At 32.3% G+C, this 53592-nt stretch overlaps 4 protein-coding genes and 1 long non-coding RNA gene across 12 annotated transcripts; 2 read left to right on the forward strand and 3 right to left on the reverse strand.

Annotated features, from left to right (window-relative positions):
* Positions 1 to 15870: 15870 nt before the first annotated feature.
* On the reverse strand, positions 15871 to 16968 carry LOC117925604. Of its 3 annotated transcripts, XR_004652994.1 has the most exons (3): positions 16826 to 16968; positions 16469 to 16680; positions 15871 to 16366 (listed from the first exon to the last, which is right to left on the reverse strand). It is a non-coding gene; the product is annotated as an uncharacterized LOC117925604 (long non-coding RNA). The 3 variants fall into 3 exon arrangements; XR_004652993.1 differs by having other exon boundaries at positions 16469 to 16968; XR_004652995.1 differs by having other exon boundaries at positions 15871 to 16390; positions 16469 to 16968.
* On the forward strand, positions 16007 to 20430 carry LOC117925589 (putative U-box domain-containing protein 42). Of its 2 annotated transcripts, none has more exons than XM_034844650.1 (4): positions 16007 to 16305; positions 16887 to 18047; positions 18159 to 18468; positions 18630 to 20430. In XM_034844650.1, the coding sequence occupies exons 1-4, from the start codon at positions 16246 to 16248 to the stop codon at positions 20222 to 20224; spliced, it is 3126 nt and encodes a 1041-aa protein (XP_034700541.1). In that variant the 5' UTR covers positions 16007 to 16245; the 3' UTR covers positions 20225 to 20430. The 2 variants fall into 2 exon arrangements, with proteins under 2 accessions (XP_034700541.1, XP_034700549.1); XM_034844658.1 differs by lacking the exon at positions 16007 to 16305 and adding an exon at positions 16317 to 16400.
* A 2746-nt stretch (positions 20431 to 23176) lies between these two features.
* On the forward strand, positions 23177 to 25532 carry LOC117927609. Its single transcript, XM_034847256.1, has 5 exons — positions 23177 to 23448; positions 23846 to 24471; positions 24760 to 24868; positions 24940 to 25260; positions 25346 to 25532. Exons 1-5 carry the CDS (start codon positions 23296 to 23298, stop codon positions 25388 to 25390), a joined length of 1254 nt encoding a protein of 417 aa, XP_034703147.1. The 5' UTR covers positions 23177 to 23295; the 3' UTR covers positions 25391 to 25532.
* A 101-nt stretch (positions 25533 to 25633) lies between these two features.
* LOC117927549 (putative pentatricopeptide repeat-containing protein At1g68930) lies at positions 25634 to 28609 on the reverse strand. Its single transcript, XM_034847140.1, has 2 exons — positions 25957 to 28609; positions 25634 to 25862 (listed from the first exon to the last, which is right to left on the reverse strand). Exon 1 carries the CDS (start codon positions 28551 to 28553, stop codon positions 26322 to 26324), a length of 2232 nt encoding a protein of 743 aa, XP_034703031.1. The 5' UTR covers positions 28554 to 28609; the 3' UTR covers positions 25634 to 25862; positions 25957 to 26321.
* A 1716-nt stretch (positions 28610 to 30325) lies between these two features.
* Positions 30326 to 35122, reverse strand: LOC117919905 (transcription factor bHLH49). Of its 5 annotated transcripts, none has more exons than XM_034837209.1 (9): positions 34837 to 35122; positions 33112 to 34260; positions 32785 to 33015; positions 32630 to 32695; positions 32452 to 32520; positions 32070 to 32141; positions 31772 to 31975; positions 31180 to 31267; positions 30326 to 31089 (listed from the first exon to the last, which is right to left on the reverse strand). In XM_034837209.1, exons 2-9 carry the CDS (start codon positions 34048 to 34050, stop codon positions 31052 to 31054), a joined length of 1707 nt encoding a protein of 568 aa, XP_034693100.1. In that variant the 5' UTR covers positions 34051 to 34260; positions 34837 to 35122; the 3' UTR covers positions 30326 to 31051. The 5 variants fall into 5 exon arrangements, with proteins under 5 accessions (XP_034693100.1, XP_034693091.1, XP_034693114.1 ...); XM_034837200.1 differs by having other exon boundaries at positions 33112 to 34374; XM_034837223.1 differs by lacking the exon at positions 34837 to 35122 and adding an exon at positions 34457 to 34830.
* Between the last annotated feature and the right edge of the window lie 18470 nt (positions 35123 to 53592).

The following is a 53592-nucleotide window of genomic DNA, read 5'->3' on the forward strand; positions in this document are numbered from 1 at the left end:
TCATTGTTGTTCTTGTGCCTTGATGTGTGAGAACACGCACAGATGCAATAGTATGAGTCATGTGCAGGTAGATTTGAGTAGACACATCTTGGCATCGGGATGGCTTGAGCAAGGTGTAGTCTCCTACAATAGGAAGCATGGTGAACTGATGCATCACATGAGCAAGACTCCTATTGCATGAGACATACTCCTATCACATGAGACTTCTAGTCAAAGTGGGAGATTGAGACCTGATGCAGGAAGAGAAAGGGACTCTGGACATGAGAAGACTCCTAATCGGGATAGGAAACTAAATCTTCATGCATAAGGAGATAGAGAGATGTGGCATGAGAGTTTTAGATTCAGTAGGACTTGGAGTCCTACTCAAATTTGATCATAAATCGTGGCTACAAGCACATCATTATGTGTTAGAGAATACAACTATTGTCCAACCATACATTGAGTAAGAAAAATATACCTTTATTTTTTTATAATTTCATAACATAATGATGAAATCCTAAGTTTGCATTCCTTATCTATAACGTTATAGGGAACACATGAATTGGCTGAAGTCTCAATACCCTCGACAATCTAAGAGACAAATTTGGTCACAAGAAGAACATATGCGTTGTTTTACATATTGGCTTAAAGGAAATGTAATCTCTTAGTTTTCAGAAATTATTTTAATATGTTGAAAACACCACAAGTTTCCAATTATGTTTTGATTACACACAAGTTGAAGAGGCTATCCATAACGGGCAAGATATTCCCAACATGCTTAGGTGGTTAGCACATGGCCCTACTCACCAGGTAGTCAAATATCTTGGATACATCATTAATGGGTGTCGTTACCATACTAAGGAACGTGATATGACATGCGTCACCCAAAATAGTGGTGTTAGCATTTTAGTAAGGACTATGCAAATTGCCAATTCTAAGGATAAGAACCCAGTTTTTGGTGAACTTTGCTTTTATGGGGTCATTAATGAGATATGAGATCTTGATTACAACATGTTCAGAATTCCAATTTTCAACTGTGATTGGGTTGACAACAAGAATGGTATAAAAGTGGATGAACTCGGGTTCACATTAGTTGACTTCTCCAAAATTGGTCACAAATCGGATCCATTTATTTTAGCATCACAAGCCAAGCAAGTCTTCTATGTTGAAGACCAACTTGATCCCAAATGGTCAATAGTTTTCTCAATTCCTCCAAAAGATTTCAACAACATGGAAGGACTGGATGACTTCACCGATAATTGCATGGAACATCACCCCTTTATAAGTTCAATGCCAGAAGTTGAATCATTTGATGTTATGGATGAATTAGAGGCAATATACATGAGAGAAGACTGTGAGGGCATATGGATTGAAAATAATTAAATAATATATTGTACCCTTGACATGAGATATAATAAGGCATTTCACTTATTAGTTTTCATGAGTTGCACATTAGCTTAGCTTCTATATATTGCTCACGATATATATATATATATATTGATCATCCTAAATTTCTTTCATGCATCATAAACATATGTTATTCAAAGGTACCACTTCAATATTCATTTAACTATCTTTTTTGTTATCCATGGAACTAGATTTATATTATTTTTTATTATCATGTTTTGATTTTATGCTCACATAACTTGAAACTCTCATTCCTAAATTTCTTTTCATTAAAACTATAAATAATAATTGAAACTATATATGCACTAATTTATTTTATTATTATCCTCACAAATAAATTCTTCATTATTGATAAGAAATCAAAAAACAAGACAAACTTTGAAAGAAATTTTCAAAAAACTATATTTGTGAATGACCAATTTAATTATAGGAAATATATGCAAGGATATACTAATCTTGCTTTTGAGTCATTTTACAAGTTTGTTGGTGAAGTACTAGTTTGCACATTTACTTGATATCTTCCACACAAATATGGATCCAGAAGAAGAATAAATGACAAAAGTAAAGCATAGAGGTAGTACATTGAAACCAGAGATTGCAAAAAATCGAAGTAAAGGGATAAAGCTCAAGATTGAATACAATAGCCTTGGTAGTCACATTGGGGAAAATTCAATTGAACTAAGTAGTTATCTTGGTACAATAACTAGAACCCATGTGCCAATAATTGTTGAGAGTTGGAGGAAAGTCCCTAAAGAGACTAAGGAGAAGTTATGGGATTTGATCACGGTAAGTCTATCTATAGCTTTCATATATAATTATTGTATACATTCATTAACATGAGCTAACATGGGTTGCTATTTTGTAGACAAGCTTTAATGTGAATCAAAATTCCAAGAGGAATTGTTTCCTACTAATGGGCATCAGGTTTTGAACCTTTAAGTACAAGTTGACAAAGAATTATACATTGCCTTTCAAGAATGACCTAGAAAAGCTGAAAAACCCACCTTCTATCTACCCATTCATACAAGAGGATCATTGGAGACACTTTGTTAAAGATAGACTTTCTGAACATTTTAATGTTAAGCATTATTTTTAATACATCTTCAATTTTTACATTTACATAGTTTCACCATGTACTAATTTTGTGTCTATATTTTTTAGGAATATCGCAAGGTTCACAAATCAAGAAGAGATAAACACATTTACAATCATTATCTTGGAAGAAAAGGATATGCACGTTTTGAGCAAGATATAGTAAGTTATCAATATCGGTAAAAAAATGGAGTATGTATTTTGTTTATAGGAAAATGATTCCAATTTTTAAATGTCATTTATTAACTTGATCATATTGAACTAATGAGTTTTATTGTTAAAATTTTTATAGCTACAAGTAGAAGGGGCTATTGGTAGGGTTGATAGAAGTGTTTTATGGAAGAAAGCACGTGAGAAGAAAGGAAAGTTTAATAAGATTACAGAGCTAGTGATTAACATGATAGTAAGTTAGCATATTTATGCCTTTTAGAGCCTATAGTGTTAGTATGTCTATGTGACTATGGTTTGTGATGATATCGTTAGGTGTTAATAGGCAAGAGGCTTAATGCTATCATTTTTATGAGTAGTTATGTTATACACCAATTTGTCTATTATCCTTTGTATTAAAACAATTCATTTTCTAGCTACCTTGAATTGGTTGTCTTTGATTGATATGTAAATCATCTTCATCAAATTATTACTAATATATGTTTTGTTGTAGGATGAATTACTAGAAAATGCTAAGGAGATTGGACTACCTCCACCTGGTCCAATTGACATATTAGGTTAGGCATTGGGTAAGCCTGATCATCCAGGACGTGTCCTCATACTTTCATCAACCATCTGATGACATGAAAAAAATCAAAGAAGAAATATGGAAAATGGTACGAAAAGAAATGGAAGATGCTGCAACAAGACAAGTTATGTCTCCTCCCACACCCCATTCGGATATGGGTAGTAATAACATGAGACAACAACTTGTTTTACAACCAGTTGTAGAAGAAAAACCAATGTTTAAAATGATAGAAGAGCCCTAACCACCAGAACCACCATTGAAACACAAGGTATGCATTTACTTACTAACAATACAAGATTAATATAAGTGATAAAGCCTATTTAAATGATATTATTTGTTGTATTGAAGGTAATTAAATGTAAATTAGCAGTGGAAAGAAAAGGAAATGTTGTTGCAACTGGTACACTAATAGAAGAAAAGGGATCGAATAGGTTGGTTGTAATAAATGTTGCACACAAGCCAGATGCTAGACTCCCATTTCGAAATCCATATAAGATTATCAATGTTGGGGATGCTATTGGCTTTGAGCTTGACTGGCCAACAAGCCTTGTCATACTTGAAACTGAACATCCTCAGGTATGTCATTTTATGCCTATAGTAAATTTGATTGTAACTTGGTATTTTTTTGTTTAGGAGTATATATATCTAACATTCCTTCCTTTTTCATAGGTGTTGGATAAAAGGAAAGAAGAAGATGGTGAAGACACCAATTATTCAAAAATCTAAGCCTCAAAATCATTCAGTCATTAAAAATTTTCAGAAATTTGTGGATGGTTGTCTTGATAATGACAAGACATACCCAATACAACTCCCCATTTCACTATTTGGTGTCGAATTTCAAACATATTATCTAGAGAGGATTGTGAATACATTATTTCATCTTTAAAGGTGTCATCAAACTGCATCTCCTTCTATTTATGGTGTGCACCTTTTATTTTCATTTGTTTTTATTTTTTTAATATGAGTTGCCCATGTTGAACGAAATTGGATATGACTAATGATAATTTTCTTTTGGTGTTTTGATACAATAATAGGCACATGCATGATCAACTACATATTTCCAAAAAGGAATCACAATTTATATTTGTTAATCCTTTTACAATATCACGAGTAGGCCTTAGTACTCCTCAAACAGAGAAAAGAGCACAGTTGTTGTCAAAACGCTTAATGGAATGTCAAGATGCTAAATATGTTTTCATACCTTACAACCCCGAGTAAGTGACAAATATTATACTTTAATTTGAGATTTTATGATTGATTTATATTTCTAATTAGATGCTACTTTTGTTTTTAATGTTTTAGCTTTCATTGGGTCTTGGTAGTGATTGAGCCAAGGAAAATGATAGTCCACTATCTTGACCCTATGCATCACAAACCATGTGAGGACTTAAAGGATATCGTAAACATGTAAGTTATTCCTATTATATTTCATAGTATTATTTTAAAAAAAAAAATGCATTCATCTCAAACACATTTTTTATTATTATTATATATATGTTAAAACATATAACATTTACCTATTTTAAAAATGTACCCATTGAACTTATTTACATAGGGTTCTTCGAATATCTGCAAAGAAAACATCTAAAAGGGAGCCATCTTGGCAACTAGTGCAGGTGACATCCAAAAAAATTTCTTTACACATTAGCTTATGCATTTGCACCATTTATATATATGAGTACTAATGTTATTTTATAATTGATCGATTAGTTTCCAAGACAAGAAGGAGGGTTCGAATGTGGCTACTTTGTTATGAGATTCATAAAAGATATAATTTTTTATCCTACAATTATTGCTTCAAAGGTATTACAAATTTAATGAATTGTACATAGTTTTAGGCTTTTAAATGTTATGCATTTTAATGTTATTTTTTTATTTGATTTCAGTTTGGTGATAAAAAAAAAACATATTCTCAAGTAGAATTCGATGAAATTAGAGGAGAATGGGCTACTTTTGTGCTACAATTAATCATGAATCATGTTGATGCATCATGATCACCATGCATGGTGAGTCCTTTAGCTACTACATGAATTTTTCCATAGGTTCTTTGAATAATGTTCCTATTTGAAAAAAAAAAAAGAAAAAAAAAATAGTTCTTAGATTTTTTTTCATTTATGATAACATCGATCCATGTTTATTTTCTTCAATAAAAATCTATAAAACTCATTAAACTATGAAATGCAGGTATACACTTTTGGGATGGTGGAATGGAGAATAAAAAGAAAGAAAAAGACAATAAGATTTTGGGTTTTTAAATGCAACTCTTATGTCATATGTTGTAGGACATAAATGTTACTTTAATTAGTACTGAGAAATTTAGATTTTTAGATGGGACTTTTATGTCATTTTATAGTTAGCCGGTTTTATGCTTATGAAATGGAGGTATACATGAATCTTGGGATCTTTAACATTTCTAAATCATGTTTTGGTATGTATTCACTCTTCTTTTTTTTAGTTTTGATGGGTTTGATATGTTGGATGTACTATCTTTTTGTGAACATTTGATATACAAATATTATTAGATGATCAATGTATTATGAGTTATTCCAGAAACATTATAGAAAAATGAGTTAAATATAATATGATTGTTATATTTATGGACAAAATATAAACAGGTTAATCTTACTTATTAATTCATAAGCATTACAAAAATCTATAACTAAAAGCAATCATATCTTCCACAATAATTTACAATGATGTGACACCATTACTCAAAGGTGATGCATTTAATATGACATCATAACTCAAAGATGATGCATTTAATGCGACACCCTATCATCACTAGAAATATATGGTGTCACTTCCGAATGGGTCACCATTTATCTACTTTGGTGTCAATTCTAAATACGTCACCAATTGGTACCCTCTATGGTGTCAGTGGAGAAGGTGACGCTATGTTGTAGTGACACCCTATGTTTATGGTGACTCGTTATAAATGTCACCATATATCTTTTTCCTTGTAGTGGCATGAAATGGAAAAAAATAATAATAATAAAAAATAAAGGCCTGTGAGAGGCAAATTAAGAAGGAAGTGAGATCCTTAGCATGAAAAACACAAAAGTTTACCCTATGAAGACTCTGAATGGGAGTGTATTTGGTTACAAACGCATATCTTTCGGTAAAAATTCGAGAACAACGGTACATTGAATGATTGTGTGGTATATTCTCACGTGCATTTTATTTAATTAATAAAAATATTTAAGTTGTGTAATTAGATCAAATAAAATGTTTAAATGTTTATTTTATGGTTGAAATGTTCATTTTGTTTATCCTTGAACCATGTAATACCAATTAATCCCTTTGGGTGTAAGGCACCCTATTGAGTAATGTAGAAATGCTCACATTTTTCTTTCTTAAAACCTTTTAAATGCAAATATCACTCCTAAGGACTAGCTGGTAGAGCAGAAAGGGTTCTAGAATGCCCCAGGAGGTTCTAGAGGAACTTCGAGGGCTTTTGGTATTTATGTTTTATTTATTTTGGGACTTGTACTAGTAGATTGTTAGATTAAATATTTGTACCTTGACTTTATTTTGGTTAAACTTATTTAAACTATGAACTTTTATTACAGACTTGGATTAGAGACTTTGATAATGTTTCCTTTCTCAAGTTGCACTTTAGTGTTAGTTTTTATATTAGTGAATTGAAACCTTAGTTGGAAGGAGTTTTGTTTTTATTTAAATTGTGATTTATTTCTAAAAGAAAAAAAATTCAGGGTGTTTTGGTTGATTGTCAACTTGGATTAGGAGAAACCCTTAGGGTCAAACCTTTGACTTGGGATCATGGGTCAAGTTCTAGGTTGCCCAAAATTTGGGTCATGACATGAATGAAAATGATGTCTAAAAGTCATCATATATTTTTTAGGGCACTTATGGGCATGTTTTTTTTGTATAAAATTATGTATAAATAACTAGAGTTATGGCCATGGTTTCTTTATAACTATGATAACATGAAAAATGTAAGTTTGTTGTTGTCATGGTTTAGATATATATATATATATATATATATATATATATATATATATATATATATATATTTTATATAAATAATCATATAATATTTAATAATAATGTATAGTGATTATTGGAAACAAGTTGCCATGGATTGATAATTTTCAACAATTTTGAAAAAGTCAATTGTTTAATAATTAAATTATTAAAATAATTATTTTAACACTTTCTTTAAACCATTATAATATTATAATAATAATAATAATATTCGAAAACAATAAGTATAATAATATTCAAAAACAAATGCTTCAACATATTATTATAATATTATTACTATAGTAATATTCAAAAGCAAAAAGTATTTTCAACAACTTGCTTTACAAGTTTTCTCTAGAATATTATATATTAAAAAAAAAGAAAAAAAGAAAAACAAAAAACAAAATATAGCCTCTTTCTTTTTTTGGAAACCCAAACACAACCTCATTTTTTCAGGAAATCCAAACACATCTCCAACAACAATTTCTTCTCTATTTCCGATGCCAATTTTTTTTGCATCTTTAGCTCCAATGAGATCTTCTACGAATTAACTCTATCTCTTCTCCCTTTATTCCATTGAAATATATCACTTTATATGTTTATTTAGGTGATTTATCAATTCCAATTATTTTAGTTATCTATTCTAATGATTTTAGTTATCAATTTTTATTTTTATTTTTATTTTACCTTTTTGAATTATTTGTCTTTGATTTTATCATGAGTGTGTATTCAAGGCATAATGTTATGGACGTTTTGGGTTTTTATTTGAGTTGGAATTTGTATGAAAGTATGACATTAGATCCAAATTTATTATGTAGAAGAAAAATGGTTGATATGATTGAGATTATTATAAACAAAATAATATTATTAGTTTTGAAGGTGAAACAACAAAGTTTCCTTCGTCAATTTCATTACATGCATGAGTTTTTATCAATGTTTACAAAATCAAATCGGACATTGAATCGGAAAAATTATTGATTTATGGTTTATTGGTCAAATCGGTAGTTGAACCGCAATCGAATTGGTGATGTCATAAATATATAATTTATATTTTATCAAAATTAAAAATAATTTTAAAATATATATAATTAAAAATTAATAAATTTATGATATTATTTATTCATTTTTATATAAATACATTAATATTTTAAATATGAAAATATATTGAAAGTGGTAAGAAAAAAAAATTTGTATTTAACTATTTAAGTGTGAAAACATATTGAAAATGAAAAAATTTCATATTAAAAATGAAAAAAAAATTGTAATTTATATATATATATCTGTACATGTATATTCAAATGTAGTGTTTAAGGGGAGAGGCGGGCTAGTTGGGGGCTTTACGGGGGGTGTTGCAACACATGCTGTTGCAAATGAGGGAGGAGGCTTTGCAGGAAGTGGGGTGTTGCAGCAATAAGGGGAGGGAGGGTGCGAGGGGAGCTCCGTGTCGTTGCCGACAACGGAGGGTCCAGGTAGGGTAGCCGTGGGAGGGGTTGCTGCTGGGGGGGGGTGTTGCAAAGGAAGGAGGAGGCTTTGCAGGGGGTAGGGTGTTGCAGCAAGGGGATGGGGGGATGCGCGGCCAAGGGAGCTCCTTGTCGCTGGCAACAATGGAGGGTCCAGGTAGGGTAGCCATGGGAAGGGTTGCTGCTAGGAAGAAGGGGTGAGCAGGTGAAGTGAGACTTTATACCAGTCAAAACAGTGTCGTTTTGATGTTGGGAAAAAAAAATCAATAGAACTATCTGGTTCAAAGGTAATCATCCGATTCACCGGTGAACCGTCAATTCAATTGGTTTGATTCCTTTTCAACCCATTTTCGGCCTAATTGGTCGTACTAAATTGGAACTGTGACCGATTGGCAGTCGGACCAATCGAACCTATCAGTCCGATTCGATTTTTAAAACCATGGTTTTTATACATGTGATCAAGTCTAACACGTGATGAAGGGTGTAGTGGATTTTTTGCCTTTTCAAATAAATGCAAAATCTCTTTTGACTTTGGAGGTAAAAGTGAGTCAATTTTTCCATTTCGTTCATTGTGCCTTAAAGGTAGTCGATTCTAGGTTTCCTATTTGAGAGGTGGTACGTCCAAAGTGTACTATTTTTTGGTACCTCAAGAAGGTAATAACTAGAATACTCATTATTTTTCTTTTATGAAATTTGTATTGTTTCTTAATATGATAAATACAATACAAATGAATTATTTTATATCATTTTGAAATTAAAAATTTGTTTGGAGAGTAATAAAATTCATTAGATGATGCGTTTATCATTTAATATTTAATTTATTTATTTTATACAAACTCATATAAATTCTAGAATCCATTTATATGCTTTTCGTTTTTTAAAATTATGAATAAGTGGAAAACAAAAAATTAAATCTCTTATGTAAAATTACTATTTTTTTTTTCACTTTTATATTAAAGTAAGACTTGAGTTGTTTAAAGCTTTTTATAATTAAAAATAAATAAATAAATAAAGCTTGTTATATTCTTAAAGGAAATTGGAAAAACTGATGGAAAATGAAAAATTCATTAAGTGAAACAAAAGGAGTAGAAAGAGAATATGATGATAAATGCCAAGTAATATAGGTAAAATGGATAAAGATTGTATGCATCATGAAGATTAATTTTGTGATGTTTGGGGAGTGGGTACACTCACCTTGATTGTGACTAGTACTTCAATATATATTTTATTGTTTTATTTGAACATCAATCACAAATTCATGACTAATTAATTTGAATAGCCAACAGGTCATTATTTTCTAGAAATTGGAACACCTTTTTTTTGGGTCATTCATCTCAATATGAGAATTTTATTTTATTTTTATTATTATTACATGATAGAAGGATGCAGTTCAAATAACTTTTAATTAAACTATTATCCAGCTGTCTTAAAGCTATGCATAATTCATGTTGAAGCATTAAGAAGTCATTAGTTGGGAGAGGGGTATTTTTCCTTTCTCATAGTTGAGTTTGTCATATTCATGAAAAGGTACAATTTTTCTTAGCTATAATTATAATTTTTGTTTCAAGTTTTTTAAGCTACCTCCATGTATAATGGTTCTCATAATTGGTAAAACATGTTCTAAAATGTTCTTGGAATTAATTATAGTTTTCTTTCTATCAATAATTGAGCATAGAGTTTTTTCCTTTTGTTTTCCGTTTGTTTTGTTTTGAAATTTAATTTATATATATCATTTTAATTAAATATAAAAAAAATATCATGTAGATGAAGAACATAAGTCATCTATATTGAAGTACTTTGAATACAAGTATAAAGGTTATAAGAGTAAGTTGAAAGCCAGGTATTATGAGTTATATGATACTATTAAAGAGAGACTACAATATCAACCTCCAAAAGTATCAAAGGATGAGTGGAGACAATTAGTTCACTTCTCGAGCTCAGAGAAAGCAAAGATAAGATAATCACAAAATTATTATGTTTTAGTATTTCATTTACTATAATATATTTAGTTAGCATGTTATTTTTATTCATATTGTAGGAAATGTCTAGCAATATAAAGCAAATAGGGCCAAACAAGTGATTAAACATATTATGGCTATAAGAGTTATGCTCAGATACAATATAAGCAGGTTGAAAATTTAGAATCACCAAATTGTTTCTTAATTCATTATTAATATTTTTGAAGTAACAATTTTTTTTTCTTACAATGGTAGGCACAAACAAGGGAAGATAGAAGTGAACCTAATAGAACTGAAATGTTTTTCTTTACTCATACAAAAAAAAGATTGGACATTTGTTGATGATGCATCATAAAATATAATGGTATGATGATATTTGAGTCTTGTTTACTTTTCTTAAATTTTAGCTACTTTTTTCTTTAAAAAAAAAAAAGATAAATCTCTATTAACTTTTTTTCTATAATTACATACCTAATTCTAGCGCGCAATAGTCATTTCAATCTAATGAGGAATCTTTGTCATCTACCTCTATAGATGAGACTTACACCAAAATGATGGCCCAAAGAGGCATGGTTGTGTTTAAGGCTACGGATTTGGTGTTATTCCTACCTCCTTGTTTGGTTCCACTTGTAAATAAAGTTAAAAAATTGGTGCACTTGAAGAATAACTTATAAACAGACCAAATGAGCTTATAAGCACATGAAAACAACTTGCAATTACATAAGAAAAAATTGTAACTATGGAAAGTGCCCAAATCCAACTGTAAGAGCAAGTGAAGGAAATGCAAAGTCAAATGACACAAATGATGCAACATTCCTAAAGAATGCAATCTCTTCTTTAAGATTGTTACATTTCCATGAGTTTTTGGTAGTATTTGATATTTTGATATCCTCATTGAGATTGTTATATGTCTTTATATTTTTGGATACTATATGATGTTTGGATATCATCTTTGATATTGTTGCATTTTTTAAACTGCAATGATACTATTTTTTTTTTTTTAATGGAATGATGCTTAAGTTGATCTAATGATTATACATGTTTGGATGTATAGGTTTATAAGAACTCTTTTGTTTGAATATTTGTTTATATAAAAGGTTAATTTATATTTTTCAAAAAAAAAAAAAGGAAAATGAATTTTTGTTTTAGCCATAATTTCAACACCAACCGTGACCAATGGTTACTTTAGTCGTTTTTACATTATTTGACAAAAAGTAGATGTAATGGTCATGGTATCTATTGATGATTGTGACAAAATTTACCTATAATCATGATTTTTACTTCAATTGTGACCAAAGATGTTACTTATAATCATATTTATATAGTGTCTATAACCAAAAGTCCAATATTTTTCCCATTTTTATTTTACCCGTTATTATATTTATAATTTTGGCATTACAGCTTCCAAAGTACCATGACTAAAAGCTATAGTCATGCCACATTTAGTGAATCTTGGTCATGATTTTTAAGAATCATGACTATAAGTTTTAACTACACTTTTACCCTTTTTAGTCACAATTATAAAACATGACTAAAAATTTTTCTTCTTGTAGGGAAGTAAATTTATCATCTTTTTTTTTTTTTTTTTTTCAAATTGTTGTTTACCATGTAATTACAAGCATATCTCCTTTGTATGTCTCAATTTGCTACAATATCATGCCAACTTGAATCCTTACCATTACTCTTTTTTCTTTTTTTCTTTTTTTTTTTGGTCCTACTTTACAAAGTCCTATAATTTAATTTAGAGCAGAATTTTCTAGTGTAAATGGTCCCAAAATAACTACTCTTCTGCTTTCCTCACTTTGAACATGAGCACATACTTCTCTTAGTGAGGGAAAAGAGTCATTTCCAAAGAGTTTTGAGCCCTAACCTTATCTAACTCAAGATTTAGCCCAACAAGAGATTCAAATATTCATTCCTAATCAAGTAGTCTTTTCAACTTTGTTGTATTAGTAGAGGATTTTATCTCAAAATGCTAGTAATGGTCTAGTTCTTGCCATAAGCTCCAAAGTTTATAGTATAATGTTACTAAGGCCTCTTGTTGCTTAGTGTCGTAGATTCTGTTTTTTAACTTGTAGATTTGAGCACAATCTCCCCTATTAGAGTATGAATGAGCAATAGCATCCCATATCTCCTTCACCGTTGAGAGAAAAAATAGGTTTTACTAATCTTTGGTTGCATAGAATTTAGCAACCAAGGCATTATCATGCAATTAGTATCTCATGTATCAAACTTTGGGTCACTATGATCTAGTACCTTAATTGTCCTAAGTATATATCCCATTTCCCCTTTACTCTTGAGATATAGTTTTACAAATTGAGACCACTCAAGGAAATTAGGATCATTGAGTTTTTCAATTGTAATCTATTATATAAGATTGTCATAAAGCATACCAATTTTGATTGGTTTGTATCTATTTTTGAGAAATTGATTCAAAAGATTTCGAACATTTTCAAAAGAATTCAAGCAAGGTTAAAGAGAACAAGGGGTTGAAGACTAACAAAGGAAAAAATAAAGCAAGGAAAAAAAACCTAGATTTTTAAGGGGATTTGGCTATGAAGGCCGATGAGGGAAAAGCAAGATTCCAATAATGAAGGCTAGAGAGATTGAACTTGAGCAAACAATGCTTTGATACAATGTTAGAGAGCAAAGGAAGTTGTGTGAAAAAACTCTCTTATTGATTTTTAATAATTACAAATGAATATATACAACTAAGGATACAATAGAAAAAAGAAAATACAATTGACAACTTAATCTAACCTTTCCTAAATAGAGTAATCAACTAGAAAATATTATACAGAATTCAAGAATTAATAAATGATATCATAATTAAGAAAATATACGAGAAAATCAATGGAATCAAGGAAATTAAAGTAAACTAAGGAGATTAAGAATGTATGTGATAGTGATTTTACGAAACATTTATAACCTTAGTAACACTTGAATAATAAAAAATTTCAAATATTAAAAATGTTAGAAACGTTTCTTAAAATCACTATCAAACGGATCCTAAAAATTAATACATATTCCAACACTAAATGTGTTACGAATTTTGTGAACATACAACGAATAAAACTACGAGTGCTCCAGATTGACAACCAATCTACTATGAATGATAAAAAGTACAAAGTCTAGTATTAAATTATTGCTCAAGGTTGAATCAACATTCATGTGCAAACTCATAAATGATCATGCGCATTTTGATTAAATAGAAATTCAACATATATCTCATATCATTTAGTAAAACTAAGTAATAATTAACATATGCAAGAGACAATGTTTTTTTAGTAGCATCATAACTACTCATAAAAATCTTCACAGTCAAAACTATTGCATAACTTGCAATACGACGAATTCCTAAACTTTCAGTCCTCCCCTTACAAGAAAAAATCAAAAGAACTTAAGAGACTTGTAAGTCTTATAAGAACCACAATTAAGTTCATGAGAGAGTTCTTAAGGAAAGCACTACAAGTCCTCAAGCTGGTATAACACAAAAGGTGATAAAAACTAGGCGTCCCACCGGACTGCAAACTCGATGAACCCATCTTCAATAGCTGGTCTTATCTGAGAAAATTCTAATATAATGAGTTCCAGTGAGTAAAGTTGTGTTTGGACGGGCAATCCATTTGTAACCAAATAATCAGTGCATTGTAATAAATTATACGTGGCCATGTACTGTTTGGTTTGGACATATCTAAGGTTATAATGGAGGGGAAGCCAGGAGAGTTGCACAATAGAAAGGCATGTTTAAATTTTGTCCTTGTCACCCGGATTTCTTAAAATCGAAATCCAATCTTGCTCCCTACATCCTACGTCATGGCTGACTTGAATTCATTGGCCAGCAAAGAGTTTTACAAAGTGAAAAAGAGGTCATCCCTCCTAAATTGGGCTTCCACTTACTAAGGAGTGGCCCAGGCCCAACTTTATCTCAAGCCCATGTGAAATCCTTTCCTCACGCCATTTCAAAACAAAGCTACTATCAATTATGAATTGAAAAATACTAATTGGTACCTACCAAACCCCACTCTCAATAGTTGAAGGGTGTCATAAAATCTAGACCATTAGATGATGGTATGAACAATTGGAATCTAAAAGTATACATGAGGCACCCCGCTTGATTGGTAGCGCCCTTTGAATGCCATCCAAAAAGTATTTTTGGACACGGTAGTAAAAGTCTGTTTGATAAAACTTTTAAAAAACACCACCAAACCCCACTCTCAATGGTTGAACGGTGTCATAAAATCTAGACCATTAGATGATGGTACGAACAATTGGAATCTAAAAGTATACATGAGGCACCCGCTTGATTGGTGGCGCCCTTTGGACGCCATCCAAAAAGTATTTTTGGACACGATAATAAAAGTCTGTTTGATAAAATTTTTAAAAAATACCACCAAACCCCATTCTCAATAGTTGAATGGTGTCATAAAATCTAGACCATTAGATGATGGTACGAACAATTGGAATCTAAAAGTATACATGAGGCACCTGCTTGATTGGTGGCGCCCTTTGAACGCCATCCAAAAAGTATTTTTGGACACGTAGCAAAAGTCTATTTGATAAAACTTTTAAAAAAACATTTTCAATATTAAAAAAATGTTTGTGAAAATACTTTCAATATAAACAATCTCACTCTAAGAGACCCTTATGAGGAGCATGAACCCTAAATCTCACCTTCAATTACTTGTAGTGCTTTATGGAGAAGCACTGGATAGATAATTCTCACGAAAATATTTTTAAAGATAACACTACCACTAAAAGTATTTTCAATATAGGCAATCACACTCTAAGAGACCTTTATAAAATTTTCCCACAGCTGCATGGACCCTGCCATGGTATGGAAACAAAAAGGAAAAGAAATAAGCACAAATCTCACCTGCACCGGAATTGATTGCTACATAAAATGTAAAAAAATATGTTAACCCAACTGCTAATAATACCAACTAAATTTTCATAAAATAAATTAATAATCAAAGGCACTCGAAGGTCAATGCATCAATAGTCTAATAGAGCCAAGTCTCTTGGATTCCATTTGGGTTTTTTTCTTGTTAACCAAACATCTGACTGCAGGAAGCTCATCTACATTTACGCCAACTTGACCAAGTCCTTCTGTTTAAGTCAGTCTCAAGATAAGGAACATTCCAGACCCCCACAAATTCTGCTTACCCAATTACTAAAGGACAAGCCAAGTTGCAGAATAGATTCATTTTCCAGAGAAAAATGGATGTATTAATGTGGAACAGTAAAAGACGGATTCAAACGCACAGCCAACTAACAAATTCAAATCAGAAAGGAACCTTACACCAAATCAGTTGTAACAATTCAATGCTCATGTCACCTTGAAACTGACTCAGTCAATGTCTTGTGTGACTTGCTCTTCTCTTATCAAGTTACCTGTCTCAGACTGAAAGCCTCACAAATGTAAATTACAAAGTAACTAAACAGAAATACATGAGAAACAGAGAGAGGAAGAGAATAAGGTCAGAAGCTTTCCAGGAATTAAAGCCTTCCATCAGTTTCAATGGGATTAGAAATTATACGAGGGAAAGCATGAGTGAGTCGTAGTCCACTGCCAATCCTCATCCTTTAAGATGTGTTTGTCAGAAGGGAGGTAGCCATTCTGGAGTTTATGAGGCCAGGCTCTGAAGCCATGATGGTCATTTCAAGCAGTAGCTCCGATTGGACCTGGGTATCAATATCATCAACTCCTCCTTCTTTTCTCCTTTGTTGTTTTCTACTCATGCTTCATCCTGCTTGTCACATAACTTCATGATCTGAGCTAAGGTAAACTCAGTAAGTTGTTTGAATTAGTATAAGCAGAGCTGATATAGCTTGAGTAGGTATAAAACTACCTAGTGAATAACCTGCCAGATCGATTCATCTTCGTGGGGGCACAGCAAGTTTCCTCCTCCCTCTCTGAAAGGAAGACAGACAGAAACTTTTAGAGGAGAAAGGAAAATATAGCAAAATTTGAACAAAATCAACTATTTTAGTTACAGTATTTCCTGGTCTTGCTTCTCCGCTTTTCCTTCTTATTTTGTAAACTTAGCCTGCAATCTTTACACTACAAGGAATATTCCATGGAAAGAATCTAGAATCAATAGAAAATAACCGAGGAAAATGTATCAAATAGTAGTACAATCATGTTTAGTAGGCTGGTTTTAGCGTAACTATTAGATTCTCCTTTAACCATGATATCTTCCTTTTACCTTAATTCAAAATCATATAAGTAACTAAAAAGTGAGAATAATCTTTGCTCCGTCTGTGCAGACCAACGAAGACACAAGTCCAGTCTCCAGTCTTATTCAATCCTTGTTGGTATCTATTTCAGAGATCACGGCATCAGTAGTCTGCATAAACATAGAACAGGAAAGCTTTATGGAACTTGGAAGTTATCTATACCGGGCCTCTCCTGCCATAATAGAGTTGCAGACAACAAAAAATACCCCAGAAAATGCAATGAGGATTCTACAATCTCTATCCAAAAGCGTTGATTTGGCCAAGAATCTCGTGGGGCAATGTCAAAAGGACAGCCATCCAATTTCAGACCCTGAACTGGGAAGCATTATAGAACAGCTTGAGGGAGTGATAAAACTGATGGGAGAAGAATTGAGCTTGATACCACCATCAACATTTGGGGACCAAGAATATGCAAAAATTGCAGTCCGGTCTGTTTCAAAGGAGATGCAAAATGCTCGGTTTGGGGTCTGCCAAACGCAGGTAACTATCCCAAAAGCACTGCAACCAAGGGCGTTGTCTTTGGAGGAGCTGCCTAAGGAACAAGTACCAACAGAAAGAGATCTTTACTCCATTGATTTTTCCACAGACAATCCTCAGCTACCAGACATACCACATCATATGAACGTCATTCCTAAAAGCAAATGTTACAGGAGCCAGAGAAACCATGAAAACATGAGCAATGGATCCCTGAAGAATATGCCACAAGTGACCCAGTTCATGGAGCCTTTCTATGAGACTTTCTTTTGCCCACTGACAAAGAATATCATGGAAGACCCAGTGACCATAGAAAGTGGAGTTACTTATGAAAGGAAAGCAATTACTGAATGGTTCGAAAAGTATAACAATTCAGCAGAAATTTGCTGTCCAGCCACAGGGCAAAAACTGCTGAGTAAAGGTTTGAGCACCAATATAGCTCTGAAGACCACAATAGAGGAGTGGAAGGAAAGGAATGAAGCAGCAAGAATCAAGGTTGCAAGAGCAGCTCTGTCTTTAGCCATTTCAGAGAGTATGGTACTTGAAGCACTAAATGATTTGCAGAGCATCTGTGGAAGGAAACCGTACAATAAGGTACAGATTCGCAATGTTGGAATGTTACCATTGATTGTGAAGTTTGTGGAGTATAAAGACACAAATGTGAGACGTGCAACTCTGGAATTACTACGAGAACTGGCAGAAGATGATGAGGGCAAGGTTTAACTAACTCTTCTATCTCTTCCTAAAGCTTTCAATTTTTATCTTCTAGACAATAAACTAGAAGAACAGTTTGATCCATGGCAAATTAAAATCATGATTTCTTGTCAGGAAATGGTTGCAAAGGTAATGGACATTTCAACAACAATCAAGATGCTGTCAAGTGATCAACAACCCATAAGGCATGCAGCACTGCTGTTCTTGCTGGAGCTATCTAGATCCCAATCTCTCTGTGAGAAAATCGGGTCGGTTGCCGGAGGGATTCTAATGCTAATCACAATTAAATACAACTGGTCCTTTGATGCTTTCGCATTAGAAAAGGCGGATGAAATCTTGAAAAACCTGGAGACATCTCCTAATAACATCAAGCGCATGGCAGACAATGGATACTTGGAACCCCTTCTACATCATCTCATTGAAGGTAATTCCCAGAACCTCTACACGCTCCACAATCATGACATAACTTCGAACTTTTCTGAACATCTGTGAACAATTGCACAAAGTTCTTTTTCAGAGGGTCTCATGTTCTGAACAAGCTCTCTAACCACAGCCATGTAACTGGGGAAAAAATTGATTAAGCAGGTTGTGAAGAGATGAAGATGGAGATGGGAAGCTATCTTGGGGAAATTGCTTTGGGACACGACAGCAAAACCTATGTAGCTGAGAGGGCTTCCCCGGCTCTTGTCAAAATGTTACATACTGGGAACACTCTAACAAAGAAGGCAGCATTCAAAGCTCTAGAGCAAATCTCATCTTACCACCCAAATGGAAAAATACTTGTAGAAGCTGGAATTGTAAAGATCATGGTAGAAGAGATGTTGAACCCACGGAAAATCCACAATGAAACAATGAACTCAATAAAAGAAGCTGCTGCAATACTGGGAAATTTACTCGAATCCGGGATTGAGTTTGAGAACCTCGAAGTAAATACTCATGGTCACACCATGGGGTCAGACTACATTGTGTACAGCATCATCCACATGCTCAAGAACTCAACCCCAGATGAACTCAACACCAACCTGATAAGAATCCTGTTGTGCTTGGCCAAGTCCCCCAAATCAAATGCCACCATAGTGTCAGTGGTGAGAGAAACTGAAGCAAGCTACACCCTGATTGAACTCATAAATAACCCACATGAAGAACTGGGAATCGCATCAATGAAACTGCTCATTACACTCTCACCCTACCTTGGCCACACATTTGCAGAGAGACTATGCAAAACAAGGGGCCAACCTGAGAGCCTAATCCAAAGCCCAGCTGGGACAAACCAAATCACAGAGAAGCAGGCAGTTTCAGCAAATTTCTTGGCAGACCTCCCCCACCAAAACCTGAGACTCAACCTAGCTCTTCTCAGCAATGATAGTGTCCCAATGATCCTACAATCCATCCATCAAATGCAAAGAAGTGGAACAAGAACAAGCAGGTATGCAAGTGCTTACTTAGAAGGCCTAGTGGGAATCATTGTCAGATTCACAACTACCCTATTTGAACCCCAAATGTTGTTTCTAGCGAGAAACCACAATTTCACTTCAGTGCTCACAGAACTGCTCACAAAAACATCAAGTGACAAAGTTCAGAGGTTATCAGCAATAGGGTTAAAAAACCTCTCATCAGAATCAGTAAATCTATCTAAACCACCACAAATAAAGAGAACCAAGTTCATGAAATTTTTTAAGTTGCCCAGGTCTCTATCTGCTGGGTCATCAAAGAGCAAGAAAATACAAGTGTGCCCAGTTCACAGAGGGGCTTGTTCTTCACAGAACACCTTCTGTTTGGTGGACGCAAAGGCAGTTGAGAGGCTGTTGGCTTGCTTGGAGCATGAAAATGCCGAGGTTATTGAAGCTGCATTGTCTGCTCTATGCACATTGTTGGATGACAAAGTTGATGTGGACAAGAGTGTGAGCCTGCTCAGTGGAGTGGATTGCATACAACATGTGTTGAATGTGGTGAAAGAGCACAGGGAAGAGGGTTTGAGGGAAAAATCACTTTGGGTGATAGAGAGATTCCTGATGAAAGGTGGCGATAGGTCTGCTTCATACATATCACAGGACAGGTCGTTGCCTGCTACATTGGTAAGTGCTTTTCACCATGGGGACGGTAGTACAAAGCAGATGGCTGCGAAAATTTTAAGACATTTGAATCAGATGCCCAAAGTCACTACCAACTTTACTATCTAGAAATCAGAATAAATTTATGTCATGTCATCCCCACCTGTAATGCTGCTGGTGTGGGGAACTGAGTGGTCTAGTTCAGGTACACCAGCATAAGCACTGCTTCAGACCTCTCAATTCTCATGTTCAGCGGTGATCCGTAAATGGAAAAAAAGAAAGGGAAGAAAACAATTTACTTTTGAAGTAATTCTAAGCATCATTACTTCTTTCCATCTTTATTTTTTAGATCCAATACAATGGCAGCTTGTATTTATAATTTGATACTTATGTGCCTCACACTACAAAAATATAGTTAATGTTTCAAAACTTTTCTTAAAAATAATTTTTTATTTTTTAAAGCTGAAAATCATTTTGTTATTGAGATGACTGACTTTTGATAAAAAAAAAAAAAAAACCATGTTTGGTAACTATTTTTTAAAGTAGTTTTGAAAAATAGTTTATAAAAACAGTTCTTTGATGTTTTATAAAATAAAAATAGTCTATTTGAGAACGAAAATGTTTTTAATTTATTTTTAATATTTTTAAATATGTTTTAATAATAAATTTTATGTCAAAAGCTTTATTTTTAATCATTGTATGTGTTTGTATAATTTTTTTTTTTTAAATTCTTAAAAAGCAAGTAAAAATAATTAAAAGATATTATTTGAAAACATCCTATTTTTATAGGGTTTTTTGTTCTTGAAAACAAAAAACAAAAAATAGTATTTTTTATTATCAAGCGTGTTTTCTATTTTTTTTTCTAGAAAATAGAAAACTGTTCTCAAAAATAAAAAATTATTCTAAAAAACAATCATGAAACAAAACTTATGGGTATGTTTGGTTGCTGTTTTTGAAAACTGTTCTAAAAAACAGTTTTTTAGAATAATTTTTAAGAACGGTTTTTTGTGTTTTAAGAAAAAAAAAAATTGTATTTGGAAATTGAATTCTGGAAAACAGTTTTTATTCTCAAAAACAAAACAAAAACATGTTTGGTTGAGTTAATAAAAATGTTTTTCAAAATAAATAAAACAAAAAACATATTTGAAAGTTATTTTTTTTAATTAATAAAGTGTTTTCTTACGTTAACTTGATATTATAAATATATAAATAATTTTCATATGCACAATTCATTTAAATTAAAAAAAAATTATTCCATTTTGAAATTTTTACACCGGTTATAATTTTTTTATACAAATGATGACTTTGTTATCACCATGTGTAAGTATATTAATTTCAATAATTTAAGGAAGAAGAAAGGATTTGCGGGTGGGAGTGCGGTGGTTGGGTGGAGCTCACCTTTGTAGAAACACAAAAAACAGTTAAGAAAACACAAAAAGAAAAATGAGAAAATACGAAAAACATTCTATTCTTTGAACAGTAAAAAAACAATTAAAACATCTTTTTATTGTTCTCAAAAAATGTGGTTTTTTATAATATAGAAAACACAAAAAACAAAAATACACTCCTTTTCCCGAACAAGTTTTTTGTGTTTTTTGTTTTCAAGAATAAAAAAACAATTTTTGAAAACAGGAATCAAACAAAGTTACTTTTTAGAATAAATATTAGTGTTTTCAATTGTTTTATGTTAAAGTGTTTTATGGAAAATGGTTAGAAAACTTTGTATATGGTGTCTTGATCGAGAATAAGTTGAAAAACTTTTTCTTTTCTTTTCTTTTTTCATATTTGAGTTTCAAAACAAAATTTTGTTGGTGAAAACGAATTAGAGCCATTTCTAGGAACTATTCTTAAAATTCGTTCTCAAATGTTTTTTAAGAATTGTTTTAAAAAATGTACACTCCTTTTAATTATTTTCTGGAATCAGATTGCGAAATAAAAACTACCACCTACATCTAGAACAAAAGAAATCATGTTTTAAATTATCTGACTCCTACTTTTGATTTTTACATTAGAATGGATTAGGAGCAAAAATGTAAATATGGATAAATTTCATGAATATATTGAAAATATGAGTAAAATATTGGTGGATATTTTGATAAAAATATTGATGAGATAAAAATTATTTAAAATTTATGAAAAAACTCCAAAAAATAATAAAATAAAAAAGAAGACGGCAACCCTTCTGAATATTTCAAACACTGGTCACGACATGCTATGCAACACCCTTCTGAATCTTCCAAGTGGAATTCACAGTTAACAGCCAACCCTTGTGGATTTCTATACATAAGAAGACGGCAACCAAGGCATCATCTAGTACAAGCTTACTTATTGTTTCGCTTTCTTGGCGATGTATACAACCATCCATGGCAACTTGTCCATTCAAATTCTAGGTTTCTTGTAGCAAAAGGCGGCAATGGGAACACAAATATCACCCACAGTGATGTCTCACATAATCAAATTGTCTTATTCCTGCAATTAATCTTTTAATAAACTTCAAAGCCACCATCCTTTCATTTTATAATCCATATTTTAGTCCTCTGTTGCAGTAGTTGCTATATCAAAATCAGTTTCCTTTCAATCTTTGTTGGCATCTTATTCTTTATCCAGCAATTGTTTCTAGTGGTTGAATATTAGCCTCTTGTCTCTCCGTGATCCGGATTACTGGATAATTTATTCAGCTGAGGCCATCAGAGGAAGAAACGTTCTCTTTAAGCAGCCTGAGAATCAGATAAGGTTGTGTTTGGGCATTCAGTAGAAATTGAAAATTTCCTAATCTGTTCTCCCTACTACTTTCCTATGCTAGATACAAAAATAATGTAATGATTTATGGGACCCCCGAAAGGTTTCTAAAACTAAGTAATAATATACTGCTGAGAAACTAGAATTTGTCAATATTTGAACTGTTCTTAATAATCAACTGAGGATTAGAAAAAAACACAAGTTTTTGGTTGGATTTTTCTCTAGCCGAATGGACTTGATTATTGTGACATAAACAAAATAAAAATAAAAAGCCAAAGAGTAACATTATTGACATTGTCAAATTTATGAGTTCTATTTTTCTAGCATTGGTATTTTTTAATGCATTCGGAGTTTTCTTGTACAATACCCTTTTTTCAGCCTAAAGCTACCAAGGCTGCTTTTGTTGCCTCAGACTCACATCAACAAGGGTTCATTCATTTGGTTCTAAGCTAGGGAAGAGGATGGCTTCCTTTTCAATGGAGGATTTCATCGGAAATGGAGCACTGAAGGGACTGCTCCCAAAGCTGGTAGAAGAAGGTTGGGATGATGTACCAACCTTGAAGGTCATGAATTCTGAGGATATGGATGCCATAAACATGACTCAACAACAGAAGGTTTGTTCACAATCTGACTCAGGTTCTCAACAGTTTTCACCAGAACAGTTTCTCCAACATAGATTTTCAGATTCTTTAGATAGAGTTTTTCCATTGCTTGATTTTTAAGATCCCCACTCTTGATTAAACTATTTTCATAAATAATTTGTTACAAGAAAGTTCCAAGACCAGTCGATTATATTCAAGTTTTGGATCACTGGGTTTCTTGTCAATGACAACACAGTCTGCTAGATTATTTATGGTTGAGTCCTACTTTCTAATTCCCCCCAACTTTTGGTGTTAAAAGAACTACTAACTGTTGAAAGTTGGTGTTTCCTGGTAATCGATTCTGTTCTACTTCTCAAAAGTATCAATCATTATATCAAACCATGGCCTCTAAATCTTTGTTTTACCATAGGCTGCACTGGAACTCAGATCATACCTGCACGACCGTGCTCTGATGCAATATGGAGATAAGCTAGAGTCCTCTGGAAAATTTCTACCTGAGCTTCTCAACTTGAGCATTACCGATCTTTCTTCCCAGTTTGGTATGAAGAGAGGCCACATTGCCCGTTTCACAGACAGAAACAGTGCATGTGCAGATCCTTTGCCTGCAGGCTATACTCTCCGTACAAAGAGAATGATGACCACACCTTCTAGAAACAATAGCATTTTGAAGAGTGAGCTTTCATCCGTCAACTCCAGGAAGATTCTAAGTATATCAAGAGCCCCTACAAGAGCCAATTCAATTTATGATAGATCACTTGAGCAAGCACTGTCTGAACTTAAGATAAAAGACGGACATGTTATTAAGGGGATTGTTGCTGCAGAGCCTGCCGAACCCAGAGCATGTGGTTGTGTACAGCCTCCCCCTATTGTTGAGGATGTTTGTCCTTACTCTGCTATTGACAACATATCAGTTCAGAAATTAGCTCCAGAATATAAGATTGGGATGGAGCGTTTAGTGAAAACAACTCCTCCAATGAAAGCTTCTGAATTGTGGAGAGATAAACCAGCAGTTCTCCTCTGTCTCCGCCGCCCTGGGTGCAAAATTTGCATCTTGGCATATCATTCTCTACTAAATAATATTACTTTCAGGGTTTCAGTCTTTGAAATCTGTTTTTAGGGGCCATTTTCCTAGCAGAAAAATGTTCACGCTTTAGTTGATTGCACAATAAAAGATCTGCTATTGAATCTAATAACAGTCGATAACATTTCTCCAAGAAATTTCAGGAAAATTGATTTTCCCTTTAGCACAGTATATATCATATTCTATCTCACAATATAGGTAAATAACCGTGCATTCTTATTATGTAATGAATGGGAAAACAGGTGCATAATGTGCAGAGCTGAAGCTCACAAACTATATGCAAAGAAGCCCATATTCGATGCACTGGGGATTCAACTATTTGCAATTCTTCATGAACACATAGAGTCAGAGGTAATTAGAAACCTTTCTTCAACTTCTTGCCATCCAATCATTTCTCTTTGTTGAAATTGTTACGGTCCCAGGTAAGAGATTTCTGGCCTCGATATTGGGGTGGTGTTGTGATCTTTGATCGGACCATGGGATTTTTCAAAGCTCTTGGAGGAGGAAAGTTGCTCAAGGACAGGTTCATAACAGGATTTATCTTCAATCCTCGAGCCATTGCAAATTACAAACGAGCAAAAGCTACGGGAATTGAGCAAAACTTCAAAGGAGAGGGTGAAATTAAGGGTGGGCTCTTTTTAGTTGGCAGTGGAAGGAGTGGCATTGCCTATCAGTTTATCGAAAGGAATTTTGGTGATTGGGCACCTCTTCCTGAAGTAATTGAGATCTGCACTCAGCTGCAGGTAACTTTTGTAGACTGCTAATCCTCCATACTCCTCTCACCTGAATAAGTTTTTAATTATTTGGCTTTCGTGTGATCTTATGCAGAATCCACAAGAAGCTCAAGGGGAATCAATGAGCACAGTAATATGAAACAAATGTGTGTACCATCTTATCACAAGGATGTATTCCTTGTAATTCTAGATTATTGAGAGTACCATCTTTATAGTTCCTTTTTGTGGATGTAATTTGGATGTTCCTTTATCACTTTTATTCACAAGGATGTTTTTTTCCACTTTTTTAGAGCATTTTAAATATCTATCTCTTTTAAAATGTGTGTACCATTTTTCTAATCAAGCAGACAACATACCCTACTTTAATATATGGCAGACAAAGCATCAAAATTATCATTTTTGTTTCTCATTTGATCAATAAACAAAAGAAGTTGTACATCAACTTAAGTTACAAGATGAGGAAACCTCTCTAATAAAGTAATATGATTCTGTACCCTATCGTTCTCTATATCCTCATGACCACTTCCCTATATTCTATAGTCAATCTTTCAATCTTTTTGAGACCTCCAGATGATATCTTAGAGTTCTGATCAATAAATGTCACCTGTTTGCTGTAGTTTACATCATACAACAATGTTTAAAATCCAACCCCAAGAGCAATGTTGAAAATATTTCAGAGCTGAAGGATAAGATAAGAGCTCTTACCTCATCATGCAGTAGTCCACCAAACACTGAAGTTCTCTCACCAGATGAAGTACTGCCATACTTTGCTAAAATTTGCATTAGTCTGCTCTCAAATTCTCTGTTTTACCATGCTGCTCTTTCTTAGGATGTATCTAACAAGATAATTGGCAGATTTCCTGGAGAAAAAAACCCGGATTGGTTTTCATCTCATAAAAATGTTTATCTAGAACCATTGTGAATGAATTTATCCCTGCCTTCATGGAAGATTAACAGGTTGCTTTAATGAAGAGACCTATTCAGTTTCTGATGCTCTGCCCTGTGTTTCAGTAACTCACCTGAAAATTTTGAAGGTTTTAATATTCTACGCAAATGCTAGGAGAACCCTATCACCAAAAATCCCCACATGAACATGTCCCATCTTTAAACAAATGGAAACGAACTGCATCCCTTACAAGTATCTCTCTCTGTGTTATCTTGGAAATGAATTTAGTTGCATTGTGGCAATCACCACAGACTCTCAGGTTCTTAATTACCCGTATGGGCAGGCCAGGAGGAACAAAAATCAACCCAAAAGCAATAGCAAGTTTTTCGCTATGGTGGTTAAGCATTTTTATCTTCTCAGATTCCTCAACATCATGAAGAATAGAACTCATATCAGGAACATATCCCTCTTCTATCATTTTATAATTCAGTTTTTCCAACTCAGCATATATCTGACCTAAAAACGGACTTGACTGGTCATCAGCTGAGAAAACATGCACTTTGCCTTTATATTTAATCCAACTATATCCCGGTTCCTTTCTTACTCGCTTATCTCTCATTCCTCTTCTTAACTGAGCCACTTTGTCCCACTTCCCTTTGGAAGCATAGAGACTTGAAAGCAAGACATAGCTTGCAGGGTTCTGAGGCTCTAATGCAATTAGAGAATCAGCTGCCCATTTCCCAATTTCCATGTCACCATGAACTCTACATGAGCTCAGCAAGGTAGCCCAAACAACCACATCAGGATGGCAAGGCATATTATTTATAAAATTTCTTGCTTCTTCCAACCTTCCAGCTCGGCCAAGCAGATCAATGATGCAAGTGTAGTGATCAGCAATTGGCATAATACCATGTTCTTTTATCATTGATTCAAAATACTGAAGTCCTTTCTCCACTAGTCCTGCCCTACTGCAAGCTGAAAGGACCCCAATAAATGTTACTCCATCTGGTTTCAAGCCATGGGCCAACATTCTTTCAAACAAACCAATCGTCTCATTGGCTTTCCCAAACTGGGCATACCCTGCAAGCAATGCAGTCCAAGAAACTTCATCTCTGATGTTCATTTCAGTAAACAACCGATGGGAATTTTCTGTGCTTCCACATTTACCATACAAGGTAATAAGCGCATTAGATACGGTAATAAAAGAAATCAAGCCAGAAACCAAGGCTCGACAATGAAATTGGGCACCCTCTTCTAAGCTTGCCAGATTAGCACATGAGCTAATAACACTTCCTAGAGTAAAATCATCTGGCTCAACCCCATTTCTCTGCATCTCAAAGAAAATTTTAACAGCTTCTTCACTGAAACCATTCTGGCCATAACCCACCAGCATCGCAGTCCATGAAATGACATTCTTTTGGGGCATTCTCTTGAATACTGTTTCTGCAGATTTTATGCTTCTACACTTGGAATACATGTCAACAAGAGCACTTCCCACAAACACATTATCCTTATGGTCAGTCCTTATTACATAAGCATGAATCTGTTTCCCTTCTCCTAAGGCCAAAAGACTCCCACAAGCAGTCAAGATGCTTCCAAATGTAAACTGATCCATTGCAAACCCTGCCAATCGCATCTCTCTGAACATATCAACTGCTTCTCTCTCCAACCCATTCTGCATTAGCCCTGTAATCATGATCGTCCAAGAAATCGAATCTCTCTCTTTTAGGCCACAAAACAAACGCTGAGACTCTTCAATCATCCCACACCGCATAAGCCCAGTGATCATTGTATTACACATAACTACATTCCTCTCCGGCATTTCATCAAAGTACCTCTTTGCATCATAGATCAACCCCAATTTCGTATACATGTCCACCAAAGGACTACCCACAAATACATCAGACCCAAAACCAAATTTCAGTATTTGCCCATTAATTTGCCTACCCAAATCTACACACCGAAATTTTGAACACAATATAAGCATTGTTGAAAATGTAATCCGATTCAAATTTATGGCTGCATCCTTCAACATCAACTTATAAACTCTAACCGCATCACTACAAGAGCCATAATTAGCATAACCCGAAATAGCCAAATTCCAAGAGACACCGTCTCGAAATGGCATTAGATTAAAGATTTGTTGCATCTGAGAAAGACGGCCTAGTTTTGAATAAACGGAGAGGATTGTGTTCCATGAGAAGAGATTTGGTTGAGGAATATGATCGAACACGTGGTGGGCATATGCTGAATTGCCTAGTTTATAGTAGGTAGTGATGAGATTGTTTGATAAAAAGGTTTCAGGTTGTTTAATGGTTTTGAGTATGAGGCAATGGAGCTTCTTGGCTTGGGTTTGGTTCTGGGATTCACAGCAGAGTTTGAGTAAAGAAGCGTAGTAGTTGGAGGATGATGACATTTGTGTTAATAGGTTCTAGGCGGGAATGCGCCAGGGAGTTTTTCCAGGGTATTTCTGGAAAGTGCTCTTTATTTTGTTACAAAATAGTCCCCTAAAACCTCAAAAACATTATTTATTACGGTTTTTTTTCCATTAAGTTGTATCTAAATCATGAAATATTTGAGGAGGGCAAAAAGAAAGGAAAAAACACGTGTAAAAACCATAGAAAATATATAAAAAAAAATGATTAAATTTAATAATTTATTTCATTTAGAAGTATAAGTTAATCAGGTTGATAACTAATCCGAATTCAATTCAACTCAAATTCTAACCAAATGAACTTCACCCAAGTCCAAACTCAACCTCATTTTTTTTTAAGTTCGGGTTGAGTTTGGATTCTTCAAGTTAGACTTGAGTTGATCAGGTAAAATTTAAGTTGATGGAAATACATAATTCAAAATTTATTTGTAATATTTTTCGAAAAAAACCTTTTTTAAATAGTAAATAGGATAAAATTTCAAGATTATAATAAAAGAATAAATATAAATTTATATATTTTAAAAATAAAAATAAAAATATATGATATAATATAATTTGATATTTTTTTCTTAAAAAAATGAATATTATTATATAGCATAATATGCATTATAAATATTAAAAAAAACATTAAATGGGTTTGAGTTAGATTAGGTTGTTTGAATCTTAGCTTGACATCAATCTAATTGAGTTCGGATTAAAAAAATCTAACCCAAACCCAAGTCGAAAATGATTGTCCAAACTTGCTCAAACGTCATATTAGGTTAGGTCAATCCATACAAGTTGCACCCCTAATTCCATTAAAAACTCAACCCAAACTTAAATTAAATTTGGCTCATACCAAAACCAACCGAGTCAATATATATATACTTTTTTAATTATTTTAAAGAAAATATGTTTAATTATATCATACAAGATGTCATTTTTCTAAAGGAATAAGATGGATTTTTTTATTTTTCAACCCAACAGAAAATGCATCTTAGGACACAACATCCAACCCCACTGGCCTCACTGAAGAGGCATCTTGTATAAAAATTTATCAACTTTCAGTTACGTGGAATTGAAGTTATAATGATTGATAAATCTTGAATTCAAGATTTTCCACTCCACAATAATTGGAGAATCTATTCATGATTAATTATCTTGAAAAATGATGGGTCCATATCCATACAATACAACTCCCTGATATTCCTTGGGGGAGATCATAATCTACTAGGAGACAATGGGAATTTCATTATGATTTTTAGTGAAGAACAAAGAGCAATGGGGCACACACACCCTTTCTTCTCCTCCAAGGAGATTTCCGATTTCTTCAGACCCCTAGTGGATATCAACTGGACCTACATGAGACAAAATCATATTTACTCATACCCTGTAATTAGTGCATAAGGACTTGGATGCTTCTCTCTCACTCTCTCTCTCTCTCTCTCTCCCTCCCTCCCTCCCTCCCTCCTCATACCCCATAGGACTTGGATGCTCCTCTCTCTCTCTCTCTCTCTCTCTCTCTCTCTCTCCTCATACCCTGTAATTAGTGCATTAAGGAGTTGGATGCTCCTCTCTCTTATCTCCACATACAGATACATAAAACCGAAGAGATAATAATGGTGATGTTTGGCTCAACTTGCTGCAAATATCACTAGGAAACCAATATGCGTTGGCCCCACTGCTCATCAATGAAGAGCATTTAAATTGCAGTGACTTTTGAATAAAGCATGCAATCAAAACAACTGATGACCAGAAGACGATCCACTAAACAATTCATGCAATAATGAAATGATCCACACAGGAAAATCCACTATTGCAAATCAACAGACCAGACATGCTAAATCAGGTTTTATTCTACAGTCTCAACAGGCAGGGTCAGCAAAAATTAATTTCCAATGGCAAAAAAAAGGAGTAACATTTCATTTTGAAAATATCTGATTGACACATACAGCTTCCCACTTTCCTCCAAATACTGGATTTGAACACAGGCACCACTATGGCTTCGACTGCAACAAGAAGCTGAGGCACTCTTAACAACCACCCCACTTGAGCTTTTTCACTCAAATGTAAAACATCTGCCCCGGGATCTTTACAGCTTGGTTTATGCCTTCTATGATCCTACATCCTTTTGCTCAAGGAAAACAGCCTCTCTTGTGAACATTGGATTTTCACTTTTCTGGGTGTATGCTGATAGATTCTTGAATGAATAAACACTGGAGGTCACTGCTGCATCTTTCATCTGAAAATGCCATAGCTAGGGTGATTCTTGCTTTCTCTACACAACAACTGACCCTCTTAAAGCCTTGATATCAGGCTAGTTGTATATCAATTTACAGACAACTTGAAGTAGGAAGATAGTATACTTCATTGGGCCTCATAATTGGGACAAGGAAAAATATGGGCTCTGGTACCCCCCTGGAGATAGTAATGCAAGCATCTAGGATATGCCATAATGGGGCCCGCCCTGTGGCACAAAATAAAAAAACTGAAGCCAATGATTAAAGTTCAGCTTTCATATGGCCAGGTGGTAGAGACCCTGCAAATGCATAACAAATTCATTGTTAGCTCAAGCGAACATGGAATTTTTCATAGCAGTTGTTTACACGTGAAAACCAACGAGTTATACCATTTAAATCTTGGCTGTTGAGGGGAGCACCAGTACTAAAGCCCATTTGAACAACATTGTGGAGTTCATCCTCCCATACATTAGGTAGCTGTGGACAAATATGTCAAAGTGAAAGGTAAATTGTAACATGCAAACAGACTCTTAAAGGCTGAGTTGAAAGCATGGTTTTTGTGGGAGAGAGAGGATGGGATGGGTCAGCTGGGGGCTTCATAATGGGAGGGGAAAGAAAGCAGAAGCTTTCATCTAATGATGTTCTTCCTTTACAGGAATTTCTCAATATCATTGATGGAAGTCAATGCTCTGGCTAGTTGAATCTTGCTCCTCAAAGATACAACAGAAGGGAAAATTCCTTACTTTTTGATGTCAGGGATCCATCCTTCACCCTTGTGTTATACTAAAAAGAAGACTGCTTTAACTCTTGTTAATAGTCAGCCGGAAGTTATTCACAGCAAACCCAACTGACCCACTCCAACCAAAATAACATAAAATAAAGCATATGAGCCAGGTTGCCATAAATAAATGTTGAGCAAGGGAAGTTTCAGAATGGAAAAAAAAAAAAAATCAAAGTACTAAGAGGAGAGGAAAAGGATACCTGGGGTGCTGACTCCTTGTACCCTCCACTCATGGCCGCCAATTGGGAATTAATAGTTCTCCTAATTGCATCAGAAGAGTTCCCCAAGCCAGGAAGACCTACTTGAATCAATCCTGGTTGAGATGGATGTAGCTGTGGATAAGGCATAGTTGTTTCTGGCGAAAAACCCATTGTAGATGAAGGACCTACTCTTGATTGAAGGATCTGTAGCAAAGAAGTAGAATCCATTTTAATGGATGAGAAGGGACAAATGAAAAAAAAGGCATGATTTTGCTTTATGTTATGCAATCTCACTCACATCTTTTCCAAGCATGCCTTCAATATTAAAATCCAGCCGCGGATTAACCGTAGCAAGTTTCATTGACAAAAACTGGAAAATGAGAATAAATGTTAATATTTATCATGATCAAACGCAAACAAAGTGTAGAAATTATATGAAAGGAGAGGTGATCAAACACAAGAACTATGCCCTGTTAGCAAAAATAATGAAAGAGAGTTCACAAAAAGCATCAGAGGGTTAATTTCCTAAGAAGCTTATATCAAAAGACAGCCTTTCTGAAAGAGGAAAACTGAAATGCTAATGTTTCGGAGACATTTAAGATGCAGGATAGAACAAATAAACCAGATCAATTGAGAACCAATAGGGAGGAAAAAGAGAACATAGATCCTTAATACCATACCTCAACCTGCCGTTGAAGTGATTGCACATAGTTAATGATTTCATCTAGCATGACCGCCTTGCCAGTGACCTACAAAAATCAAGCAATTCCCATGGAATGAGCCACAGAAGCAACATTGAATTCCATAGATAATTCAATCTAATTATGGTCCCCAAGTTATTAATTCCAACAAACCCACCTTGCTGCAACCAGGTACCAGGTCTTGAAGAAACTTCATCCTTTCACTGATCTTTTCCCTTCTTACCTGTCATCAAGGTCCACCAGCTTTAACTCCAAGACTAGGACAATAGAATTGCTTCTATCAAAACTAAAACTATCCATGAAAAATCTTACTCTTTCTGCAAGACTATGGCTGTTTGTTGCCTGACCTCTCCGTGCTCTGACATGAATATATTCTTCCTTTGGTGGATCTGAAGCTTGTGCCCCCTGCTTACTGTGTTTTCCAGTGTTCTTACTGGGAACTGAACTTAGGTTTTGGTCTCCCTTATGTTGAATTTCAGGGTTATCCTTTGAAGCTTCTCCGGGTTGCTGTGGGCTTCCCTTGACTTGATCAATCTCTGGGTCCTAACACAAAAAATCAGCAAATCATGAGTAAGAAAGCAACACATCACTCATCCAAAATTAAAGAAACAATTGGTAAACATGATATTTAGCATTTACCTGACCACTTCTTTTCCTTTTCTTCGAGCCAAGGCCCTTGCCAGAAGAAGGTTCACCACCTGTGCCCTCCAATATGGATGGCTCCTCTTGACCACCACCACCGCCTCCACTGAACTCGGCTTCATCAGATTCATTACCAGACAACCCAATTCCTTGTTTTGCTTCTTCAAGAGATTTCACTAAGCTCTCACTTTTTCTCTCATTCTTGAGTGGACTCCCTTCCATAGCCCCACGCACAGCCGAAGAAACATCTTTTGAAATTTCAGCCATGCTTGGCTCATCCTTTTGAGATTGCCCTCCAGGTACTGATTTCAACCCATTGCTTGCAAAAACATCTTGTTGCAGCATTCCCCCACCTCTAGAATAAGGATTCAAAGATTCAGGAATGCTAAAAGGGTTCATCATATCGCTAAAATTACCTCCATTGAAGCATGAGAACCTCGCTGCTCGCTCAATGAAACCAGAATCAGCGGGAAACTGTGACAAGCCCTGAGGGAGCATTCCAGGGGCATTCGGTAAGAAGATACCCCCTTTCAGCATCGAACTGGGTGGATTCCAACCAATGTCAAGTGTTTTATCAATATCCATTCTCAAAGAACCTGGACCCCCTTTTCTAATTCCTAGTGTGCTTGATGTGCTTGCATTGTTCTGGACATTCATGTCACAAAAGCCTAAGGTTTGTGAATTGGCAGGATGGTCCCAGAGGTTTGGGCCAAATGAGTCTACCATGGAAGCCGAGGAACATGAAGAAGAGCCAACTAGATCCCCTTTGCAGACTGCCATCGGATTACCGCCCTGAACCGTACTCATAGACGTATTTGTGAGATGGCCACCACCGCCACCGAAACGCCAGTCCGATGACATACTAGCTGAATGGTAGTTCAAAGAATCACCACTCCTCTTTTCTAGCTCAAATTTATCCTTGTCACTCATATCCATCTCTCCCTGATAAGAAAACCAGAAGCAGCCAGAAACAGATGCCTTCCTCTTGCGCTCCAATTGTTTTTTGAACCCCAAACAGACTTGAGACAATCTATATAGGAATTCCCCCAACAAAACCCTAATTGCTCAACAACGGCAATCAAAGATCAAATACCCAAAAATCACCAGACAAATACACCAGCTCCACACTTATGTTGAATCAATAAACTGCAAAATTGAAGACCCACAACATAAGACACTTCAATGGTCACAGAAATATTCATTCAAAGCTCAATCCACCCATGTGAAGCTAGCTACAGGCTACAGGTACAAGGAGAACGGCTGAGAACAAGTAAAAGGAAGAATGACCCACTTCAATTAATGAACTGAAAACCCAAAGACATTAAAACAAAAACCCACGTACCAAAATATGTACCCAAGATCAAACAAGTGTTAACTTCCCCTATTTCCAAAGACAGCACTGAGAAGTCGCAGAACCAAAACTACTCAAAGGGAAGCCCTCCCAAGACAAAATAAAACACAAAACTCAGTTCAAAGAAGGCCTCAAAAGGAGACCCTCTAGAAGCAGCTGTCAATTAAGCCCAACCCAAAAAAAAAATTTGAATTTTTTTCTCCTCTCTCTCTCTACTATCTTTTTTTTTTTTTTTTTTCAGCACAATAAATACCACATTGAAAACCCTAGTCAGAGCAGCAGACCCTCAGCTCTGAAACAGAGAGAGGCCCAACTAAAACTGAGAAGAGAAAGATACCCATTTCAGATTCTGCACTACTTTTGGTACTGACCTCCATTGAAGCTTTTCACTCAAACTTTATTGAATTTGGGTTCTGTTGAAACGCCTCCTGTTTTTCCCTGCCATACATGTAGAGTGAGAGAGAAATATAGAGATCTCCAAAAGAGTGAGTGTATAGAAAGAAAAACAGTGAAATGGGTATTTCAAGCAAGTGAAAGAGATGAGTAATTGCAAAGGCCCTGCATTTATACCCACGCCTGCATTAAAAACTGAGCTCTTTGATGAATGATGATTAACCACCGTCACTGCTACTGTAAAGTATATTAAAATCCATCAACAAAATCAATTACTTTTCTTTTTCTTCCTTAACTTTAATTTTTATTTCTTTAATCTGCATTTTTCCAATAATTATACCAGCTTGAGCTAGCAACTGACAGTGCCAACCACCATTAGCCCTTTCTTTAGTACTTTTTTTTGCATTGTCCTTCATTACACCTTGGAAGAAGAGCTCACAAATTTTTATTAGGATTTGTTTGGTCAAGAACCCAACTTCATTTTAAAAAAAAAAATGAAAACTCATAAGGCTCACAGACTGCATCTCTATTTTTCTGATAGCTTCATTGTCTTATCCATCATTTTTCCTCCACACTCTTTTTCAATTTGTTTTACAATGTTCTTAGAGTTGTTACATAAATTATTATAATTGGTATTTTTCAATGAAAAAAAAAAAAGATTTCTTTTTTTAGGTTTGTATTTCAGTCTAGTCATATCCTCAGCTGTTGTCCTTTTCTTTGTCATTCATCTTCCCTTCAAAATATTTCTTGGCCAATTATATTATTATAAGAATTGAAAATTGAATCCTATAATCATCAATATTTGAATGTCATGTTATTTAATATATAGAAAATTTTAATGGAAGAATTTTATTTTTTATTTATGATTTTTAATAAATAATTTAAAAATCTTTTAGGGCATTTAAGTGAAAAGAAAGGAAGATATGACCCATCCTTTGTTTTCAATTATTAATATCCATCCCTCCTTGGAGATGTTGTTTAAGAAATTTATGAGATTCACATAGAGACACATGCATATGTATAAAATCATTGATTACATGGGCAAGTTGGAGGAGTCAAATTCTGAAATAATATATGATCTTAAGTGGGTGAATCTGAGTTTCTGTGTAGATGGGGGAACCACCCACAAAAAGTAATCAAATCTAATGGCTTTGATCATGACTTACATTCTCAGGGTTGACCCATCAATCTTGTACCCTACTTTAAAGAAGGCTCATCCATAAATAATAATAATAAAAAAATTAAGAAAAATCATATTATTTTGCAAACTTATTGCAATTATTTTATTTTACTATCTCATGCTGTTGATGGACTGTCCCTTTCTCTCTTTCTCTCATGTCATTATTAGTTGGCATTGGGACTTGCAATCACCAAGATCTAAGCTTTAGAGTAATGGAATCTCTCCCACACTTTGTTTTATTAAAAAAAACCCTAATGTGTGGTTAAGCCCTAGGCTTTAAAAAATTGGTAAAAATGATTTGTGTTGATTGGGTTGGTTTTACTAGGAATTCTTGCAGAAATTTTTTTTTCAAAAAAAAAAAAAAAACCCCACATTCAAATAATACCTCCCAAAAATAAATAATAAATAAATAAATATAAAAAGAGTTCTTTTTTAAAATAATAAAATATAATTTTGTATCATTATTTCTCTATGTGCAATGTATAAGAGACTATAAACCAACAAAAAAAAAAAATCCCTATATGGGGTAGTACAAAGGAGAAGACAATAAAGAGAAAAAAGAAATTGAGTCTCACCCTTAAAAATATTATTAAAGAAGAGGGAATGAGATTCCTTGGTACTCTCTTCTCCAATTAGAATATGAGGAAGGCAATGGTTTGGCAAATGGGGTAGTGCCACTTGTGATGGTGTGCCCTTTTATAAGAAAGCTATTGATTGGTGTCATAGACTAAAGAAAAAAGAAATAATACTAATAAGAATTGGGAAGTGAAGGTTGGTTCATGGTTGGCATGGCTCTTCTTTTGGGAAAGCTAAAACTAAGGGAAAACCAAATCCATCCAAGGCAACATGGAATGGGAGTTGGGGATTTGAGATCTCTTAAGAAGAGCTTTTAAACATTTCTTTAAGCCAATTCAAGGACTGTGTATCATTGATCATTACCCTCTCCCTCCCTCCCTCCCTCTCTCCCCCCCTCTCTCGGCCAATGAGATGCTGATAGTAAATAAAGTAGGCTTTGGTCTTGAGCTTTAATCAATTAGGTGAAGCACGTTTTCAAACTTTATATTATGTCAATTTGTACTTATACCTATTATTTATTTCTTTTAAAATATCCACCTACTTATGGTATGAATGTACCCCCTTTATTAAGATTTGTCCAACACCCATTTGATAGGATTGATGTATACAAGTGATTGGTATCCTGTCCATTCCCACAAATTTTGTAAATTAATTTTTTGTTTTCAAAACTTTTTTTTTTTAAATAATTGGTTTTTTTTTAGCTCAAAAATTGCTCCACTTCAAATTCGAATATTGCAAAGATTTTAATGAAAATTTTGAATCAAATGTAACCCTAATTGATTCATAAAATTAAAGATGAAATTACTATAGCTAGTAAATGGGATTTGTTTGAAGTCTTTACTTGGATTATTTCTTAAATTAAATTTTATTTTCATATATTTTTATTTGAATAATCAAAAGTTGAAATAAATTTACATTTATTTAAATTATGAATAATAAAAAAAACTCAACCTCAATTTGTTGGAATTGGTTTTAGGTAATCCGATGGGATCGACCTGATCCAATCCAACAAAATGAGAGTTAAGGAGGAACGATAGAATACGAAATAACACTTAATAAGAAAATTCTTTTTTGAATTTTATCAATTTATCTTTTCTTTATGAAATGTTGTCCTTTCACAACTTGGGACAAAAGATTCATGAACTGATTTTTTTATCCGACACAATTACATAGTCAATATTAATTATTTTCATAATTTTTTTTTTTCTTGAACTGATTTTTTAAGGCTAGTAAGGGGAGGTTAGATCTTGAAGGGTAGAGGGGAAGAATGTCAGTGTGTATATAAAATAATTTCTCATATGTTTCTTGAATTTCATGAAAAATATCATAATGCCACAACATGATGAGATGTTGAGGAATCATTGTTTTCAAACTTTTTGGTTCACTTTTTTCAAACCCTAATTTCTTGAGGATCTTTTTCTGTACTTTTTTTCTCATATTTTTTTACCCTACCCTTTATATGAAAGTTAATGTAAGAAATGGGACCCTTTTAGGTCAGAGAAATAAGAGTGTCTGCAGTTCCAACTCTTTGTCCCCTCCATGCAGGTGATTTGTCTCTAAAGATCTTAGCTACAGTCGACAGCTTTAAATTACTTCTCAGAGAGGACTCATCTACTATTCTTATTGGGTGAAAATCAAACAATAATTTGGTGGGTTATAACCACATGTCTCCTTAGACCTCAATTTAACCTAAATTTTAAAAAATTAACAAAATATGCTGACAAATCATATTATATTGATTTTAACCGTTAAAGTTTAAATTTAAGTTTCATCATCCACAAGAGTAAGTAGAGATATTCTAAGTAATAAATGAAAAGAAAAAAGTTCATTTAAATCATTCGATTAGTTAAAAATTGGACGGATCGATTTATCTGTCAGTTTCGACTATTCGATAACGGTTCAAATGACTGACTGATCCAATTCGATTTTTAAAATGTTGGTATTTAATCTAGCCTACATTTTTATTTTAATGCTATAGAAATAAATTAAAGATGTAGATTTAAAAAAGGATGTATATCAAACATATTTTAGTGCCCACTTTATTTGCATGATCAAATGTATGGATGATTTGAGTACAAACTTATTTGATGAACCAATTATTACTAAGTTTCTTCAACCCTTCCAAGCTATACCCACCTGCAGTAATACACAAACTTAATCTAATAAAGTTAGTGAATCATGTAGTCTAAATATTAATAAGTGAAGTGGAAGATAAAAAGAAGCAGAATCTTCACATGTAATCTCATTAGGATGGTATCTTTGGAACCCATCTTGAGAAAAGGCTTTGCAGTCTTTCTCCTTTGGAAGGCAGTGTCTTTCTTATTAAGGTAAAGAAAGAAGTCTTGGCTGAGAGTTGACAGCACGTTTTCTCTCATATTTTACATGTTTGCATTGAGAGTGATGGGGTATGAAAAATACCAAGACAGGCTTTCTTATGTTTGAGGTATTGTGGCTTGTGGGTATTGTTGGGGCCATTGGCATCCCTAAGATGATTTGGGATCGAGGCTTCCTTTGAACACACATTTTTTCAACCCCCATTTCCATTTGCTTCTAATACTAATCCTATGTTCTTGTTTTCATTATTGGTAATTTAATATAGTGTCTATTATATTATCGACTAGATGCACAAACAAGATCAATCACAACATGTCACTTATATAATTTAGTCTTATCAAGATGTACTTGATTTAAGTTTCATTATTTTATACCTTCATCTCATTAATTTTTTGTTTTTTATTTTCATCTAATGACCTAAACTTTACTATATGTTTTTAATGATTAAGATTTCAAGTTTGATAAATATTGAATCGATACCCTTAAATTTGCTTTTTTAACGTACTAAAAAGTATTTATTTTTATTTTATTTAATAACTTAAGTTATTACGTCTCTTTAAATTATTAAGTTGATTTATTAAACTCTCACTTGAACTTTTAAATTAAGTTAGTAGTTTAGCAAAAGCAAATATATATGATATTAGGGGATAACAAAACCGATTAATATATTTAGTTTTAAAGTGAACAATTAAAATAAAAAATCTGTGTAATTTTAAAATTTTTGAACAATAAACTAGAATGGCCTTTCTAGAAGGTTGGAAGAAATCCAAATTGACTAGTGTGGAAATGGGATTGATCCTATCAAGCAAAATAAAAATAATAATTAGAAGGAAGAAGAGGAAGGTATGGTAGTTGCAATGATTTTGTCTGTTTTTAAAGATGGTAGGTTTGAATGAAAATTGTTGTCTTCCTAATTATTGTTTTCATTTTGAATCAAATAATTGATGCACAAATTTTAAGTCAAATAATTGCAATATTATAGACATCCCAAGAAACTTCATATTCCAGGGTGAGTTGGGTGTAAATTGCAATTTGTAGTCTAAAAAGGGGGTAAACTGAGTTTATGAAAACTCAATGTAGTCAGATTTTTCAAAAATTAAACTAAATACTATTAAGAGACAAAAATGTATCTCTCCATGTTTAGGATGGCAACGGGCAGGTCACCCTCATCCTAGGCCGAGCTTGTTTTTTTTCAAAATATTTGTCCTCTTTGTCCCATTAAAAAAATTAGGGGTGGGATGGAGCATTATGGGAATGGGTTAACTTTTTTTTTTTTTTTTTTCTAAAAATTATTTTAATTTTTTTAATTACATTAAAATAAATATATTTGATATAAAATTAGAATATTATAATTTTTTGTACTCATTTTAAATTTATTTATTTATTATTATTATTATATATTAAAAATAGGAAAATAAAAACTAAATAAAATTTTATATATAATTGGGACCGGATGAGGCGAGACAAGACAATATCTGAATCAGCTAGAACCCGTCCAGAGTTTTTAAAAAAAATCATAAATATGTTTTAAAACTATTTATTTAAATTTTAAACTCAATTAAGGAGTGGACAAGATGGGTACCAAAAATACCCACTCTCTTATCATTTCTAGTTAGGAACGCTGCTTTTTTGAAAATTTAAAATTTTATTTTTTCCAAAAGACTTTTGGATTGATTTTAAGAGTTTTTCTTTTGGTTTAATGATAGTTTGCACTCCCAAGAGTTTGGTTTACTTTGTTTAAAAAAGATATGTCTTTAAAAAGAGATCTAACATGAAAGTACCAAAAATTTTGTCTCTTTTATAAAACCTACTTTAAGTTTTTTGGGATGCTATTTTAAATTATTAAAAAAATTAAAAAATTAATATTATTTTTAAATTTGAAAGGAATTTAAATAGGAAAAGAGTATCCAAATATGTAAGGAAGATTAAGAATTCTTTGTCTACTATTTTTTTAGAACAGTTTTCTATTCCTTGAAAAGTCTAATAATTAAGTTTTTGTTTAGTAACTGTTTTAAAAATACTTTTAAAAAATACTTTTTGAAAATTGTTTTCTAATGTTTTGTAAAATAAAAATATGTTTGATAATCTAAAATATTTTTAATATATTTTTAGTGTTTTTAAAAATAATTTTTACATGTAATGCTTTATTTTTAGTCATTCTACATGTTTGTATAATTATTTTATAAAATAATCCTAAAAAGAAATAAAAATAATTAAAATATGTTCTTGTTTTCTATTTTTAATAAAATAAAACATAAAATAATTTCTAATTATCAAACATGTTTTGTTATTATTATTATTATTATTATTATTGTTTTAAAAAATAGAAAACTATTCTTGAAAACAGTTGTCAAATAGGCCATAAAAAAACATTTTTTATTTTCTATTATAAAAAGTAGAAAACAAAGCGTTTTCAAAAAATATCTTTTAATTATCTTCTATTGTTTTCACTTATTTTATAAGAATTGTTTTAACACATAAAATAATTTAAAATAAAGCATTATATATGCTAATATTTTTAAATGCATTTAAAAATATAAAAAAAACATGTTAATTACATCCAAAATAGATTTTTTATCAATAAAATATCATAAAACAGTTTTTAAAAATTGTTACCAAAAATTGTTTTTTTGAAATCGCTTAAATTTGGAAGGAGGTTGATTTGATAAATGGAAAATTTTGGAAGGAGGATGATATGATAAATGAAAGGGCTTTGATTGAAATGAAAATTGGAAGAAGGTAGGCCAGGCCATGGGCCGATTGAGGATTGAGGATTGAGTATTGATGGGAAAGATGAGTAATAAATGATGATGCTGTAGCTGCAGACATCACAACGTGCTTTTCACTTCCTCTTTCTTTTCCCACATTCTCACTTCACCTAATTTCACTTCTTTCGTTTCACATCTCTCATTTCACCAACCAACCCTCACGACTCTTCACTCTTCACCTAATGTTTGTTTGGACTCTGGAAAAGTTCCGGGGAAAGACAACAATGAGAAAATTGTAAAATAATGTCCAATCATCGTTATTTTGGATGTATAGAATTATGATATATATTGAAATTTTTTCTTATTATCTTCCTTAAAAAGAATGTTTATTTATTTGTTTTTAATAAATGAGGATTTTAAGTAATAAATACCTAATAGAAAGCCATCATTTTTATTTTAGGTTCAATCTTTTTATTACTTAAGAGAATAATAAAAATGATGGTTGAAAAATAATTATAAAATCTTTTTTCAATAAGAAAAAAAAATATTTTTTAAGGTTCGTTTGTAACTGTTTTTTAAAATAGTTTTCTATTCTTTATAATAAAAAATACATAAAACACGTTTAATTATCAATGATCATGTATCAACAACTTGATTGAATATGAAACTATTTATTTATTTTTATTTTTAATGAATAAGGATTTTAAGTAATAAATACCTGATAGATATCCATTATTTTTATTTTAGATTCATTTTTTTTACTTAAGAACATAATTAAAATGATGGTTGAAAAATAATTATAAAATCTTTTTTTAATAAAAAAATATTTTTTTAAGATTTATTTGTTGGGATTTTATTTTTCCCTAATCTTCGGTAATAAACCGAAGACGTGATTCGGAATGTGGTCCACATCTTTCCATCAATTTAGGAAAGAGGATTCATGCTCAAAACCACGTTCGCATCACTACCCCATGTTCTGTGCACGTTCCAAGCATACTCGATGATGGGGAGAGTCTTTAAAACGAGGCAGAACACTAACGGTGAAGGTTCCCTAAGCTTGCAATCTCTTTTAGTTTTTTCAAAACACCATCTAAGTGGAGGGTGTGAAGGTTTAGAAGCACCCAAAACCTGAAAATTGAAAAACACATTTTAACTTATAGAATGACAATGGCGTGAGATATGTTTTTGATCTATTTATAATTCCACTTATGATCTAATTGTTGTTTAATGATTATTATAGCATGTTTAGATTATTTTTGTCTATCAATTGGTATTAGAGCATTGTATGTTTTTGCCTTGTTCATTTTACAATCTGCATTTTTCAATTAAAAAAAAAATACTTGGAAACCGTCGGGTTTCATTTCGGGTTGCAAATGGGTTAAATAGACCCCGCTGAAGGTAAGAGACGACTACAATGGCTTATTGTTTTGACAGTAAGTAAGAAATAAATAAGTAAACGAAAAATAAAAAAAAGGGCAGTAGCCTAGATGGTCACAACCTTGTCTTCCTTCATCCACTGCACAGGTTTGACTCCTCTTAGCAGCAACTTATAAATTTTATTTTTAAAAATTCCTAAAATTTAGTGTTTTAAGATATGTTAATTTATGGGTTTCTTTATGTGCTAGATTATTTATTTTTGTTTGTTGAATGTATATATATATATTTATGGTTTATTGTGCATACAACTTTAAATCAAATAATTTTTGCACATTAAATTAAATAATTTTGCACATTAAATTTATTCTTAAAGGCTCTTTATGGATTTAATTTTAGATATTAATGTGCTTACAATTTATACAATTTTATAAATTTTGCACATTGATATTGAGTTTTGTGTACATATTGCTTATGGTTTCATGCAATTTATATAAGTTTTCTTGTGAATTAATTAAATGTCAAGTGATCCATATAATTTTTAATTAATTAAGGAGTAGTCACAACATCTTTAATTATGCAAAATTATATATAAGTGTTTTGGGATCACATATAGGAAAATGACATTATGGGTAATTAATTATATTTGATATAATAAAATTTTATCCCACATGAATTTTTTATTATATTTGTGTAATTAATTAGGATGGAATATCAAATTATATTTCTTAATTACCCACACGAATTAGGAAATGGAACATAATTTTATAGTTTTATCGTAAGGTTTTACATGGATCTAATTGAATTAGAACTTTAGCCCACAGACAAGTTTTATGTCACTAGATTCATAATTTTTTAACATGAGTTACATTGGTAAAATATGATATTTGTTTATTAGTCTCAGATTTGAATTATAAGCATGTATGTTTAATTTTTGTGTAGTCATGCAACCTAGGAATTTCTCTAATATAAAATGTGACATTCCCAAATTGAAAGGTGATAACTATAAGGTTTGGAAGGAGAGAATTCTCCTTCATTTAGGGTGCATGGATATTGATTATGCTATTAGGAAAGACAAATCAACCATTATTGACATCGGCACTACAGCAGAAAAGGCTCTTTATGAATAATGGGAGTGATCAAATCGCCTTAGTATGATGTTCATAAAGACCAAAATCTCTGATGATATTCGTGGTTTTGTCGATCAGCATGACAATATCAAGGCATTACTAAAGGCTATCGGTGAGCAATTTGTGACTTCAGATAAGGCACTTGCCAGCACCCTAATAATGAAGTTTTCATCCTTAAGGCTCACCAATGTGAGTGGTGTGCGAGAGCACATAATGCAAATGAGGGATATTGCGACACAATTGAAGACACTTGAGGTTGAAATGTCTAACTCCTTCCTTGTGCACTTTATTTTGAACACTCTTCCACAACAATATGGACCCTTTAAAATCTCCTACAACACACAAAGATAAGTGGTCAATTAATGAGCTTCTGACCATGTGTGTTCAAGAGGAGGGAAGGCTGAAAATGGAAATGGGTGAGAGTGCCTTAATGGCAATGGAATGAAAGGATCAAAATCAGGCAAAAAGAAAGGGAAAGGTAAAATACCACCCAAAGTGGAATTAAGAAGGTATTGTAGGTGCTTCTTTTGCAAGAAGAAGGGGCACATGAAAAAGGGTTGCACCAAATTCCAGAAATGGCTTGAGAAGAAAGGTAAACCAATCTCATTTGTTTGTTATGAATCTAATATGGTTGATGTTATTTATAACACATGGTGGATTGATTCTAGTTCTACAATCCATGTTTCGAATACCTTGCAGGGTATGCGAAACCTAAGGAAGCTAATGCCAAGTGAGCAATGCATTTATTCAGGAAACAAGATGCATTCACATGTGGAGGCTGTTAGAACATGCAGTTTAGTTTTAAGTAGTGGTTTTATTTTAAATTTAGAAAATACATTTTATGTTCCAAGTTTCTCTAGGAATTTGATTTCAATTTCAAGAATTGTACCTTTGGGTTATTCTTTTAGTTTTTATGAGACATCTTTTAGTTTGTTTTATAAATCTAATCTTGTTGGAAATGGTACATTGTTTAATGGTCTTTTCTCTATCAATTTGCAAAACAATACCACTAATAACACTATGCATGTTCACACTAGTACAAAACGATGTGTTATGAATGAAGATTCCTCTCTGTTGTGGCACTGAAGATTGGGACATATCTTCATACAAAGAATTAAGATATTAGTAAATGATGGAGTACTTAGTACTTTAGATTGTACTGATTTTCACACTTATGTGGACTGCATTAAGGGAAAACAAACCAATAAGTCTAAGAAGGGTGCTAAGAGGAGCACAGACATATTAAAGATCATACATTCCGATATCTGTTGTCCAGACATGGATGCGTATGGTCCGAAATACTTCATCTCCTTCATAGATGATTACTCACGATCCATGTATATCTACTTGCTTCGTAACAAGAATGAAGCATTAGGTGCCTTTAAAGTTTTTAAGGCTGAAGTAGAAAAACAATGCGGAAAGCAAATAAATATTGTGAGAACGGATAGAAGTGGAGAATATTTTGGTAGATACACCGAGGATGGACAAGCACATGGTCTCTTTGCGAAGTTTCTTCAAGAGCATGGGATAGTTGCTCAATACACCATGCTTGGTTCCCCAAACCAGAATGGTGTGGCTGAAAAAAGAAACCAAACATTAATGGACATGGTTAGGAGTATGCGTAGCAACTCTAAGCTTCCTAAATCTTTGTGGATTGAAGCTCTTTAAAGATAGTGTATATATTGAACCGAGTTCAACAAAGGTTGTCCTTAAGACGCCATTTGAATTATGGAAAGGTTGGAAACCGAGTTTGCAACATATACGCGTTTGGGGATGCCCGTTTAAAGTAAGAGTTTACAACCCACAAGAGAAAAAACTAGACCCAAGGACCATTAGTGTGTATTTCATTGGATATGCCGAAAGGTCTAAAGAGTATAGATTCTATTGTCCATCTCACAACATTAGAATTGTGGAGTAAAGAAATGCTAAGTTTCTTGAGAATGACTTGATTAGTGGGAGTGATCGATTTCAGGACATCGTTTTTGAAAAAAATCATATTGATGCTCAACCATCCACTTCAAGTGATAGATTGATTGTCATTCACGACGCCTCCCAAGTTCAAACAGGTGATAGACAAGCAATCATTGAAGTTCCACAAATTTCTAATGACAATCCAGTAGATCAAGTTGTTCAAGATTCGCTAGAAATTGTTCAAAACAACCCGTTGAGCAACGTGATCCTTAGGAAAATGTTGATTCAACATTAAGGAGATCTATAAGAGCAAGAAAAACAAAAATACCTAGTGATTATGTTGTGTATCTACAAGAATCGGACTATGACATTGGAACCGAAAATGATCCTGAAACGTTTTCACAAGCCATAAGTTGTAAAGAGTCAAATTTATGGTATGATGCTATGATGGGATGAATTCTATGACATCAAATGGAGTCTAGAATCTTGTTGAGTTGCCTGATGGTGCAAAAGCCATTGAATGTAAATGGGTCTTCAAGACAAAGAAAGATTCATTGGGCAACATTGAAAGATATAAAGCAAGACTCGTTGCTAAAGGATTCACTCAAAAGGAAGGAATTGACTACAAGGAGACTTTTTCTCCTGTATCTAAGAAAGATTCTCTTCGTATCATTATGACATTAGTTGCACATTTTGACTTAGAGTTGCAACAAATGGATGTGAAACCAACATTTCTCAATGGAAATCTAGAGGAAGAGGTTTACATGAAACAACCAGAAGGATTTTCCTCTAGTGGTGGTGAGCATTTGGTATGCAAGCTTAAGAAATCCATATATGGATTGAAACAAGCATCCTGTTAGTGGTATTTGAAGTTTCATGATGTTATCTTTTCATTTGGTTTCGTGGAGAACATTATGGATCAATGTATATATTAGAAAGTCAGTGGGAGTAAGATTTGTTTTCTTGTTTTGTTTGTGGATGACATTTACTTGCAACCAATGATAAGGGTTTACTACATGAGGTGAAACAATTTCTATGTAAAAACTTTGATATGAAGAATATGGGTGATGCGACTTATGTCATTAGCATTAAGATACATAGAGACAAATTTTGAGGCCTTTTAGGTCTGTCTCAAGAGACCTATATCAACAAGGTTTTAAAGAGATTTCGGATGAAAGATTGTTCACCAAGTATAACTCCCATTGTGAAGGGCGATAAGTTCAATTTGGACCAATGCCCGAAGAATGATCTTGAGCGAGAACAAATGAAAAACATTCCTTATGCTTCTGCTGTTGGAAGCTTGATGTATGCACAGGTTTACACAAGATCTGACATTGCATTTACTATTGGGATGTTAGGAAGATATCAGAGTAATCCAAGTATAGACCACTGGAAAGCTGCAAAGAAGGTGATGAGGTACCTTCAGGGGACCAAAGACTACATGTTTATGTATAGACGAACTGATAATTTGGAAGTGACTGGCTACTCTGATTCGGACTACGCTGGCTGCATTGATTTGTGAAAATCAACTTCAGGATATGTCTTTATGCTAGCCGGTGGAGCTATTTCTTGGAGAAGTGCAAAGCAAACTTTGACTGCAACTTCCACTATGGAGGCTCAGTTCGTGTCTTGTTTTGAGGCTACCTCGCATGGTGTATGGTTAAAGAGTTTCATTTATGGGCTTAGAGTTGTGGATTCAATTTCTAGGCCATTGAAGATATATTGTGACAATTCAGCTGCAATTTTTATGGCTAGGAACAACAAAAGTAGCAGTTGAAACAAGCACATCAACATCAAGTATTTAGCCATAAGAGAACGTGTTAAAGAGAAAACACTGGTTATTGAACACGTTAACACTGAATTGATGATTGTTGATCCTTTGACTAAAGGCATGCCACAGTTAAAATTTAAGGATCATGTAGATAGATTGGGACTTGGTTCCTTTGTGTGATTTTTGTTGTAAGAACGAATGTTATTTTCAATGAAACTCTATTTGTGATGTTTTCTCATATTTGATTTTCTTTGTGTACACTTTTATTCATTTATTGAGAAACATCATTAATGTTTGGACCTAGAATAAACATAGGGTTTATTCATTAAGCTATATGGGCTAGTGTTTAAGAGAGATGAGGCATTGTGATACATGGAAAATAATACTCGATTTTAGAGGACCTATCGCCATGATTCATGTGTTTTGTTTCTTGCTATGATGAATGATGGAATATATGGACCAAGTGGGAGAATGTTGGCATTTTATTTCTCTTGGATCTTCGGTAATAAACTGAAGACGTGATTCGGAATGTGGTCCACATCATTCCATCAATTTAGGAATGATGATTCATGCTCGGAACCACGTTCGCATTACTACCCCATGTTCTGTGCACTTTCCAGGTAGACTCGATGATAGAGAGAGTCTTTAAAATGAGGCATAACACTAATGGTGAAGGTTCCCTAAGCCTACAATCTCTTTTAGTTTTTTCAAAAGACCATCTAAGTGGAGGTTGTGAAGGTTTAGAAGCACTTGAAACCTGCAAATTGAAAAACACATTTTAACCTGTAGAATGGTAATGACAAGAGGTATGTTTTCGATCTGTTTATAATTCCGCTTATGATCTAATTGCTATTTAATGATTGTTATAGCATGTTTAGATTATTTTTGTCCATCATTATTTGGGAACTATTTTTTAGAATAATTTTCTATTATTTAGAACAAAAAACACAGAAAACATACAATTAAAAACTGTTTTATGTTTTCTATTCTTAAGAATAAAAAATAATTATACAAACATGTAGAATGAATTAAAAATAAAACACTAGGTATAAAAATTATTTTTAAAATATATTTAAAAATATTAAAAATCGGTTAAAAATATTTTAGGTTTTTAAATAGACTTTTGTTCTACAAAAATAAAAAAACAATTTTCAAAAACTGTTCTCAAAACTATTTAATTTTTTTTTTTCAAAAACAGTTACCAAAATAGACCTAGGTAATTATAATTTTTTTTTTAAATGAATATGATTTATAACGATATTTTGAAAAAAAATAATAGACAAACTTTAATATTATTTTTATCTAACATTTTTTTTATTTATAAGGATAAAATATTTGCACTAAAAATACAATCACTGAAGCTTGCATTTTTTTAATATTACAATTCCTTTATTTATTTTGTCATTTTTATATACTTATTTTATTTTTAATTTAATCTTTATTCATATTTTAACTTATCCTTTTAAACTCATTTTAATATTTTTAATATAATGGTTAAAACAATAAAAAAACCTAGAGAAGTTAAAAAAAAAAAGTATTTATAGGATGATCTAGAATAATAATAAGTGAAAATTTTAGATTATGGTAATTATAGGTGATAATTACAAAAATATAATAATATAAAGTATTCTCAATGATAATAAATGATAACTTAATGATAATTATAGGATGATCTAAAATAAGTGATAACTATAGGTGGCAAAAAGTATTCTCAATAGAGACATTATGATATCTCATAAGATTGAGACAATATGTCTCCTTAGATGATCTAAATTAAGGATGTGTGATCAAGAAGATTATGATCATGGCAATTCCTTTAGTGAAATTTAATATATGCTCTTTGGTTGCTAAAGTATGTCAATTAATCACATAATATAAGTATTTATAACTCAAGGATTTGAAAGGTAATCTCGAGAGGTTGATAACACTACCACGTTAGATTACAAATACTAATTCATAGGAAGTCTTCATGCATTGGTTAGTAGGTCACATACTTGAGTTTTGTCTCGTTGTAATCATAAGATATAGAAGTATACACAACTCTCTTTAGTGGAATGATGAGTCAATAGAATTAGATTCTAAGAAAGCCATTATTTTCCTATAAGTCCTAGTAATCCCCACTTGAGATTTTAGTTCATGGTGGCACATTTGCTAGACATAAATGCAGACTAGGTTGGTTTAATAGCTGATAAAAAATCAATATCAGGTATTGCATGTTTATCTAAGGAAATTTGGTTACTTGAAAGAGTAAAAAACAGAGTGTGATAGCCAAATGCAGTGCAAAAGCATAATTTAGAGTGATGACACATGGGATTGGTGAAGTGTTATGGCTTAAGTATGTCCTAAAAGATCTTAGACAACCAACAATTTATCCTTTGAAGCTTTATTGCAACAATAAAGTTGCAATTGATATTGCACATAATCCAATTCAGCATGATAAGACTAAACATGTTGAGAATGATAGATATTTCATAAAGGAAAAAACTTGAAGTTGGTATTATATGCATGCCATTTGTTCCAACTACCTAGTAATTGGGTAACATCCTAACCAAGGGACTTCATAAATTGATTTTTAAACATCTAACAAGAAAGTTGGACATAACAGATATCCATTTACCAATTTAAGGGAAAGTATCGAGAACATAGGAAGATTGTTATTTTTAGGATATGGAGAAAATAAATAATTTAAATGTTGATTCTTAATTTAAATATTAATATTTATATATTTATTATTAGTTTGAATTAAAATATAAGATAAAGTTGGAATTATAGTAGAACTCAAATGTGTTTATATAAATATTCATCATCATCAATGAGAATGCAATGTTATATTTTCTCTATCTCCTTATTTCTCAATAATAAAATAACTTAATGTTATAATTTAAAGTTAAAAATAACTTTTAAGTATTAAGCCAAAATAATTAACTTATTATCAATCTCAAATCTATTTTACCATATTTGCCCATATCTAGTAAGAGTTTCATTGTATCCATGACTCCACACCTACAAGTTATTTTTTGTAAAAAAAATATTTTTTTAGTTATTTTATATATCTAAAATAGTAATATTTTTTGTTTTTATAGTATTTTATTTCTATTAAGTATTAAAAAGTAAAGAAAAACCATATATTATTTTTTCTATTTAAATAAAACTAAATATTTTGGTTTTTTCTATTCAGTAAAAAACTTATAATAAATCATGAAAAAATAGAAAAACAAACAATCTAAATTTTACAAATAAATTGCTTTCAGCAAAAAACTAATAAAACAAACACCCTCTAAATTTATTATTGTAAATTGGGTTTTCTATAATTTAGATCTATGAGGGTTTTTTCCGGTCCCTTTTACTACTAATGGTAATACCACTTTTTTTTTTTAGAGTTTTATTGTACAAGGTAGTGTTTTTAAACATGTATTCTACATCAATAAAATGAAATGATAAAAATATGCACACAACCAAAAAAAAGGCTTAGATTGAAGCACATTGAATCTAAGGAGAGAAGACCAAATTTTGAAGGTGAAGGAGATGGCAGATGGTATATTGACTGTTGGTATCTTTCTTAAATATATTAGAAATGAGAAATGAAGGCCCCAACTAACGTTATGTCAAGAATCCTTCTATTGACTCAACATATCTCAAATTCAATCTTATTTGTTTTTATTATTTGTCATTTTGCCATAATATCGCTACGAAGCTTCAAATGAAATAGATGGCAAGTTAGTAAATATTTGGACCAAATAAGGCCAAAAAAACTTTCTTAAATATTAGAAATAAGAAATCAAGGCATCAGGTGGGATTATGCTAAGAATCTTTTGTATGACTCAATGTATCTCACAATCAATCTTCTTTTATTATTATTATTATTATTTACCATTCTACCATAATATGACTTGGTAAGCTTTAAATGAAACAAATGGTAGTCTAGCAAATATTTAGTGAAAATAAGGTTGAAAAATAGTCACAACAAAATCATATCCCCCACATTTACTATATAATATAGATAAGGGTGTTTGATAAGTTGTTTTTAAAAATAAAAAATTTGTTTGGATAAATTGCTTTTAAAAATATATATATTTTTTGTAATTGTTTTGTAAAGACATTGAAATTCAATTTCTATAATATAAATTTAATTGGATTCAAATCTTATTAAAAACGAAAATAGTTTTGTAATTGCAAGTAAATTAAAAAATAAACAGCTCTTAGTAAAACATGGATAATAATATTATAATAAAATCATAATTATATTTTTGATAAAAAAAAATTTATTTTAGTATATGTTAGAAACATAAGGATATTAACATCTTCATAATTTTTTTTTTTTGCTAAAAATGAATTATAATAATAATTTAAAATAATAATTTTAATAATATTTTATTTAAAATGAATAATGAGTAAAGTTTAACTTTTTAAAAATGTAAATGAGTCAAAATTTTCATTTCATGCACACATTTAAATATTAAATTACGAGCATAATATTTTAAAATGTTTTTTATTTAATCTATAATTAATTACATCAATTTTTTTAATGCAAAATTATTCTTAATTAAAAAAGCCATAAAATAAATTAAATTCTTGATTATTTCTTACTTAATTTATAATTTATTTATTTAAATTCAAAAAATATAGTTGTATGTATAGGAGAAACAATAAAGTCTTGACTCATAATACATTAATTTTGATCTATTATCTTTTTTAAGGAGTTTCAAATTATTTTCTCTCACTAGATTTGATGTTCCTTCTTATACTAAGCAAATTTATAAATATATAATTATATGCAAAATAATAATAATAAAAGAGCAATTGTAAACCAATTTTAATCCATAAAATTATGGTATTAGTTGGATCATTATTTGAAATTTAAATTATTTTTAAAAATTAGTAGACTTGTCAAGGAATCTAACACATTAAGTCTTGTTTAATTTGAAGTTTATTTATTTAGTGAAAAAAATAAAAAAAATAATAATTTTATGTAGAATATAATAGTATAGTTATTCTAGACCAATTTTTTTCATCCATAAATTTATGGTATTGGTTAGATCATTGTTTGAATTTTAAATTATTTTTAAAAATTACTAGACTCGTTAATGAATCTAACACATTAAATCTTGTTTAATTTAGAGTTCACCTGCTTAGTGAAAAATAAAAATAAAAATAATGATTCTATATAAAAGAGAAACAATAAAGTCGTTTTAAACTAATTTTTGTCTATAAATTTTTGGTATTGATTAGATCATTATTTAAGTTTTAAGTTATTTTTAATAAATCTAACCATTAAGTTTTGTTTGATTAATTTGCCTAGTGAAAAAAAATTGGAGAATAATGATTCTATGTAGAAGAGAAACAATAAAGTCGTTTTAAATCAATTTTTGTTAGTAAATTTCTAATATTGATTGGATCATCATTTGAGTTTTAAGTTATTTTTAAAAATTACTAAATTCATTAATGAATCTAATGCCTTAAGTTTTGCTTAATTTGACGTTCATTTGTAATTTTTTTTTAAATATGATATATATATAAAAAAAGAGTTGCTTAATTTTCTTAGGGTTTTTTATTTTTTTTATATATATTGGTGCTTTAAAAATAGTTTTTTTATTTTATTTTGTTTTTAAAAATTATTTATGGAGAAAAATGGCTATGTAATATTAGGAATTTTAAAAAACAGTAGAAGGTTTTTAAATTACATGGGGAAATAGACCTTTAATTTTTTTTAAATAAAAATGGTTGGTTTTACAATTTTATAATATTATTTT

The sequence above is a fragment of the Vitis riparia genome, chromosome 1 (genome assembly GCF_004353265.1).
Source record: "Vitis riparia cultivar Riparia Gloire de Montpellier isolate 1030 chromosome 1, EGFV_Vit.rip_1.0, whole genome shotgun sequence".
Taxonomy (NCBI): domain Eukaryota; kingdom Viridiplantae; phylum Streptophyta; class Magnoliopsida; order Vitales; family Vitaceae; genus Vitis; species Vitis riparia.

Excerpts from the sequence above, each read along its gene's own strand:
- LOC117925589 (XM_034844650.1), top strand. The coding sequence starts at position 16,246 with ATGAGGCCAGGCTCTGAAGCCATGATGGTCATTTCAAGCAGTAGCTCC. Across the intron at positions 16,306-16,886 it reads GTAGCTCCGATTGGACCTGG|ACCAACGAAGACACAAGTCC; the intron begins GTATCAATATCA and ends CCGTCTGTGCAG. Across the intron at positions 18,469-18,629 it reads TCTACATCATCTCATTGAAG|GTTGTGAAGAGATGAAGATG; the intron begins GTAATTCCCAGA and ends TTGATTAAGCAG.
- LOC117919905 (XM_034837209.1), bottom strand. The coding sequence starts at position 34,050 with ATGGATATGAGTGACAAGGATAAATTTGAGCTAGAAAAGAGGAGTGGT. Across the intron at positions 32,142-32,451 it reads CACTTCAACGGCAGGTTGAG|TTTTTGTCAATGAAACTTGC; the intron begins GTATGGTATTAA and ends CTCATTTTCCAG. Across the intron at positions 31,976-32,069 it reads AAGGCATGCTTGGAAAAGAT|ATCCTTCAATCAAGAGTAGG; the intron begins GTGAGTGAGATT and ends TCTTTGCTACAG.
- LOC117927549 (XM_034847140.1), bottom strand. The coding sequence starts at position 28,553 with ATGTCATCATCCTCCAACTACTACGCTTCTTTACTCAAACTCTGCTGT.
- LOC117927609 (XM_034847256.1), top strand. The coding sequence starts at position 23,296 with ATGGCTTCCTTTTCAATGGAGGATTTCATCGGAAATGGAGCACTGAAG. Across the intron at positions 23,449-23,845 it reads ACATGACTCAACAACAGAAG|GCTGCACTGGAACTCAGATC; the intron begins GTTTGTTCACAA and ends GTTTTACCATAG. Across the intron at positions 25,261-25,345 it reads AGATCTGCACTCAGCTGCAG|AATCCACAAGAAGCTCAAGG; the intron begins GTAACTTTTGTA and ends GATCTTATGCAG.